At 34.9% G+C, this 72,089-nt stretch overlaps 3 protein-coding genes across 6 annotated transcripts; 2 read left to right on the top strand and 1 right to left on the bottom strand.

The window, feature by feature from the left end:
• Positions 1-16,548: 16,548 nt before the first annotated feature.
• Positions 16,549-26,551, top strand: LOC108209676 (mitochondrial inner membrane protein OXA1). 4 transcript variants are annotated; one of them, XR_010288606.1, is made up of 11 exons: positions 16,549-16,689; positions 16,893-17,383; positions 18,023-18,113; positions 19,967-20,014; positions 20,427-20,485; positions 22,646-22,721; positions 22,826-22,957; positions 23,580-23,687; positions 25,347-25,401; positions 25,750-26,099; positions 26,366-26,551. XR_010288606.1 is itself a non-coding variant. In XM_064086511.1 (11 exons), exons 2-11 carry the CDS (start codon positions 16,905-16,907, stop codon positions 26,370-26,372), a joined length of 1,350 nt encoding a protein of 449 aa, XP_063942581.1. In that variant the 5' UTR covers positions 16,549-16,689; positions 16,893-16,904; the 3' UTR covers positions 26,373-26,551. The 4 variants fall into 4 exon arrangements, 3 of the variants coding, with proteins under 3 accessions (XP_063942581.1, XP_063942582.1, XP_017236206.1); XM_064086511.1 differs by having other exon boundaries at positions 25,750-26,044; XM_064086512.1 differs by lacking the exon at positions 26,366-26,551 and adding an exon at positions 26,100-26,273 and having other exon boundaries at positions 25,750-26,044.
• A 6,988-nt stretch (positions 26,552-33,539) lies between these two features.
• LOC108208914 (long chain acyl-CoA synthetase 4) lies at positions 33,540-44,152 on the top strand. The gene is made up of 19 exons (XM_017379530.2): positions 33,540-33,851; positions 35,359-35,422; positions 35,533-35,622; positions 35,802-35,858; positions 36,691-36,739; positions 37,705-37,781; positions 38,031-38,070; positions 38,149-38,243; positions 38,784-38,951; positions 39,129-39,239; positions 39,321-39,408; positions 39,765-39,831; positions 39,984-40,059; positions 40,132-40,249; positions 41,442-41,687; positions 41,783-41,922; positions 42,725-42,907; positions 43,044-43,163; positions 43,807-44,152. The coding sequence occupies exons 1-19, from the start codon at positions 33,706-33,708 to the stop codon at positions 43,837-43,839; spliced, it is 1,968 nt and encodes a 655-aa protein (XP_017235019.1). The 5' UTR covers positions 33,540-33,705; the 3' UTR covers positions 43,840-44,152.
• A 1,709-nt stretch (positions 44,153-45,861) lies between these two features.
• On the bottom strand, positions 45,862-50,653 carry LOC108208915 (endoglucanase 6). The gene is made up of 9 exons (XM_017379531.2): positions 50,308-50,653; positions 49,830-50,042; positions 48,964-49,164; positions 48,182-48,271; positions 47,939-48,103; positions 47,291-47,575; positions 46,852-47,200; positions 46,682-46,750; positions 45,862-46,583 (listed from the first exon to the last, which is right to left on the bottom strand). The coding sequence occupies exons 1-9, from the start codon at positions 50,518-50,520 to the stop codon at positions 46,285-46,287; spliced, it is 1,884 nt and encodes a 627-aa protein (XP_017235020.1). The 5' UTR covers positions 50,521-50,653; the 3' UTR covers positions 45,862-46,284.
• Positions 50,654-72,089: the final 21,436 nt, after the last annotated feature.

Genomic DNA, 72,089 nt, shown 5'->3' with positions numbered 1-72,089 from the left:
GGATCTGAAGAAAGAGAATGAGAAGCTAAAAGCTAAGTTGGAAGCAATGGTGGCCAAGCACAAAGGAAGGGCTTACATTGCTGAGGGAAAAAGCTGGGATGACACAGATTCTGATGATGAACCTGTCCAGAGCAATTATGCATTTGCATTAATGGCTGACACTGTCGAGGAATCTCCATCTCAGGTATCTCCTGAAATTTCTGTTGATGACATGACTACTGCTGATTATAAAAAGACTATAAATGAACTAGGTCAAGAGATGTATAACTTGCACACTAGTTTATTAGCTTCAGAATCAGATAACTGTAGTCTTTCTCTAAAGATAGCTAAACTTGAAGAAAGAGTAGATGAATTAGCTTTAGAGAAACTCATGAACACTAACCTTAAAGATAGAATTGAATATCTAGAGAATAAGGAGAAGTGTAGTGCAGAAATTGAGGAGTCCCTTAGGTCTCAGATTGCTGACCTAGAAACTAAGCTTAGGGCCTATCAGAATTCTGCTTTTCTACAGAAAGAGATCTTGGATAGTCAAAGGGTTGATAAGAAGGTTGCTATTGGCCTTGACTATAGTTCTTTGGAAAGAGCTAAAAGAAAGAAGAGAAAAGAGAATGAAGGCATATTTGTTTCAGCAGGAACTGAGAATGCTCCTGAAGGAACAAATATACCTAAAATTCTGAAGAACACCAAGACCCCTATCTTTAGAATGGCACAAACAGAACCTCTGATAGAAGAAGACCTTGTCATCAAGGAAGAGTTGAAAAATGAGGAAGTTGTTAAGCCTCAAGTAAAACAGGAATCACAAGATGTACCTTCTAATTCCCATGTCAGAGATGACTCAGATAAAACTGGATTAGGAAGTACTAGTTCCAACAAAAAGAAGAACAACAGGAATGGCAAGTTAGATCCTAAGAACACCAATTCTAGGAATTCTAATGCTAGAAAGGTTTGTAATAATTGCAATTCTACTAATCATCTTACTCATGCATGTAAAGTGATTAAAGTAGATAATTTTGTTTCTAGCATGCCTAATACTGTTAACATGAATGCTGTTCATTTGCCATGTGGTAGAGTAGGTTGCATGCTATGTGCTATGAATATGATGTCTGCATGCTTTACCATGTTGAATGCATCTTTTTCTGCACCATCTACCATGAATATGAATGTGCCTGCACCTTCTGTTGCCCCTGTGGCAAAGACTGCTAGTCCTTCTAAGAAGAAGGAAACTCCCAACTCCAAGTCTAAAAGCACTTCTGCTAAGACTAAAAAGGAGAAGAGTCCAGTCACCCCTGAACAAGCACATGTTAAACCAGTTTCTGTTGATAATCCTGTTTCTACTAAATCACCTGGACCCAAGAACGTCTGGGTACCAAAGAAAGTTTAATCCATTTGTGAATGCAGGGCACAGGAAGGAAAAGTAAAGTTGTGTGGGTTCTTGATAGTGGTTGTTCAAGACACATGACTGGAGAAAAGTCCCTGCTCACAGATGTGGTGATGAGAACCGGCCCAATTGTAATCTTTGGAGATGACAGCAAAGGTTTTACAACGGGATATGGTAAGCTGAAAGTTGGAAATGTCATCATTGAAGATATCTCTCTGGTGGAAGGACTTAAGCACAACTTACTGAGTATCAGTCAGTTCTGTGACAAAGGATACGACGTAATCTTTCAGAAGGAAGTTTGCTTAATCCAGAACCGGAAGAACAAGGATCTTACACTTCGTGGTGTAAGAAAATCAAGTTTGTTTATAGCCGACATAGACTCAGCAAGTAAGGGGGAGGTCAAGTGTTTCTACACCAAGGCCTCTGCTGATGATAGTTGGTTATGGCATCGGAAGCTCTCACATTTGAACTTTAAGACTATGAACTCTTTAGTCAAAAGGGAACTTGTGAGAGGATTGCCACAGAAAGAATTCTGTCAAGAAGGACTCTGTGATGCATGTGAAAAAGGGAAGTCAAAGAAAGCATCACACAGGAGCAAAGGCATGACTGATATTGGTTCACCCCTTCAACTGATTCATATGGATCTGTTTGGACCAGTCAACATTCCTTCTATATCAAGGAAAAGATATGCTCTTGTGATCGTCGATGACTACTCAAAATACACATGGGTATTATTCTTAAATTCAAAGGATGAAGCAGCACTCGTCATCATTGATCATATCAAGAAGATTGAAAAGGAAGCAGATCTGCCAGTAAGGGCAATCAGATCAGATAATGGAACAGAATTTCGTAATGCTGTTCTTAATGACTTCTGTACTGATAAGGGCATCTCTCGTCAGTATTCAGCTCCAAGGACTCCACAACAAAATGGTGTCGTAGAAAGGAAGAACAGAACCTTGATTGAAGCAGCAAGGACTATGATTAGTCAATCAAGACTTCCAATCTATTTCTGGGCTGAAGCTGTAAGCACTGCTTGCTACACTCAAAATCGTACCCTGATTAACAAGGATTTGGATAAGACTCCTTATGAAGTAATGGCCAACAGAAAACCATCACTGAGTTACTTTCATGTGTTTGGTGCAAAATGCTTTGTGTTAAAAGAAGAGCATTTGGGAAAGTTTGATGCCAAAGCTGAAGAAGGCATATTTCTGGGTTATTCTTTGGAGTCTAAGGCCTACAGGGTTTATATGATCAATGACGACAAACTGATTGAAAGCATCAATGTAAGATTTGATGATACCAAACTCCCAAGTCTCCAAAAAGAAAATGAATCTGATTCTCTGGAATTTGAGAATTTAGAAGACATCTATTTAGGAGAAGATCAACCTGAAGCTGATATAAGGGAACCTAATACAAATGAAGGAAATGCTGATCCTGAACCATCTGGAGGAAGTATTGGCAACAATACAAATGATCTTCATGGTCACAGTGGTCAAAGTGGAGGATCATCAAATAGGATCTACATCAGCTCAGGGGGAGTAAGTCAAAGTGGATCTACTAGTCATCACACTCAACACAACTATGATTTTGGTGAATCATCAAGATTGAATCTGCCAAGACAAAGAGTATGGAGTAGAGACCATCCTGTTGAACAAATCATTGGTGATCCAGACACAGGAGTGCAGACTAGAAGAGCAACTCAGAATGAATGCAACTTTGCTGGGTTCTTGTCTCAGATAGAACCAAAGAAAGTTGAAGAGGCTCTAAGTGATCCATATTGGGTATCTGCAATGCAGGAAGAACTCAATCAATTCGAAAGGCAGAAAGTTTGGAAGCTGGTGCCAAGACCTAAAGGAAAATCTATAGTTGGCACTAGATGGGTTTTTAGAAACAAACTGGATGAAGATGGTATTGTTACGAGGAATAAGGCAAGACTGGTTGCAAAGGGTTATTCACAAGAAGAAGGAATTGATTATGATGAAACCTACGCTCCAGTTGCTAGGCTTGAAGCAATCAGGATGTTCTTAGCATTTGCTGCACACTCCAACTTCAAAGTATATCAGATGGATGTGAAAAGTGCATTCCTGAATGGTGATCTGGAAGAGGAAGTCTATGTTGAACAACCCCCTGGGTTTGAAGACAAGGAATTTGAAGACTTCGTATACCTTCTCTTCAAAGCACTCTATGGCCTGAAGCAAGCCCCTCGAACCTGGTATGACACTCTTTCCAAGTTCTTACTTGAAAATGGTTTCACCAGAGGTATCATCGATAAAACTCTTTTCCATAAAAAGCATAAGGATGATATAATTCTTGTACAAGTATATGTCGATGACATTATATTTGGTTCTACTAATGATCTTTTGTGCGAGAGATTTGCTAAGTTAATGCAGAGCAAGTATGAGATGAGCATGATGGGAGAATTGTCCTTCTTCCTAGGACTTCAAGTCATTCAGAAGCCTGACGGTATTTTTATCTGCCAATCTAAATACATCAAGGATCTTCTGAAGAAATATGGAATGGAAGAAGCATCTACTGCCAAAACCCCTATGCCAACTGCTGTCAAACTTGATCAGGACAAATCTGGTAAGTCAGTTGACATCACGAAGTATCGAGGTATGATTGGCTCTCTTTTATACTTAACTGCTAGTAGACCAGATATCATGTTCGCAACTTGTCTATGTGCTAGATTCCAGGCTGATCCTAAAGAGTCACATCTTATAGCTGTTAAGCGTATTTTTAGGTATCTTAAGGGAACCCCCAATCTAGGGATTTGGTACCCTAAAGATACAGGTTTTAATCTAGTTGGCTATACAGATTCTGACTTTGCAGGATGTAAGATTGATAGGAAAAGTACTTCAGGAAGCTGTCAGTTTCTTGGACGAAGGTTGGTGTCATGGTATAGCAAGAAGCAACACTCCGTGTCTACGTCTACAGCAGAAGCTGAATATATAGCTGCTGGAAGTTGCTGTGCTCAAATCTTGTGGATGAGGAATCAACTACAAGATTATGGACTCATGTTGGATAAAATTCCGATTCTGTGTGATAACACGAGTGCCATTGCCATTGCCAACAATCCTGTTCAACACTCCAGGACAAAGCATATTGATATCAGGTATCATTTCCTTCGCGAGCATGTCATGAATGGAACAGTAGAGTTACACTTTGTACCTACTGATCAACAAATTGCAGACATCTTCACTAAACCATTAGACGAATCCACTTTCTCTAGACTGGTTGGTGAACTTGGGATGTTAAATATGTCTAATTAATTAGACAAGAAATAACTGCAATTTGTTCGTAAGTTCACAAGTTTTAAAATGTCCATATTTTCAGGACTTGTGAATTTACAAAGTGCATCCAGTATTTTACATAATTTTCTGATAATTAGTTTTAATTATTTGCCATGATTTATATGATTTGTATGACTTTGTATGATGATGTGATTAATTGCTAAATGGTAGATATTTAGAATTAATTTTCGTGAATTATTTAAGTGCTTATATTCAATTAATGAATATCAGTGTTTATTTAAGTCATATTTTAATTATATTTGATTAATGGATTTGAAGCAATTCAAATTATTTTAAGTTGACCATTAATTAAATTTTAATTAAATTACTTGCAGCATAATTACTTAAATTTGTCTAACTGAATCTTATTTGGTTAAATTTTATTTAAGTTATTGTGATTTCAGTTTGATAATTTACAAAATTGTTTTATATCGAAACAAATATGTCAAATTATCAAACTCAATTCGTTTTCCAGTCTATATTGAACTGTAGCGCAACCTTTGACTTAGTCAAAAGTTGCGCCACTATTCATATAGCTGTGCCTGTATGAGAAATTCTCTAAAATTTCTCTAAGTCTTGTTGTAATGAGGGGGGCGCAACTTTTGACTCGGTCAAAAGTTGCGCCTATGCGCTGTAGATATGTATATGTGTTTATAGTCCTCAGAATTTATTCTAAGTGTGAGTTTGCGCCTCATACATTCATGTATGGAGGGTAATCTCGTCCTTTCCATACGTGCGCCAAGACTGTTTCCCTGTAGTCAGTATGGAGGGCAACTTGGTAAATAACCAAGTTGCGCCTCCCCTTCTCCTGACCATATATATGGAACACTTAGGCTTTTTCTCGTTAATTCTAATACATACACATATATACACAGTCGAGAAACCTCCACTGCCTCTCTCAATTTCACGGAGTCGAGAGTTCTTAATCGAACAAAACACTACTGAATCCTTGCCCATTTTTGATTTCAAGACCTGTTTTAGATTCCTTGAGACGAGGGCTTTCATTTGATCCGAATCTTTTTACGATCCGTGATCGTTTTTCGTAAGGGTTTTTCAAACCTCTTGGACTTCTAGGCTAGTTTTGTTCGTGATTTTAGCATCAATAATTTGCGAAACCGATACCATTATTCTTAGAATTTCAAGAAGTGCAACATACTTTAATTTCATCGAAATCTGAAATTCTTGGAATTAGGGTTTTACGGAGCGTTATTAATTAATTATTTTCGTAACATAAAGTGAATATTTGTTCGTGTTTTTTCGTGAAACAAAATTTATAATCATTTTTAATTTTAATTAAAAATGGCTGCAAATTTTGAGATTCCGAAAACAAATTTCACAATTGTTGAGAATAATAATTTAATTACGCAAGTGAATTATCGACGCTGGGTTCGTTATATGTCTGAATTCTCGTATGCTAGATTTGCTATGACCGAATCTGTTTATCTTAACAAATCTCTTCTACGAGATTTCTTGTCTTCTATTTCTGTTGTGAATGCAGGACAGGTGCTTGGTATTACTTGTCAAATTCAGGGACGAACACTATCAATTACTGAAAATACCCTGAACACTGCTCTGCAACTTCCAACAGAGAATTTTGAAGCTGTTCCAGACCGGGCTGAAAGGACAAACTTCTTCTTTGCTATTCATTGCCAGAGGGAGAATGGTGATCTTCCAGGAAAGATGTACGTCAAGCATTTACCCAGAGAATGGAATTTCTTCTTTAATTCCATTTCTCATGTATTTGCACCAAAGACTGGAGGGTTCCATGGGATTACCATCTTCAACCAAGAGATTGGAATTGCAATAGCTCAGAATACAAGAATCAATCTGGGACATCTGATCATGGGAGCTTTTCAGGACTCCTTAAGGAAGAACAGAAATGTACTTCTCTATCCTAGGTTCTTCCAGATTGTGCTAAATCAGATGCTGACTCCTGCTGAAAGAGCTGTCTATCCAACTATAGACAATGTTATATGCTCTTTCATGACTACAAGGGTGATATCTATGCTGGAGAATCATCAGGACTACACAAACAATGAGGATGTGGTTCTTCCGGAGGCAATGCAAGAATTCTTAAACAACCAGAACTTGCCTCCACCACATATTCAGAATGTTGCTGATCCAGTAGTTCCTGAGGAGGAGGCCCCTGAAACACAAAGTGCAGAAGTCCCTGAGTCATCTCATCAAGCTGACATCCCTGAGACTCAAACTTCTCAAATGGAAGAGCAAGTGGTAGTGGAAGATGCACAGACATCCTCAGATGACAATGCTCAATCTGAAGGAGAAGATTCACTGCAAGACAACTCCACTGATTCTGAAGATGAAGTGAATACTCCTGTTCAAACCACTACAGCTGATGTGATGGTGGATGTTGATGAACTTTTCTCTAACACTTACAATCCACTGCTACAGTCAGGTATCCATTCTGATTCTGACAACTTATCATTTAGTGCACCTGATTGGGTTCAGAATCTTTTGGATTCCAATCAGCTTTCACCACCTATCACAAGTGCCAATGAATTTGAAATCCCCCAAATTCATAACCAAGGCACCACTTCACAAACACCTGAAGCAGAAACTACTCTACCCCTCAGCCAACCACTTATTATTTCTGAGAGAGAGGGAGAAAGTGCCTTAAGTGCACCACAAAAGGAGGTTGTTTCTGAAACTGCAGCTCTGTCTCCTAGTCAAGAAAGGAGAATAGAACCTGAGACAACTGCAGATATGTCTATTTCTTCACCACCTCAGCCAAATACTATTCCAATGCACAGTGAGGTTGCACACACGATGGAAGAATTGACGGTTGCTAACACTTTGTCGTCCATGTCAGGGACAGACACTGTTGTTTCTGATCCTATTCAGGGTCAATTGCCTTCACAGGCTTCTGGGGGAAACTTGGATGAATTGCCACATTCTACATCCTTGTCTACCCCCCTGGGAGGAACATTCCCAGATCCTTCAAAGGACTCTTCACCTCTCGAAGGTGAACGGCAATCTGTTTCTGAGCCCTTCATTTCAGGAAGTGTGCCAGTTATAGAGGACTTGTCACAAAGTCATTCGCCGTCAAAGGCAGTTGTGGGAAACCAGGGTGCTTCGCCAATTCAAGGATCACATCCTTCGAGCCCTGTGTCTACCCACCCTGAGATTCCAACTCAGGATCCAACTAAGGACTCACTACCTTCGAGTAGTTGGCAACTTGTTTCTTATGACTCAGATTCATCTGACGAGGAAACTGAGGACGAAGGCTCACGAACCTTCATTGCACCTTCTGTGACCTCTCTAGAAGAGGCTAAGAAGATTTCCTCTGCAGGTACATCTAAGGATGCTGGAATGTCTTTGAGTGAGAGGGAAACACCAACAGAACTTGCTATACAGAAACCCTCTGACCCACTGAGTGTTCTAGCTTTGAGTGAAACGAGAGAAACACCTACAGAACGCACAAGTGAGAACCCAACAGCCCAACCTACACCACTTCCAACTGTATCTGTGACAGAATTTGAAGCTCTGAAATTCAAAGTTCAACATCTTGAAGCTGAAAATCTTGTTCTACGGGAGGAGTTGGTGGAGATTAAGTCTACTATGGAGCAAAGATTGGCTGCTCTTGAAGCTAAATTGCTGGCATCTCAACCTTCCAGAGAGGATTACTCAACTGAGGGGGAGAGAGCAGCTGAAAAAGCAAAGGGAAAAAGAGTGCTCACAGGGGTGTCTGAAGAACTGATTGATTCTGCTCTGAAACATCAATTCAGTTACAGTCATGATGAATACATCCCTGAGTTTGTGGATGACAGGGTGATTAGGATGGTTGGTGCTGAGAATGAAGATCTTGAAGAAGGAGAAATCCCAGACACTGAAGTCTTTGCTGATGAACTTGCATATCACAATGACATCTTTCCTGCTGAAGAGTTTGAAATTGCAAATCCACAAGACATTGCTAATGTTGCTAGGGATTATGCTGAGCAAAGGAGAGCAAGGGAGAAGTTAGAAAACCAAAGACGGATTCGAAGGGAAAGGAGACTTGCCAACTTACATAAAGATGGAGCTGAATGGGATGCTGCTAGATCTGTGTTTGATTTTCCAAAGGTCACTCAAGACAATGATGATGACGAAGTAAAAGATATCTTTGACTCCTTTAGGAACAACTACAAGGATTTACATGATTATCACGAGGTGTTAAATGATATCATTTCTACTGTGTCTGTTGCTGTTCTTCCCAGGAGAGGGTGGATGGTGAACATATCATTTGAGCTACAGAGAGAAGGCCATGGACTCAAGCATGTGTCAAGTCAGTTTCTCAGAGATCTTTCTTTAACTGAGCTGTTTGTGGTAAGAAACAAGATCATCTCAACCGGCAGAAAGCATAATGAAATATTCAGAGATATGGTGGAAGATTGGATATCTGATATTGGAGTTGAAATTCATGACAAGCCCTCAGTTATCAAGTATTTCAAGGATGGTATGATTCAGAGTATTGGACTCACTGATGAAGCATTATCAACATACAATCCTCGTATACTGAAATATCCGGAAGCTCAAGTCAGGGAGAAGTGCTCAAGGACTAGCAAGGGAAGACTAACTGCTGAATTGCTATATGCTTATCGTCTGAACTTTGCTGCTCTGAGAGACTTAGACTTGTCAGCCATCAATCGTCAACCACCATATCCACTGCCTCCACTCAACCCTGAAATTCCTGAAAATCCAAATGCACCTGTTGTCACTTACAATCCTACATCTGTACTATTCAAGAAAAAGAAAGACTCTGAAGTCACTGCTATACCACTCACAGAGATTGGAAAACTCAATTCCAAAAGAATCACTCGTGCAGTTGCAGCTGTTAAGTGGTCAGTGGTAAAAGAAGACAAGAGTGTGCTCAAAGATTTGATTGATCTTCTGGAAATAAGAAAAGCTGTAGAGACTGTCCACAACACTTCTAGAGTTCGTGCTCATCCATCAAGGATCATTATGAAAATTGAAGGAATGGAGATGAATGTCACTTTTAAGAAGTTGAAGAAGATGGTTCACCTGCAAACTTTAGAGAAGATGAAGAAAAATCTAGAGCAACCTCCACCTGAGAATACACTGGAGCAAGTGGCACTAAGTACCATTACAGCAAGGATTGAAGAGATTGAAAACAAGCTTACTCAGAAGAGAGTAGAGGAAGCTGCAAAGAGGAAAGCTGAGCAAAAGCTGCTTAATGCAAGAGCCAAGAAACCAAGGACAGATTAGTTCAGGCTAGAGGAACAAATGGCTACTTGTATTTACTTTTGATTTCTGGAAAATGTAAGATATAATCCAGACTGTACTTAGTATTATTTCCTGTTTAAAATAGTATGCTTTTTCATTGTGTCAGTTGAGTTATCCTCTTAAAGGATTTGCTTGTCGAACTCTAACAATCAAATAGGGGGAGATTGTAAAGCATAATGTAACGTAAATGTAATTACGATAACTCAACACAACAAAAGACAGGAAACAATACGTAAGTATAATACAGGAATCTACAGGTTGGAGATTCGATACGAACAGACAAAGACAATCAAGATATCTGAGACGAGCATCCGTCCACTGGAAGAAGTTCATTCACATGTTCAAGCCTCAGTGAAGAATAAAGTTCAAAATGTTTCTGCTATCAAGATTGCCTGAAGATCAACTATCAAAGACCAGAAGATTCCAGTATATTTCATTTGATTATTTATAATCAAATTTATCGAAGCAACACCTAACCCGGAATGACTGATCAAGTATATTATCAAGCAAAGGATTCATAGAATCATTTCAGTTCGAGTCGTTCGTGAACCAGACCAGTGCATAGGACGTCAGGACGTACGAAAGTATTCAGTGGATTCGATCAACGAATTAATTGATCAAGTCAATCGAGCTGCTCCAGAATATGGCCAAGGAACTTATTATTGATTTACATATGAATATATATATATATATATTAATTGTGAATTACTTAAATATAAATAATTCAAGTAATTAATTAAACACAATTAATTATATATATATATTTATATATAAAGTGATGCATGTTTGGAAGTCAAGAACTAGTCTAAGTACACTACAGGGAGGCGCCAACATTTGTTGAAGCGCAAACTTTGACTAAAGTCAAAGTTTGCGCCTCAATAATCTTCCAGTACTTAGATTTTTCTAAGTATATGCTGTACATACAACATCCCTCTGAAAGCGCAACTATTGACTAGGAAAGTCAAAGCGCAACTTTCCTGTGCTTAAATCTTTCTAAGTCATACAGGGGTACATCTCTTAAAGGGGCGCAAGTTTTGACTGTGTCAAAGCGCAAGGTTTGACTTAGTCAAAACTTGCGCTTGACATCCACTCCGTTTTGTGGCTAAGTAAGGATGCACACTCTTCCCTCCTTGTATGGCGCAACTGTTGACTGAAGTGGCGCAAAGTTTGACTTCTGTGAAGATGGAATGTATCCGAGGCGCAACTTTGGTTTATATATATATATACATATATGTATATGTAAGTTGCGCCACCCCTAATATATTCTGAGTTAGATTTATTTTTATGAATCGAATCCGTCCAGGACGAACTCAAGTCGTCCAGGACGAACTCGTTAACCATGGTTAGTTGTTGGAAAGCCTATAAATAGAGCTTTGTGTTTTCATTTGAAAACAACTACACACTTTGTAAGTGCACACACTATACACATTCTCGAGAGTTAAATTAGAAGATCATATTTATCTTGTAATAGAGTGATTGTAGTCTCTGCAGCCGACACTTGTGTTGGAATTTGTAGCACCCGAGGATTATTTCTAATATAAGAATATTCCCCGACTTGCTGGAGTTATTTATTTACGATTGATTTAACATGGACTGAAACAAGATTATCCGCAATTAAATTAAATTGAAGAAATTGGTACGACGTATTCAACCCCCCCCCCCCTTCTACGTCTGATTGGACCTAACATTAGGGTTCTGTAATTGGTATTATATTAATGGCAGTGGTCCCTAATTTATTTTATTCCTTTTTTGTATTGCTTTATACTGTAGTGGGTCCTCGATTCTATAGTTTAAAGATACATTATGGAGGTGATTTTGATGAAAGCTTTGAAACATATAATGGTGGAAAGTATACCTATGTTGACTACATTCCTAGGGAAGAACAAGTTGTGTTGGATGAAATAATGCAAGAGTTAGGACTGGAGAAGGGGTTTTATTCGATTTGGTATCACTTGCCTCAGACCAGACTCCATAATACAAATGTGATGTTGCTTGAAACAGATGGTGATGTCGAACATTTTGATGCAATGTTAGTTTCTTATTCTCATATATGCACATTGTATGTCACTGTTACAAATCTAAGCTTCCAAGAGTTTCAAGACTTCTCTTTTACTCAATTTGAACTTGATGAGAGAGAGAGAAGGGTTGGTGAAATGAGGGAGGAGGTTGAAAAATCTGAACCTAAGGATGCAGATGGTGCTTGTGAGAAGAAGGATGCAGATGAGCCAAATTCCTTCATTGCTGACACCTCAAATTTGGACACCTCAAATTTGGACTCCACTGAAAGTGAAGCACCTCCAGTTGGCAAAAAAAGAAAAAGAAGAATACCCCCACCTAATCCTCCATACAGAACAAGAAAGAAGGGGAGGTATTCAATGTTAAGAGTAAGCATTTTATAACCCTGTCAACTGCTTATCAACTGTTTTAACTGCTTATCAACTGTTTTAACTGACTTTTATTTTTTAACTGCTTATCATGTGAAAAAACTGCTTATCAACTGTTTTAACTGCTTATCATGTTCATGTTTGACAGGGTTTGTTTAAGAATACACCAGATACATCTGTGGTTATAGAGGAAGATCCTGTGGATATTCAGGAAAATGCTAGGAATGGTGAGCCTACTGAGGAAGTGGATGGAAAAGTCGATGAGAAAATGGAGGGTGAAAATGCTATGAATGAGGGAGTGGATGGAAAGGAGGCTGACAAAAGAGAAGGTGGTGATGTGGAGGCTGAGAAAATAGAAGAAGGTGAAAATGTGGAGGCTGAGAAAAGAGAAGGTGAGAATGTGGAGGAAGTTGAGGCTGAGGAAAATGAGGAATTGGATGAGGCTACTGAGGAGGAAGTGGATGAGAAAGATTCTGAATATGAAGGAGATGGTGACAGCTCAGAGGGGATGTTTGACAGTGAGGATGAGAGAATGGCAATTTCCTCATGTGATGAGGAGGAGGCTAAATATAAGGAGTTTTCTGAGTTGGTTGATATGGATGATCCCCAGTTTGAGATGGGGATGCTGTTTAGCAGTGGGCATGCTTTCAGGGCTGCAGTCAGAAAACATGCTATTTTGCATCAAAGGCCAGTCAGACTCAAGAAGAATCTTTCAGACAAAATTAAGTGGGTTTGTGCTCCTGGATGCAAATGGAAGTGCTATGGAATCAAACAGCAGAGGTCATCAAATATTCAAGTAAAAACAATCTACAAAAGGCACACATGTACCCCTGTTTGGGAGCAAAAACAAGTGAACTCCATGTGGATTGCTAATGAATATGATGACCAAATCAGGATGAACCCTACCGGGAAGCTGGAGTCCTTTCATCAACAAGTCATCAATGACTTAAAATGCCATGTGTCCTATTCAATGGCCTACAGAGCAATGAGGAAAGCAAAAGAGAGTATTATAGGCAAGCATGAAGATGAATTCAAGAATCTGTATAATCACAACATTTTTGGTCAGTTTTGCTTCCAACTCCATCTTCTCTTCTTCAAGCTTGTTAATTCTTCGAAGTAGACCTGGGATGATAACTTGAGCTCTACTGCAAACAGGTTCCTCCAACCATCGGGACAACTTGTTGCACCTTCGATCAACACATGCCGCAAAACGCCTCCCCGGATTTGTTTGAGTCCACGATGTTTGTTGGATCACAACGTTCCCGCATAAACATTTCTCTGCCATTGTTTCAAGCTGTGTTAATGAAATGGAGGTGAAGAGGAAGAAGATAGAAGAGCATCTGCTGTTTACTACACTGAAAAAGATACATACAGGCCTCATATATAGGATAAAACTGATAAATAGCCGTTGCAATACCCTTGGACAATTATACCCCTGCAAAAGTTAACGTTAACAGCAGCAGTTGACGGAGAGGGTGATAAGTGTAGCGCGGCTGAAACCATGGGGATGCGAAGTGTATTATCGTAAAGTATTAGATGCAATGTGCTATAAGCCCAAACCAAAGGGGTGCAACTTACAATTAACTCTTATTTTAATGATATAATACTGTATATGGTCATCAATAAAGAAAAAAAGAGAGTATAATTAGTTAAATTAATTAACTTTAATGAAGTCATTGAAGTTAGCAGTTAAATTAGAATTTTATCTTAACAGCAGAGTAATTGTGACAATTTTCAATGCAATTAATTTTCAATGCAAGTATTTAATTCTATTAACATGATTATGATATTAGTATTTTTTAGAATTTATATAACTTATTCAAGATAACATTTAAAAATTATTGAAATACTGTATAGTATTTTTCATTTATAATTTTTTAATCATAAAAATAAAATTTACTTTTTTTGCTATTTTTTCATTTTTGACTATATATATATATATATATATATATATATATATATATATATATATATATATATATATATATATATATAGGGTGGTGCTCAAATGAGAACCCCAAATAATGTGAGATATGAGATCTAATCTCAGCCCTCCATTTTATATAAAACTTATAATCTAAGCCTCTTATTTCTCCATAATCTCCTGTGTTTCCATTTACCTGTCCCATTTCTTTTTTTTCATCTCTTCCACCTACCCACCCATCAGCCACTTTCCCCACATATCCACGGCTCGGCGCCATCATCTTCCACTCCTTCGCGAGCACAACACATCTGTAACTTTCTTCGACCCAGCCTCCATCCCCGACCTTCCACCGACGGTCTCTCTCTCTCTCTCTCCCTCTCCCTCCCTCCCCCTCCCTCCCCCGCGGCGTCGTCCTTTTGCCGGAAACGCTGCTGCTGGCTTCCTCGACTCACGCGCGGTTATAGTCGCCTGTTATTTTTCGGCCGACGAGAATGTGGTTGTTGCCTCTCCTCAACAGCCCCGTCCTTATTCCTCCATTTCTTCACCTCCGATTTTAAAACTCTTCAATTGAATCGACCGTATTATCGTCAACGACAGATCTGGAGATGGAGATGGTGTTGGTGGTGGTTTGGTGGTAGTATCATTGTGGCGGTGGTGGTATTGGTTAATTGCAGTGATTTTTCGGTGGGTGGGAAAGTCATGATCGTAAATGATGTGGTGATTTTTATTTTTACGGTGGTGATTTTTCTTTTCTGGTGTTGATTTTTCTTTGTAGTTGGTGATTTTTTAGATTTTGAGGGTCTATAGATGGTGGTGGTGGTCTGTAGATGGTGGTGATGTGGTGATTTTCGTTTTTCGACACTGATTATTAGTTTTCCAGTGGTGATTTTTAGTTTTACGGTGGTGATTTTCGGTTTAACAGTGGTGATTTTATGTTTGCCTGCAGTGATTTTCCAATGGTCGCCGGAGGTGATGGTGGCCGGAAATTGTGGTCGATGGAGCTTGGAGGTGGCAGGTGTTGAAATTAGAATAGAGATGATGATAAAATATATAAATATTAAAAAGTAATGGGGGTGAGAGATTGATATAATGTATAAAATGTGGGGCTGAGATTAGATCTCATATCTCACAGTAAGAGTAGTTCTCATTTGAGCATGACCCTATATATATATATAGGGAGTTGATCAAATACAAATCATGCTTAGCCTAAAAACTAAAAACGATCACTAATTATTTGAATATAATCACTAAACAAACTCAACCCCTCACTGCAATCAGTCACCCACGTTACCAGCCACCCACCCCTTGCAACTAGCCATCCTGACACTGTGACCACCACAACCCACCCATGCCGCTAAAACCATCACCACCTCCACCTCGCTGCCACCTACCGCCGCCCCAACCCCACCCTTCTTATTTTCTCCCGCTGCTTCTTCTCATTTTCTTTCTCCAAAATCTCAAAACCACAAACTCTTAACTACTGAATGGAAAAGTCATGATTGTCAGGATAACGGCTAGTTTAGCCGTTCGATTTGCCGGAGCTCTGCCTCGAGATTTGCATATGACATATATATTGTGATAATCAGTATAAATGAGATGCCGTGACGGTGATTGAGATGGTGATAATGTTGTAGTGTTATGATGGTGGTGGCAAAGACTGAAGCGATAAGATTCTGGTAGCATAGGTATGGTAGCTTGTAATATTAATGATATATACAATGATATATTGATAGGTTTTAGTGATTAACGTCGTATAAATTGGTGATTTTTGCGGCATATATTAGTGATGTCTACAATATGATATAGTGATTGGTGGCTGAATCTGGGAATTATATCTCAGAGTTAATGGTGGTAATCGAAAATCATGACAACGATTGAAGGAAGGTTGAGTTGGGGTTGGGTGGAGATAGGGCAATATTCAGTGATTGTACGTTTGTGAAGATGAACAGTATAGAGGAAATGTGTCCTGTAACTCTAACGTATGTATATGTTGTATGTATATGTTTATTAATTGTTATATTGTATCGTTATATTTATATTGGGGTTTAGTTTTGGGCTGTAGTTTGTGGTGGACTGGGCTAGGTTGTTGGACTGGGCCTGGTTTGTAGTTTTTAGATTAATTTAGTTTGTAGTGGAGTAGCACCCTCTCTATATATATATATATACACACACCTACATAACAAAATGGGCCCCAACATTTGAGGGCCTGTTCCGTGAACACCCCGCACACCCTCAGGCCCGGCGTTACCTACTTGCAAGTTGTTAACGACTTTCGTAATGAATATGCCCGTTAACCCCGAGATGGTATGCCAAGGAGAGTGCTGAAGTTTTGGGCCTCTTGGGCTTTTACACACCATGTTTATCAATTAATTCACGGTTTTAAATTTGAGTAGTGAGCTGAGTCAGTCCGAGTTAGGGTGAGTCCACTTCAACTCAAGCTTCTTCTCTTTCTCTCCCGACGGCTGCAACTCTGTAAGCAACCTCTATTTCATCTTCAACTTCTATATCTATTCTTTTACTGGCAACTGTTATCTTTGTTACGCGAGCTCGTAGTTGAATTGTATCGAAATATAATACACGGATGCTTTTCATTAGGGAAAGTTTTATGTTTGAATTTGTGAACTTTACAGACACGTTAGTTGATTATTAACTTGTGATATTGTTAAATTTATCAGAAGCCAGATCAGATGGCTTTCAGACGCAGTCTGAGCATGCGCGTTAGACTGTTCAATCAGAACCGTTACACACCTCCACTTTCGTATATGCATCACCGCAATGATTCTGAAGAATCAAATAACCCCCTAAATCAGGAAGTGAAACCGCTACATGGGTTTCTGCAAAATCGGAACTTTTCGAGCAGTGGAGGGTTTAGTCCAGTTTTTCGTGATCCCGGGGTTTCGAGATTGGAGAATTCGATGTTGAATGGGTCGTTTTTGGCGAGGAATATGTCGTCAGCGATTGGGGATGGCACGGGGAAGATGGAGTATATGACTGATGTTGCTGGTGTTTTGAGTGATGGGAGTGTGGAAGTAATGACTCAACAAGTAGTGACCCAACAAGCTCCGGTTTTGAGTGAAGTTGCGGTGGCAGCTGCTGATTCGTATTTTCCGGTGGCTGCTTTGCAGTATGTGATTGATGGGATTCATAGTTATACTGGATTGCCGTGGTAAGCATTTGTTAGACTTTTGGGGATCTCTATTACTTTTGGGCAGAAAGATTCAATTTTAATTTATATTTGATGTAAAAGTATGAACCTTGACATATTTTTAAGTAGTTTTGTCTATAAACTGCAAGTGCATGTTATTTCTAGAGTGAACTTTAGTTTTAGATAAGTGTAAGACTAAGGTTGAATTATGACCATTTCTTATGTGCTTGTCTGTGGGATGTAGTAGCAATTGTAAAAGCTAATGTACCTAAAAATGTTGCTTTTGTTATTGGAGGCATAGGTATTGGTGAGTTGGGTATTTGAGTTGATATGAATGTGAAAGCTAATAGTATTTTGAACTTATGGTATATTGGTGTACTTGTTCTGTATATTTTTTTTTCCGGAATTGTGCTAAGGAAATGGAAGGTTGAAAAGGATAAAACTTTGTCACTATTTCAATTTTACTGTCACAATTATAAATGCCCATTGTATGAAGCAATATATAGTTGATTCATATCCCAGTAGGTTTTCTGTACTGTTAGTTTGAGCTTTAAAGTGCTTAACCTCTTATTTTAACTCCTTGCAAATTTTATAACCTGGGAAAACATGTTATCAAACTGTTTTAGTTGTACATTATTGTAACTATGGATTGAAAATCAGGTGGGGAAGCATAGTGGCAACAACTTTTCTGATTCGAGGGTTAGCAGTTCCATTAATGATTAATCAGCTCAAAGCTACGTCAAAGCTAACGGTAACCTCTGTTGTTTTTATCGCTTTTCATGGTCATATTGTTAACTGACTTCTGTAGTTTGTACCAGCAACTTGATAGTCAACATTACGTACAAAATTAAATAATAAAATTAATTCATCCTTAAGAAAACGTTTTTTGAGTAATAAGTGTGATCATGTTGCTTGCAGCATGATTTCGCATTTCTTTGCAAAGTGCAAGTCCTGGCCATCATATGATTTTCCAAAGAAACCCTGCCCCCCTTTTCTCAATAGGAGTAAAACTAAACAGACCTATTCATCCAAAAGAGAAAAAGTAACTATGTGCAGAATCGGCACTCTGCCTCCAGAATCTTGATACTATGTAGAAAGGAAAAGAAAACCCATCAAGAACAGAACAAAACTGTAGTTAGGCACAAAACAGTATTACATTCCATCAATCCATATAAATATACGTAATTAGTTTATACTTTTAGCAATGCCATAATGGTACTGACACCAGTATGGCAATTTCTGAAGCTAAAATTACCGATTGAGAAAAGTATGTAGTAAAGAAATTAGATTGTTGCTCAGTATTTTTGATTGCTGTGACCTCCGTAGACATGTCTGTGTCCCAATTGGGTGCTCAATATGCTGTGAAATCTGATTTAGCATCAGTAAATATTACTAAGTTTAGGATTCATATATACTCTGGTGATTATCCATTGATAGTTACTCAAATTATATGTTACTCTCGGCTTTAGACTACACTGCATCCAACATAAATTTATTGGTTTCCTTGATTCAGTTAGGTTTCATCCTCGATTCATTTAGGTTAAACAACTTCTCCTCTTCTTGTCATAAGATACCAGTTATAAAGTGATAAGTAATGGATTGGGAATATGGGTTTAGGTTTCCCCTGAAACAGATTAATATTTACATAGCTTTGTATTCTATTTATAGTACATGATTGCAGTCTTAGTGTCATACCAAGATGTTTGCCTCCTTGACAGATAACATAGTCTTTTCCTTTTATGCCGGTATAACTATACTCAAAGCTATAGATAAGCTTCAACTAAGTGGCTGTTTGGCTAAGGTTAAAAGAAGTTACTAATTGTTTAAAGTAGAGAAGTAGATTAAATAAGTGATAGTTAAGTTAGGACTTATACGTCACTAAAGTATTTGGCTAACGTGTGTTTGGACAATATATATCATAAGTTAATTAGTTAATGAGGTATTTGGTATATTTGAAGTTGTATTTGATAACATCTTATCTATGAAATTGCTTTTACTGTTTGCTGAAAAAGGAAGTAAAATATATTAATTATAAAGAATTTTGACTGTTCTTATAAGATTGCTGCTAACCTTAGCATAACAGAAAGAAACCGGATCAGAAAAAAAATTAGGCTTGCTAGCTTTTAGTTTTTGAGCTCATCAGTTAGAAATAGCGCTTCTGACTTCTTTATCCAAACACAAGACAAAAGCTCAGTACTACTTCTAAATTCTAATGTAGAGAAGTCACAGCTTCCTTGCTGCAAAACACCCACTAAACAAATTATATCTTAGAGAGTTTTCATTTGGAAATCTTGAACTTCATGTTTATATTGAAGAAAATTTCATTAAGTAGTCTAGGTGCTGATACTATATATCGTTTCTGATAATTAAATACACTTTTGTTGGTCTCTATTTGGGCACTAAATCCACTGTAGTCACTTTGCCAAAACCTTTACTTAATTTGGCATATGCTTAGTTAATTATGACACTTTTCTTGGTCGTTTCTTAGGGTTTATCTTCACATTTCGCTTGATGTTTTATAGATTTTGTTTTTAAATTTTCGATTATTTTCTCATTGGTAACACTAGCAGTTATTTAGTTAATATTTTTTTTAATGTTTTGCAGCTTATGAGGCCAAAATTGGAGGAAATTAAGCAAGAGATGCAAGACAGGGTATGGACATCCTAAATATCATTTGTATCATAAATGAAGATACTACTTACTATTCAACTAGCAGAAACGTGGAAGGACATCCTAATTATCATTTGTATCATACATGAAAATGCTACTTACTATTCAACTAGTAGAAGCATGGAACCTTCTACCTAATGTTTTCCCAAGTGCCACTTTCTGAAATTTATAGTTCCATATTCAACTCCCACATATACAAATGAGGATTTCTCTGCACAAGCAATGTATATGTAACTTAAACTGATACATATAACTGTTATATGGTTGTTACCTGTTAACAGATGCTTTTCAATATCAGAATCAATCATATTTGAGCAGTATGCTGATCCGTCGTTTCTTTCTTTATTCCCAAATCCCAAATGACTTCTGTCTTGCTTCTTGTTATTCTGTGCAGGGTATGAGTCCTACGGCAGTAACAGAAGGTCAACAACGAATGGGAGAGGTGTTTAAAGAGTATGCAATTTTTTCATGTTCTCCGCACCCATTTTACATAATTATATTTATTCCTGAGAAAAACCGGTAATGGACCTGTTACCTATTAGCTTTCTTTCTTTTGTAGCTGTGCTTGTGGACGAAGTTTAATATTACAGTTTATATCTTTGTAGTACTCCCTCCGTCTCCTTTTACTTTTTAAAATAACTTTGTTCCTTTATACATGTCCTCTTTTTCCAAAACAAATTTGTGTGTAGTCTTCCAAAACTATCCCTATATTTACTATCTTCAAGGTTCGACTCTTTTGTACTTAGCTATATTATCACGTTTTAATGTTACAACAAAGGGTGCATAAAGAGAAAAAATTATCTAACCGCTATGAACCACGAGTGCTGGTGCGTGGTTACGTGATGCGGGGATAAGGAAATTTGGCAAAAAAAAATGGGGGATTCAGGTGCGAGAGATACGGCAGTTAAAGAAAATAAATTTATATATAACATATATAAAATTAATCAAAAAACAAAGGAGTAGCATTCAAATTAAATATTAGATATCAATTTTACCAACACACAAAAACATACAGATATTACATATATTAATTTACTTATGTACTGGCAACTTGCAAAACAAGATCAAACCAAAGCAACAGCTGATCAATATATCTGCAGCTTGTATATACATACACATACACATATATAGTGTGTGTGTCTATATATATATATATACACACAGTATACACATGCACATACATAATCGAAAAAGATGAGCGGAAGATATGCTTTTCTGTTGACTGCAAAATTAAATAAATAGCCCTTCCCACACCCTCGTGAATATCCGACCCTATACGCTGGGATACGCCAGGTGTTGCATCCGGTGCGTACCCAAGCGCACCTTCACCGCACCCATGTGCTGCTGCCCTGCACCGCCGCACCAGCACCGCACCTGGGTGCCGCACTGGTGCGCAGTGCAGACTGCGGCGCCTGGTGCCGCATCCCTGCTTCATAGTCGAATCAACATTTTCTTAAGAATCCCATCCTTTTACCTTCAGTTTCCTTCTGCATTTACTCGCGCCTATTCATCTAGTAGGGCTACATGAAATTTGCTTCTTGTTGACTAAAAAATTATGTTGCTTCTTAATTAGCTGGTGCGAACTGTGGAAAAAAAATACCCTGTTATCTTTTCCTTGACGTTTGACATGCAGATTTTATAGTGTTGATAAAACTGCAATTTCAGGAACATACGTGATTGAATATGTCACTTTGTCAGCAAGTATGAGTACATAGTAGGTACTATGGAAGACATGGTTTTGAGTTTCAGAATTTAAGTTCTATAGATGGCTTATATATTTAATAGATATGACGAATTATACAATAAATATATAGCTAGATAGTAAAAACACTGGAATACCAAACAATACTGATGGATTTAGCCACCTGACTCCATTTTCAGTAATAACCATTCTAGTTCCATGGTGTAGTAATTGTAGTTATTTATGTCAATTTGGGGAGTGATTATGAATCACCAATATAATTATAAGTTTTTATAAGCCTGAATAATAAGATGAATGATGTGTGTTGATAATAATTTAAATTTATTTGAATTGTTTTAAAATTATTTGAAATTGTTAGGATAATTTTAGTTAGCTTAGAAGATTAGTGTTGAATAAGTTAGTAATGATAAGTATATTGAAATCCAAACTTTTAGGGATGTTTATCCTTAGGTGCTGGCCTATAAAATGCAAGTTAATGTCTTCAGAATATATGTGAGATCAGAATATTCATTTTTCGTGGTATAACATCTTCTTCTTTTCTCTTAATAAAAAACTAACAAAACACTAACAATGTGCATGCCTTGGTAGATATGCCATCAGAAGGTAGTAAAACTATACGATGAGAAGAATATTTTACAATGGTGATATGAAACAGGAGACTGAGACAAATGCAGAAACTAGTGATCACAAATTAAGATAAAATAGATTCCTTCTATAACACTACTTTATAGAACTTAATTTGAATTGTTCGACCTGTAAAAGTTATCCTCACAAACTTTGGATGGGGATCGACTTGGAATAATTGATTTATTTTTTTACACTTCTACGCATATGTTAGTACTATTGCTATAAACTTTTAAAGAAACTTGATACAAACTTTTATGTCCTTTGCCTGGATGGTTTTGATGCAGGTATGGTGTAACACCGTGGACTCCTCTGAAAGGACTCCTGATACAGGGTCCTGTTTTTGTCAGTTTTTTCCTCGGAGTATGATATTAAACTTTTCAATGATACATATAAACATGTAATTTTTACAGATACTTGTTTCTCTTCCGTTTTTTTTAATCTCTGCTCACTATGTTAATTTGTAGATTCAAAACATGGTAGAAAAGGTACCGTCTTTTAAAGAGGGTGGAGCATTTTGGTTCGTCGATCTGACAATTCCTGATAGTTTCTACATCTTTCCCATTCTGACTGCACTAACGTTCTGGATAACAGTGGAGGTAATACTTTATACACACTTTTATAAGTATCTTACATATTGTTGCTTCTCTGAACTATAAACAACTTTCAAAAGTTCGATTTTGTTATTTTGGATGAAAATCAGAAAGAGAGGGGGAATGATGAGGGAATCATCAACCACTTGTCGCTATTCCAATATTTAGATATTTGTGGAAATAATTGAAATTAGCATAAATCATAAGCCAAACCAAACTGACTAGACTGTATATCCTGCATTAGTATCGGCGCCTTTTTGTTCTTCCACTTGACTTTCTTTTATGCAACCCTTTACATTCTGTTTTGCATAATATAATAATTCGGTAGTGATTTGTGATTTATAAAACTTCTCATATATGTTCTTTAATATTTTCTATACCCAAATTATCATTGTGAATTCAAGTGTTGTCATATTTGTTAAATTTTCTCGTCTGTAGTAACTTTTGTCGGAATGTCTAATATATCCTCTAATTGCGCTTCTTCTTTTTTTCTCTCTCCTGTTTGGTTTGGTAATTCCATGACTTTATCTTATCTTCTTAGATGTCTTGTTGCTTTACATCCCTCTTTTTTATATGTTCGATGTTGCATCCTAATTTTGTCGCTGTTGCAATACTTGTCTTTTTGCAGTGCAATATGCAAGAAGGTTTGGAAGGCAATCCTGCTGGTGGAACAATGAAAAAGGTCATGAGGGTTTTTGCCCTTGTCACAGTTCCTCTTACCATGTCTTTCCCACAGGTACATGAGTGATTGAATTTTATAGAAATAAGAGTGTGCATACTGATATGTAGCATATACAGCATGCATGTAAAGAAGCACAGAGCATCGATAAAGCACTCAAAGGAGGGTATATTTGCTTTTATTAATACTAGCTTATAGCCCGTGCAAGGCACGGGAGCTTTTTAATTATTTATAAAATTTTTAAATATATTTTAAATGGTTCGAAAAAATTAAATTTATAAATAATAAATCAAAATTTTCAATAAAATAAAATTCGAAATTATGATTTGTTTGTAAGTTAGAACTGTTGTAAATACACCATCACAACTGTTAATGGCTTCAAATAAACTATTGTAATCAAGCCATTCCTTTTCTCGTATGTATCATGCCAAAGTGTTAAATTATTTCTATCAAATTTTAATAAAATTTTGAGTTGAATATGTGAGGCCAACTTCTATTAGAATATATTTATAAATGTATTTTATATTAAAATTATTATAATGTGATTTAAATATTTTTCTAAATTATGGTTCTAGATTAAAATTGATAAACATAATTTGTTTTGAATCAAGAAAAAGAATCATAAATATGCAGTAAGAAGGTAGAACTGTTTTGGGTTTACGAAAAAGTTTTTGTATTCGTTCCTCACATAAATCCGGCTTATTAATTTTAAAATGTATTATATAAAAATTGTGACGGTGCGATTTATATATATATATATATATATATATATATATATATATATATTGAAACATATGGTGCGATTTATATGATTCTACAAAAAAAACTGGTAGGAAATATTTATTTTACATTTAAAAAAATCATAAACACATGAAAGACAGAATTTGTTTTGAATTCAGAACAGAAATCATAAAGATGCAAATAGCTATCAGTTGCCTTATAGAACAAAAGTTAATTTTGTTTTAATCTAACGGTGCTTATTTGTTCAATATACGATCCAACAGATGATAAGCTTTTGGACTATGGAACCATGCGACCAAATTATCTCCCTTACGCTTATTATATATAAGTATATAATAATAAATGGAGAAATCAGGCTGAAATAATGGAAACCTTTGGTGTAAGAACTCAAGTCACATATACTATAAATTTAACCAACATAATATACAAAACAACAGTGTAGTTGATTTAAATGATAAATGTAGTAGGTCATTGTCTTGCATGCGCGAAAGTAGCTATATGCTCATACATTTTGTGTTAAATATTCGGTCTTACGGTTTTGTTTTTATATATATATGAGAATGTCCACAGCTATAAAATCTCATAATAATTGAAATGCTTTGTTTTAATATACATCAATCTATGTGGTATACAGTATATACTATAAGTTTCTTAAAAGAAAGATCTATGGTGGTGGACATGGGCTCCAACATGCCATTTTTTCCCATATCTTTCTGTGATGTTCGTGATAAAATTTTCATAAACCGTGTTGATGCCTGTGAGCAACATGTATTTAAGTGTCAATCATAGTAAAGTTAAACCTCTAATAATGAATAGCCTCGGGACTGGAGAATTTTATTAATTTGTCGTAACTATACGTTATTTGAGGTTAAAAATACACTACCTCTATTATCTTGTGACGGAGTGAAAATATTGATTTATCGAAGGTTATTGTTGAGGTTCCTGTAATCTAATATGAATAAAGTTTTTGTGCAGGCTATATTTTGTTATTGGATCACGTCCAACCTGTTTTCACTTTTTTATGGACTAGGTAAGTCCTTCAGTTTCTTACTTATTGGAAAATGCTTAATGCGTCTGTCATTACAGTGTCAAGGAACCTCAAGTTATATACACAGCACACAAAGACTGTAATTGTGCTAGTGGAAAGAGAAACGATCAGCTATAAACAGAAGCCCAGAGGCTAATTTTGAAATTTGAAATCACAAACAAGTTAAACAAAAGCCAACACATTCATCAGCAACCATTCCTTCGGATCTTATTTATTATATTCAGGACCAATAATTTTACTTTAGCAATCTTTCAATTTTTATAAAGTTAAGATCATGTTTGCCATTAAGATTATGCTCCACTTTTGACTTGTTTGCCTCATTTTCTCCAGTAATAAGAGCACCGAAGGTTAAAAAGTTCCTGGGTGTCCCTATTATACCGGTGGCACGAGCTACAACTGCGCAACAACCTGCCTTCTCATTTACAGAAGCACTTAAAAAGTATGTGCAAGCACAACAGCGGCGATCTCTACCACCTGCAAATCCATCAAATGCTACTTCCCTGCCTACAGAAACAGAAAAGCCAACAAATACAAATATAACCAAAACTTCTACATCGTCCATCCTCAGTCAGAGAATCAGAAGTTTAGAAAATCAAGTCAAGGGAAGAAAGAAGGGCAAGAAGAGGTGAAAATTTACTGAATCTTTACCATCTTAAGGGAAGAAAGAAGGGCGAGAAGAGGTGAAAATTTACTAAAGCTTTACCATCTTGATTAATACAAACACACTCCTCGTATATTGCCAACAAAAATAAATGTAACGTTCAATAATATATGATCATTATTTTTTGTATGGTGGTGTCCAACTGCCAATATTTTTGAATGCTCGATTTAAGAGGAGTGTCGTTAGGGAGTAAGCTTTTGTTTTATTAAAGTTTTGCAATGTAGAATGAGGAGTTGAAAATTCTCATTTTTGTAATCTTTTGATTTGTTATTACAATATATATAGGAGTTGAAGACACTTGCTAAGGTTTTATAGAGAAGCCTTTGAAGCCAAAGCACCAAGCATGTTCTTATATTATATTATCAAGACATGTAAAGAATATCTTCAGATGTGTATCCTTTTGTTTAGACAATATCTATAGCCTAAATAGAGGAATAAACTTTTTACTGCATATGAAATGACAGTTATTTATTTACAGCTTTAAATATAGATTTACCCGAAGAGTTTTCCAATTTTTCCCGTATGTTCTGTTTGAACCTATATGTTTGTTCAAAGCTGTTCTTATTTCATCCGTGACTGAGTGAGTTTCGGCTTTGTGAAATATCGTCACAGCTAGTCTTTGTCTCTCTACGTTCCTGTTTCGGGTTTGTAGATTATCATCATAGCTATTCTACACGTCTATTTTTTTCCGATTAATCAATGCAGCGGACAGCGATTGAATTTAAATGGTGAGTCATTTGATGGGAACTCCGGCTCCTTGACATACGAATGTTGCAACGTATTACCAACGGTTATTTTGACGTGAATGATAGGAACAACGGTTACATTCAACATGTTATCAACGGTTATTATTTTGACGTGAATGCTAGGAACTACGGTATTATCAACAGTTATTTTGACGTGAATGCTAGTTTCTCTCGTCCAACGCTTTTTATTTGCTATTGCCATTCGATTGATGTGGACCCATTCCTTTATTCACAAATCAAGTTTGAATCCTGAGCTGAAAGTGTGAATTTAAGGTGTGGTCAGTGGCGAGCGTGGTGTGTTTACAATATTTGCAGGACCTGAATGATGAGCCTGACATGTCATATTGTCATTACACAACGTGTCAGACATTGTAGAAATCAACATAACGCCTCTCACACATACACATATTGTTTCCATTTTACGAGGAATATGTTTGGTTTGATACTCCCTCCGTTTCAAAATACATGTCCACTTTAAAAAAAAAATTGTTCAAAATAGTTGTTCATTTTAACATTCAATGTAAATTTATATTTTCAAAATCAACTCTACTCCACATATTTCAAATTTATATTTCCAAGATCAACCCTATATCACATATTAGGTTCAATTAATGACTTATTAAACCTCTTTTCTCTCAAAATCCACATTTCTTAAATTATGTGATTTTTTAAAAATGGACATGTAATTTGAAACGGAGGGAGCGTTAAAAGCATCGCGTATCTACAAATCCCCAGTAAATTTGTTTTGGGTAGAAGCAGTTTTCATGACAGCAAGGCTGTATTGCCTTTCTTTAATTGAATATATATTAAAAATGGTATGTTTTAATTCAATTATTGTATATAAATTATATTATTTTAATATAATAAGAGATGGTGAAATTCTGCTATATGTCTCCAGAGGACTGGCCAGATATAGCAATACATTATGCTCTAATAGAATCGACAATATATTAAAAATGATATTGTTGTTATTATTTTAAGTTAATGTAAATAAAATGTATCATATTTTAATATAATAAGAGATGAAATAGAATTGTGCAACATGTCTCTGAAGGGTCGACGAGATATAGTTAATATTTTTTTCACTAAGTGTTTTTAGCGTTGTAAAAGTTTTAAACCTGATAAATTTTAATTTTCTTCTAAACTTTTCTTTTCAAGTTTTGGTCAAATTATTAATAGAAAAATATTATAAATTTAATTTGCTCCTAGGAATAAGTAATAATTTATTTAGTCTCGATTAATTCAAATTTCAGCAGGATCGGTCCCGGAATGCGTATATATACGATACACATGTGCATGAATCAAGACGTGTATAATGTGTAGTGTTAGGGGCCGTTTGGTTCGATTCGGAGAAACGGAATGAAATCCAGAAAGAGAAACGTGAAGAAAGAAAATGAATGATCCTGATCCTGAATTGTTTTACCTGTTTGGTTTTGTTGCAGAAGCGGAATGAAAATTTGTGTGATTAATTTTATATTCGATTTTTTTAATATTATATAATTTCAAAAGAGTAAAATGTATTCATATTTATAACAAGATAATTTATTTACATTCTAATAAATTAATATAATTTATTTATTCATGCTATTAATTTTTTAAAATAAATTAACACGTAAATTATGTCACAATTATATTTAATTTAAAATACTAAATTAAAATTATTTTTAATTCTTAAAAATACTTTATATGATAATCTTTTATTTTAATTGTTTAAAATATGAATTATAACTAAAAATAGAAAAAAAAAGTGGGGAAATGGAATCCAAATACCTAGTTGGGGGTGAGGAATGAGCTATGAGCATCATTGGATAAACCCACTACTAAAAAAGGGGAAAGGGAAGGATTATTTTTACAAAACAAACACGTACAAAGGGAATCAATTAAGTTGATTACTTTTCCCTTTGCTAAATACCCCTAATCAAACGGGCCCTTAGACTACTAATCCGTGTCACTGAGTGGTTATCACTCACAATCAGCTCGCCATTATCAATAACAAAAGACCCAAAACTTCATTTGTAAATCATGATTTGTCAGTTAGTTACAGAAAGTTTGCAGTTAACATTATGATCGTGCAAGTGCGTAGTTGAACTTTAATGTGCTCACTTCGACATGTTAGAGCATCTCCAATAGTCACTTAAGCCACTCTTCATATATAATATAAAAAATTGACTCTTAACAATTTAATGTACATTCATCTCCAACAACACTCTTTATATTCACTCTCTAAACAATATTTTACTATTAAATTACTTTTATTAAATAGGAGTACAATACAAGAGTGGAGAGAGAAAGTGGGTCCTTGTATTACTTTACAATAAAATATAACTTAAGAGTTGGTGGTAGACTCTTAAAAAAGATGAGAGAGAAGAAGCTCTTAGGGTTTTAAAGAGCCTCTAAGACTCTATTGGAGCTACAATTTTGTTGATGCTCTCTACTTTTTGATTTAAGAGCTTGTTTAAAGAGCTTGTTGGAGATGCTCTTATTAAATGAGATTCATTACGCTGCCTCATTTTTGAAGTTTGTACCATACCCCCTCCAGCTATTACACGACCACAAATGTTCGAAAAATCATTTAATCCGTGCACGGTTAGATGAATGGCACAAAGAGTCCGTTTGGCTAAAATAATGACTTGCTATGATTTAACGTAATTTATGTAACAGGTTGAGATTTTAAAATGTCTGTTTTGATAATTTTAATTTATTACCGACGTACAATTTATTAAAAGAATAAAAATTAAAATGATTTAGAGGTAGCTTATAACTTTGGAGTAATTTTTGTCAAAAAATAATTCAAGAAAATTAAGTCGCTGAAAAAAGTACCTCAGACTAATTTATGACTTTAAGTCAGTTTCTGGCTTATTTCTTATTTTAAGCCGACTTCTACACAAATAGACAGTTTTCAGCTTAAAGTCAGAAATTACTTAAAGTCTGGGCTTTAAATCCAGACAAACAGGCATAAAATCATTTAATTCAAACATTTCCATTTTTCAAAGTCTGGATACAAGCGAAAATGAAATAATAATAATAATAATAATAATAATAATAATAATAATAATAATAATAATAATAATAATAATAATAATAATAATAACAACAATAATAATAATAGATTGAAAGTTATTGTAAGAATTTTTAGTTAAATTCCAGAAAGTAGTTATAAATAATGTAGTTTGGTTGAGAAAAATAAGCAAATAACAACTTTATTCATCAAAAAGAGGTTAATCGAAAGTTAATTTCTACATGCAATCGAACAAACACTAATGCGACGTAGATCCTTTTAGCTCCCAAATATGAAGTCATCTATATGGATTTAACCGAAAAATCCGATCCAAATTTTGATTTGAATTTTGATCCAAACCGGAGAAAAACGATAATATATAAATTTAACGTCATTTGATTTGCCCACAATCAGATCTTATATAAGAAGATGATCAGATACAAGTCAAAAATTAAAATCAATTACTAATTATTTGAATATAATCATTAAATATTTAGATCATCTACTTGAATCTATTTTTGATAGATCCGATCAAGTGTTCAGGCCCCATCATCGTCACCAACTATCAATCATGACTGCCACCTCGCTGTCACTAAGCAGTCCCATCATCATCACTGCCTCTTTGACGCCAACAAGCATTCTCGCCCCAGTCCCTTTCTTCTTTCTGTACTTTTCTTCTTATTCTCTTTTTCCAATTTTATTCGACGACTTTTTTCGAAGTCATATATGTGACAGTCTTGTACTTCTCCCGCCATTTTTTTTCACCCATTCTCTCTTCGCGCGCGCATACACACATAGGCAAATGATCAAATAGACCAAAAACTAACTAAATAAAAACTAGAAACCCCAGGTCTTATATATATCCACCCATCCCACTTTCAATCCAACTCCTGCTATCATCCTCGACCACCGATTATTTTCACCGCCATCTACCTCCAATCCTCCACCTCACGTTGTTTTCTCCATTCACCACGCTTGACTTTCACCTGCTACCTTCTTCCGTCGCCTTTCTGTTGTTTCCCACCATCGGTTGTCATCGCCTCTTCTTCCTTTCCGATAACTTTCTTTCTTTTCTGTTCATTTTTATGATTCCCGGTAATCCCTGTGTGTTTTGATTGTAAATTCCAGTAATTACTTCATTATAGACGGTGTCGTTGAGGGTGAGATTGGAGATGATGATGATGATGATGATAGTTTTCTCCATTCACCACGCTTGACTTTCACCAGCCACCTTCTTCCGCCGTCTTTCTGTTGTTTCCCATCATCGGTTGTCATCGCCTCTTCTTCCTTTCCGATAACTTTCTTTCTTTTCCGTCCATTTTTATGATTCCCGGCAATCCCTGTGTGTTTTGATTGTAAATTCCAACAACTACTTCATCAAAGATGGTGTCGTTGAGGGTGAGATTGGAGATGATGATATAATGACGTATATATGTATGTTTCATTATGTAGTGATTTTTATAATATAAATAAGTGATTATTACAACACATGTCAGTGATTTTTGTAATATAAATTAGTGCTTGCACTTTGAACCTCGCAGTTATAAAAAGTATGTGAAAATAATGATTTTATGTGAGATGTTGATCGATACTCATCGATTATAGCTAAAATTAATGGTGATAGATGGTTAGAGATCATTGGTGGTGATCGAATGCCTTCCACGTCCGATCGTATTCAATAACTGTATTAGGTCTCCAAGGTGAATATGCTGTGGTCGACAGAACAATACAGGCAAAAGAAGATGGTAAAATGGATCCATAACTTCGGGAAGATGGTAGCAAGAGTGAGAAACGCACGTACACGCATTCATGTTTTATCAAGAAGAAACTATCCATCGTGGGAGGTGGTGACCATTTTGCGCGGAAGCAACCCATCCTGAGGTCCTGGGCCCCGGAGACCACCTCCCACGACAAAGAGTTTCTTCTTGATAAAGCACGCGCGCAGCGTGCGTTTGCGCGTCGGTGCATTGACTTTTGCTGAAAGTCTCAACATTATTTTAATGATTTGAGTTTCATTATTATATTTGAAATTGAAGACATTGCATAATTGTCAACTATAAATAGCCTTTTTATAATTTTGTAGTTAATCGGTTTTTTTATAATAAAATAAATTAAACAGAACGGATGTCTAATAAATACGAAAATATATCGGCCTGCATAAAATTCGGCAACGATCCGATCTATATCCATCTTATTATTTTACCTATATCCATTCTTTATCGGATTCGGATCAGTGTCGTCTTTTTATAGACGGATCGATATTCAGATTCGTTAGGATCACGGGTTTCAGATCGGATATTTAATTCATTTTTTTTTCATTCTAATAAAAACAACTTGCTCCAAAATTACAAAGGCATATTCTTATGGACAATGCTGTGATTTAAAAAGTACAAAAACATAATTCAAGCCAAAAAAAATAAATTTACGTACCTTCGAAAGGAGCTCATATAATGAAAAATATCAGATAAAAATATTTTCAATATATAACACACCTTGGATCATGTTATAAATAGATTAGATCATTATAAATACATATCCAATTCATATATTTTTAAATCTTTTAATCGGATTAAAAATCAGGAATAATTTTTTTTTAATTAAATTTGTAAAAGATCTCGGATGGAATTTCCGTTTCTCAACCACACATATATTTGAATAAAAATCATCAGCACATCATAAAACAAAATAACTGAAATATTGAGTCACAGTCACATCTATTTTAGTGACAAAATCTCAAATTTGATTAATAAAATTTTAATTATGTTGGACTCATAAAGCTAATATTATCAACATAGTTTATACGAATAACTAAATTATGCATTATTTTTTATTCTTATTTACATATATATGAATTTATCCCATAAACATTTTTCACAAATTTCTCCCTTTTTAGAAGGAATTTGCTCTTATCTTTCTGGTTGGACAAATTTGGTCATTTTAATCATGTATACAAATTAAAATTTCAACATCACACTTGCTTGTAAGTTAGTAGAATACAGCATAATGCTTGACTCGTTCATAAGTCAAAACTTTAAAGTAAATACAATTCAACCAGAATAGAAAAACTTATCTTGTAGAAAAACTTACTAGGTGTTTGTTTAAGATTTATAAGTCCTGAATTATAAGTTATGAGTATTTATTTGTACTGTTTGTGTAATAAGTCAAAAAGTATTTATAAAAAGTTAGGAATGGTAGCTTTTGTTTACATATTTTCCAAGAGGGTTACGAGAACTTCTTGAAATGAGAATCGTGAGAACTTCCTTAATTTATTATATTTTGACTAATCTAAACATCAAACTAGTGGGTACCCAATATAAAAAATGTATATAAAACTAGTCTCTCCCTAGCTAGTCAAAAAAAAATTCAAAAAAAAAAGTCCACTACCACGTCATCAGTGATTTTTTTTATTTTTTTAGCTAGCTAGGTGGAGACCTTAATGATATACATTTTTTGTGAAGGTGCCCCTGGCTGGGCTCTTTAAATGAATGAGATTTTGATCAATTAAAAAAGTTCTCACGGTTCTCATTTTAAAAAAGTTCTCATTTGAGCAAGTGCCTATTTTCCAAACACTTTAATCACTTATAAGTCTTGTTTTGCTTCTAACTTCTACTCCACTTATTTAGTTTAAGCAAGAAGCACATATTTTAAGCTCACCTAAACGGCCACTTATTAAGAAAGAATATAAAAAGAAAATAAAATTGCAGAAACATTTTAGACAAAAGAGAATGGTGTCCGCAAAATCAGAAAAGTAATAAACAAATCCGAATATGTCCTCCCTATATCGTCTCCGCTCTGGTTAAATATACTCACCATCACCCTTCAATTACCTCACACCAACATATATATAATCTCACTTGCTCTCACACACAACCACCGATCCGATGGCGAATATCAAGAGATATATTGTTCAAGTTGAGCCGGCCAAGCCATCGGAAGACGGCAAGCCGGCGATGGGACCGGTTTACCGGAGCACCTTCGGCGTCGAGCCTCATATTCCTGGAATGGAGAGCTGCTGGGACATTTTTCGGTACTCTCTCTCTCCCCCTCTCCCTCTCCCTCTCCCTCTCTCTCTCTCTCTCTCTCTCTCTCTCCCTCTCCCTCTCCCTCTCCCTCTCCCTCTCTCTCTCTCTCTCCCTCTCTCTCTACCTCTCTCTCTCACCATCTCTCTCTCTCTCTCTCTCTCCCTTGCTCGCTCGCTAGATCTCTCTTATTTTTAAGTTCGGGAACTCGATATGATGTCTATTGTACTTTGTCTCAAGTGATTGTGATCTCCTAAAAGTTGTTTCAGTTTCATATATGTATTTGTTGCAGCATTTGAGAGATATATGTTGTGTGTATAATCGAGTTTAATTTTCTTTTCTAGTCGGAGCTTGATTTGAAGTTTATTCAAGCTGATTTTCAAGCAGCATTAGAGACATGTGTTGTGTGCATATGCAATTTAGTTTGGTTTCTATATCTAGCTGTTGTACTTGATTCGGAGTTTATTTTATTTCGGTTTAAGTGCTTTTGATCTGCGGGGAATTGCGTCTTAGTAGGATAAGTTTTTGTTGCATCATTCATGATATCTGTTATTATGGAAGAGGAATCAATTCAGTACACTTATATTTCAATATGTAGGGCTTGATTTAAAGTTTACATTACGTCATAATGATTGATTTGACTTTCTTTGGAGGATTATGTTTCCGTACAATAATTTTTTTTTATAGCTTTTGAGATATGCTCTCTCTACACACACACATGTATGCATGTATGTATCATTGTTATATAACCTAAGAGGATAAGTTCAGTATAATTATCTATTTCTGGTTGCTGAACTTGATTTGGAGTTTAAATTACTTATTATACTGATTATGATCTTTGCAAAATTGTGTACTGGTAACAAAATATTTCTTTGTAGCATTTGAGATATCTGTTCTTTTAGAATATATATTGTTGTTATATCACTGAAGAGGATACAGTTGCATTTAATACTCTAATTTACATTTTATTATGTAGAGGGTTATGTTTTGCTTTGCAAGTGCAGTTGACATACAGTTCAGCTTTAGTTGTTATCTTAATATTATCTGATCATAATCTCCGGTGTGCTTGTCTGTTTATTGAATGATGAGTTTTTGGTATAGCAGCATTGGAGATGTATGCTGTCTAAATACATTACTGCTTATCACGGAGTAAATACAATTTCGTTTACTTTTTGTTTAGTTGGACTATACTATGTATAGGATTATGCTTTGCTTTTATAAAGTGGAGCTGATATATAGTTGAATTCTAGTTGAACTTGATTGAAATTTCTTGCACTTGATATTAGCTGATTATGATCTTCAGAGAGCTGGTTTTTCTTCTATGATAATTTTTTTGTAGCATTTCAGATATCTTCTATATATGTATCATATCTCTACATCATTGCAGAGGATGCAGTTGTTTAGTTATTTTTTTGCTGTTGCATATTATTGTGTAGAGGTTTATGTTTCACTTTATTGAGTGGAGTCTGATATAATATCTATAACTTATGGATTTAATACATGTTGATGTAACAGCATGTCGGTGGAAAAGTATCCTGATAATCCAATGCTTGGTCACCGTGAGATTGTGGACGGGAAGGTATATTTGTTTTTTAAGCTATGTGCTCCTAAAGAAGTTGGCCTTCTTAATTTTTTTCATTTTTTGTATAAAGTTTCATCAATCTGAGTTATATTTGGTTTTTCGTGAAGCATGGAGATTATGTGTGGCTTACGTACAAACAAGTGTATGACATGGTGATGAAAGTTGGGAATGCCATTCGCAGTTGTGGTGTTGAAAAGGTAAGTGATCTCAGATCAATGAATATGTTATTTTCGTACTCCAGATTTTATTGCTCAATAAATGAGCTTGCTTCACCTTCAAAGAACTGTTTCTTTTTCGTTTTTTCTATACGTGCTGCCAGTGTCCTAGTGGTGTCATTTCTGCATTTATTTTATTAAATGTATGATGCTGATTGTAGGGAGGAAGATGCGGTATATATGGTGCCAATTCCGAGGGGTGGATTATTAGCATGGAGGTATATGTTCTTGTAGATTGATTTTATCATAGAAATTGTAACCAGTTCGTCTTTAAAAAAACCTTTCTATTATGAGTAATTTACATATATATCCTTACCAATATCTAAATTTTTATCCTTAAAGCCAATTTTTTGTGGCAGCTTCCATTTGTGATCATTGATACAAGATGGCATACTTAAAGAAGCCGATCTTGTTAACACTAAACTTTAGTATACCATCCATTCCCTTCTCAATTGATAGTATATCATAATATTAGTTCTTAAATTTCAAGGGTGGTTGGTAATAAATTTTTGCTAAACAACTGTCTATGAGAGTGCCCCGTAGATTCTTATACATACCATGCAAGTAACCAATAAGTATGGTTAATGATCTTTGCCTTTTACTGAAGATTTTTCATTGCACCTCCTTGTTTAGGACAAAACACCTTAGCACAACTAGAAAACAGCTAAAAAAAGATAAGGGTGCAAAATTTTTATAAAATATAAGTTTCAAAAGCATCATTTTGAAGTTTAAAAACCTAGGGCTTAACTTAGAGATTAGGATTCATGGGTTTAGCTTATGCAAGCTAACTTAGAGTTCCCTCCAAAATTATAACAGCCATTGGCCCATTGCATTCAGCTATCCTATTGCTTCCTGCCCATCCAATGCCTAATTACCTTGTATGTTTTAATCAGCAGTTTGTTACTACCGATCGATAGTAATGGCTGTTACTTATAAGTGTTTATTATTAATAATAATATTGTTTCCCTCTCCTTTTCATATGTTAAAATGAGTGATTTATTCCTAGGAAGTATATGCTCTGTAATCTTTCTGACAGATAAACAAATGCAGGCTTGTAATGCTCAGGGTTTATACTGTGTTCCTTTGTATGACACCTTAGGTATGTACCCTTTCACAATTATCAGTTGTTATGTTTTTCAAGAGCAAGCAAAAAAACAAACCCACTCATTATGTAATTATCTATTAATGTTCCATCAAGTTAACTCTCTTCAATTCTGAACCTACTGCATAGTTTTGCAATCAGAAATGTTGTTGAGTGCTAAGATGGGTAAGCCTGAGAAAATGGAAAAAGCAGGGTAAGTAAAACTGACAAGTGTTTTGGTAAAAAAATGATAGAAATTCCAAGTTAAAGGTCCAAAAAGAAGTGTTAAAATAAAAATAAGGGTCGAAAATATTTCTATTTAAATTTGTTCAATATCTGCTTTTCTTTGAAGTTGTGGAAAATGCTTTCAGAGAACATATTAGAGCAAGTCCAATGACATGCTATATCTTTGTTCTATAGCTATATTATAAAAAAAAACTAAAAATCACCACTCCAATGGTGTTTTATGTCTTGTGCTAAAATAGAACAATGCTATAGTTTGTTCTAAATATAGAACAAAAGATAGATGGAGTTATAATTGCCAACACACTAAAAAGTGAAAATAGTGGGGTCCTTGCTGTAAAGTTGTCTTGAAAAATTAAATTTGTAGTTAAAAGAGTGGGGTACTTGAAGAATAAGTTAAATTTGGAACAAGATATAGCACCATTAAAGACATGTTAGTTTAGCATCAATTATCACTTTTTGATGATAAGTTAGAGCAATAGCTATATCTATTTTAGCACAACTATCGGACTTGCTCTTACAAGTGTTTTCCTTAATAAACACTAATGTTTAAGAAGTTTGAGAAGTTGCTTTTAGGGTCTACCAAACAATTGTGAGAGGGGGCTCTAAGTAAACACCCCCCAATATAAAACGGAGTTTTCTTTATAAAGTTATCTCCAGCAGAAGAATCAGGTTCTTACTACGATGGTTTGTGTTAAGCTTAATTTCTTGTAGTTTGATGATGTGTTATCATGATCTAGGTGCCAGTGCTGTGGAATTTGTCATTTGCCATGCTGAGGTTTCTATTGTTTTTTCTGAAGAAAAAAAGATTACTGAGGTAAACATTTCCTTTCTTAACTTTTGTTAAACTATAATAAACCTTGTAGTGATCTTTTAAGATACCGATTTCTTACTGTTTTTTATGTTGTACACACTGTACAGTATCACACATGGCAATTTTATTTCCTAAATGTTGATGTTACAATACTTCTGTATGATAATATGATGCTATTGCTAGCAATGATACACTAAAGAATCCTACACATATTTGGATTTACATGGACTCCTCACTGACTTGTCTTTGCAGGTGTTTAAAACATTTCCGAAGACAGCAGAGTACGTAAAAAGTAAGTCACAGATAACTCAAGATACCCCCCTTGTTGCATGTGTAATCATAATTTGATCATCTGGCTTTTCCATTGCAGCAATTGTAAGCTTCGGAAAAGTTACTTCAGAACAAAGGGAAGAAGCTGCGAAGCTGGGTGTAGCAATATATTCTTGGGATGAATTCTTAGTTTTGGTAAGTTACGCTTTAATCACAAACTGGTATTGTTCAAATTTGTCAAGTTTAAGTTGAAAGGATTCTCACTCGCTTTATCAAAGTCATGTTAATAAGTACACTTCATCACGAAGGCCACGAGCATCTCCACGAGTAAAATTCTTTTAATATCTAATGCACCTGTCTTGCTATACATAAGAAATTAGTTTAATGGCAAGTTTTAGAAGTTGTCAATCAAGGAGCTGATTTCTTTCTTTTTTGATCTTAAAAAATTCTTTTTGTACGTGGCACTGTGGCAGTAAGCAAATACACTGGGTATATGTAAAATTGTCTTAACAACACAATAACAGTACTTGTACATACATACATACATACACATATATATATATATATATATATATATATATATATATATATATATATATATATATATATATAATTGCTACTTCTGTTGAGGTGTTATTAATGGTTCTAATATTAACCTGTAATATGAGGTATCTAAGTACCAGACCTTTTACATGCATATGGTTTTTATGCACTAGCCTTTGCCTTTATGTGCAGGGAGATGGTAAACACTATGAGCTACCTGTGAAAAAGAAGAGTGACATATGTACGATAATGTACACAAGTGGAACTACAGGTGATCCTAAGGGTGTCTTAATTTCCAACAACAGCATTGTTACCATTGTAGCTGCGGTGAATCGCTTCCTACAGGGTGTGAATGAACCCGTAAGTATCCACTAGTTCTACACCTGCACCATCTTTTTTGTTGTGATGCTCACATTTTAACATTCAGTCCAACTCCAACCTTTTCTTCCTTCTCTTATTCTTTGTGAATTCTTATAGCTCTTCATTTAAAATCAAGTCTCATCATTCTTCATTTCCCCTTCTTTGAAAATTGAGCAGTTAACAGTAAATGATGTATATCTTTCGTATCTTCCACTGGCTCATATATTCGACCGGATAATAGAAGAGTGCTTTATCAGTCACGGGGCACAAATAGGATTTTGGCGTGGGGTAAGATGGCTACCTGTTATATATTCTACATGTATGAGTTTTAACATTCTATTAAAATTGGCCATTTTTTACAATCTTTAGGATGTCAAGCTGTTGGTCGAAGACATTGGAGTGCTAAAGCCAACTGTCCTGTGTGCTGTTCCTCGAGTTTTAGATAGAATATATTCTGGTGAGGAAATACATATATTGCAGTAATGCTTTTGAATTTCAGGGTTTTCTTTATCATGTGGATGCATGTTTGTGTACCTCTTTATAAAAGCAAATTTGCTGTAGTGTCTCTTGTTCATTACTCACTGGGCATGAATTCTCTCCATTTGATTCTGATCCACAACCAACTATTGTGCATTAGAAGGGAAGTAAATTTGTAGTTCCAAATTCTGCTACAGTTGTCTATATTCTGGTTATCATGTCCAGATCTTCCTGATGTTTTTGGTTTGGTGCAAATGTGGTGGTTCGAGAATTTGATATTTGTACTGATAGTTATGAATTATAATAATAGTTGGTAACTAATATGTACAATTGTAGGTTTGACACAAAAGATATCTTCAGGCGGTTTCTTAAAGAATATCTTGTTTAATGTTGCGTACTCATAGTAAGTTCAATTCCAAAATTTATTTTGGATTAACGAATGACTAAATCCAGTTTTCAGTTGCTGTTATTGATTTATAATGTTGCGTGATGAACTGATTCACACTCTTTTTTCTAATTCATTTTGTAATTCTATTTAATTATTATAATCTGCAGCAAATTACTCGGCATGAATAATGGGCATAAACATGAAGAAGCAGCTCCACTTTTTGATAAATTTGTATTTGATAAGGTAGAGATACTTCAAAATCTCTTGTTTTAATTATCATATATAGAGCAATGACTCAAGAACTTCCTCTGTCAGGTTAAGCAAGGCTTGGGAGGTAAAGTAAGGCTCATTTTATCTGGGGCAGCTCCTCTGGCAAATCATGTAGAATCTTACCTGAAAGTGGTGACGTGCTCCCATGTTCTTCAAGGATATGGTATGTGATATTTCTGGTCATTAAGTTTTCTTCATTGTCGTGTCTTCCTCATTGTGTTTATACTTTATTTAAAAGCACTTTTGCCGTCACAAAGCATGGTAAATCACGAGTCGGCATCAACTGATATGTCTGACTTGTACCTCTTCATTTCCTATCAAGCAGCTCTGTAATACGGACTTTTTCGCCTCTGTATTCTGTTTGTAAGAAATTATATATGGGGCTAAGTTCCCATGTTGAAAAGTTTTGTTAGTAAACATATATGGCCTGGTAAGGAATTAAGAATAGCTTAATTCTTAACTAATTAATGAAATAACTTTAAGAAATATTGTTATAAGTAAAAAAATTTCTGACACGGACCTGTCAATCATCACACGGTTAAATTATTGTGGTATTAAAATTTAAATAGTTAGAATCGTGTTTTGCTTGTAAATATCTTGTTATTAATTTGTAAGTATATCTTATAATATAATTCTTAGTTTTGTGCTTTTTAAAATGAATCCCTTTCTATCTTCTTCAAAGGTGAGAAGACATGTTAAAACCTGTGCAGGAAATTGTATAATTGCTAAAGTTTGCTTTGTTGCAGAGGTGTGGATATCATTATATGTATTGTAGTAGTTTTGTATGAACTCCAAACCTTGCAAAATGCTGGGGATAATTCTTCTCAGTGTAGTGATTCGTATATCTCTAGGTGTCTACTGCTTGCTGTTCAAGTAAATTTGAAAAATAAAGAGTTTCTTCTTGTAATCAGATTTTTTTTTTTTTAACTTTAAAATTTTGTTTAACTGTTAGCTTGCCTGTTCTATTAAAGGCTTTGCTACTTAAGTGTATCACCTCTGTCATTTTATAATTACCAAACTCGGAGCTGCCATCATATAAAAAGCATTTTCATAAAATGTTCTGCTTTCTCCTTTTACATGTATTGGCGCTGTGTGGTGCTCTTGTTTGTATAATTTTCCTCCTCTAGTGAGGGTAATTACCCGAGCGGCCGAGTCTTTACCTATGCCCTGGTGATATGCTTTTGCAAGGATTAAATTGAATATATGGATCTTGTTTTTGGAATTTCCAAGTATATTGTAGTTGTATCAATGATGAACAATATTTTAAAGAGTGTGTATCCTATACTATACGGAAAAGGAAACGAAGGGACGTGTATCCTGTTTGACAATCCTGTTCCTCTCTAACTGTGCTGCAGGCCTCACAGAAACGTGCGCAGGGTCATTTGTGTCAATACCAAATGAGCAGACTATGCTGGGTACAGTAGGCCCCCCAGTACCTAATGTGGACGCACGTCTAGAATCTGTGCCAGAAATGGGTTATGATGCTCTTTCAAGCACTCCACGTGGAGAAATATGCATAAGAGGGGAGACTTTGTTTTCAGGATATTACAAACGAGAAGACCTCACAAAAGAGGTCTTGGTTGATGGATGGTTCCATACAGGTGTGGCATATTTCTCTCTGAACTCAATATTGGGATCCCTACAGCAATGCATTTACATTCCCATGAATGCAGATGCTTACAATGTTCTGGTACAGGGGATATTGGTGAGTGGCAACCAAATGGAGCTATGAAAATAGTTGACCGCAAGAAGAACATATTCAAGCTTGCACAAGGAGAATATGTGGCAGTAGAAAATTTAGAGAATATATATGGTCTTGTTGCTGCCATTGACTCAGTATGTCCTTTATCATAACACTAGTATTCTCTTCATTTCTTTACAAGAAGCACCATTAATCTCTTCATTTCTTTACAAGGAGCACGTGATTAGGTCTGCTAGGCTTTAATTTTTTGTTTAATGAAGAGCATTTTCTACTATATGTTATCTATTTTAATTATTTTGTAGAAGTCGTCATTGAATAGTGAGGGTAGTTTAGGAAAAGGGAATCTTGTCTAGAAGAAGATATGATGTAGAATGGAGATGCACACATACTATGATAATTGGCGTGTCTTCTAGTCTTAATTTTTATTCAAGGAGAGAAAATTAATGAGTATCCCTTTGTTCCTTTTGTTGATTTGAGGACCTCTGGAAAATCAATGAGTGTCCCTTTGTTCCTTCTGTTGACTTGAGGACCTCTGGACTGCCATTAGCAAAAGGATTGAAACTCTAAATCTATTTTTCTGGATTGTCAATTTTGCATGTCTTTTGAATATTAGCGTAAAAGAAAAGAATGCGAAGATTGACCTTTAAGCCTTTGGACTGCCCTATGAGGATTGTAGTGTACTTGTATCACCCCTTTGAACTTTAGTTGATTACAGCTGCATCCTTGGGGATTGTGACATGAGTTGATCAGATGTTGATCCGGATTGTATATTTAGGAATATGTAGAGGTATATGTAATGTTTGTTTCTGTTTCATGTATACTGAAGTACTTTCCCCTCTTGTATACGAGTAGTATGGCTATAAAAAGCAAAGAGATCTGCTCACATTACATATCAAATTGTGCTTGACATTGAGTGTAACTCTTGTGTTGATTCAGATATGGGTATATGGGAATAGCTTCGAGTCTTACCTTGTTGCTGTAGTGAACCCGAATATGCAAGCAATTGAGAGTTGGTCTAATGAAAATGGTCTATCTGGGGATTTTCATTCCCTTTGTCAAACTGAGAAGGTGAAAGAATATATACTTGGAGAGCTATCGAAGATTGGAAAAGAGAAAAAGGTTTGCCTTATATCAGTTCTTGAGTGATTCACCAGTTACTGTTTGCCATTCAGTAGTTTGTTTTGTTGTTTGGCTGCTTGAAAAATTATAGAGGAACATAATTATTCATCATTTCCAATCTTTATTCTCTTGGCAGTTGAAAGGATTTGAAATCATTAGGGCTGTTCACCTAGACCCTGTCCCATTTGACATGGATCGCGACCTGATCACTCCTACATTTAAAAAGAAAAGGCCTCAGATGCTTAAATATTATCAGGTAACTCTATTTTTATCGGCCTAAAAAATTGGAACATATGCTCATTTTCTATTTTAAGCAAAAATGAAGAAATTCCGATGTTTAGGATTTTTCATTCATCATACAGTCGGTGTGGTCCAAGTAAACATTGTGGAAGTATGATGGTCTGTTTGTGAATTTGTACAATTGTTGTTTAGACATTAGTCTGACTGCATGTGCGGTACACAAGAATATCTTACTTGCACCGGCTTCTGTTTATTGCTACTGGACCACAATGGCACTTTCTTGAGACTACTTGTTCAACTTTTGAAGGATTGATTCTTAATTTCCTCCAATATTACTTCCTAGAATGATACAAACCAAAGCCATCTCACTTTGTAATTGCATAGCATGATACAAAGTTACAACTTAAAAGCCAATCTTACTTTTGACATACTTACCACAGATAATCCTCAGGCACAAACCATGAAATTAAAAAGAGATATATTTGTTCAAATTATGGTTATGCATATACTATGCTAAGTATATGGCGTACAAATTTGCTTTGATATTTCTGCATTTAATTTTTTGGCACCGTTACGGAATATTAATCTGGAATTTGTCCCTCAATGATTTTAATAAACTTTTTACTGTGACTAATATGAGATGGGTTCTATCGTTGCAGAATATCGTTGACAGTATGTACAAGAAGAAGTAATTTCTCTGCCCAGGGGCACAGTGTTAACATCCCTTTATTGCCTGCAGACTGTACAGATCCTTCGCTTCTATGTCCAGTAATCAGACTAAATCAGAAATTGTACAATTCAATGTTGTACTTTTGCTTGATAATCAATTAATTCACTAAAATTTGTTTCAAGAACTGCAGCAAAGATGCATAAAAACAATATGAGGTACTTTATTATTTTCTAAATTTGCGGGTGCTAAGTTACCTGCATGATTGCATGATGTATACATGTGGCGAGTTAGAATTTATATTCTACAGAGTAACATGCAAAATAGTTTGCTGGTGATGATTTTAAATAGTTTGTTGCAGATAGTAGCAAATTTAGTGTTTTCAGTTGGAACTTTTACAACTTCTATAAACATTTGCATATTCTTATGTCATGCATTTATCTGTCTCACAATTTCCCGTAACATTTGAGATGCATGGCTCTTGTTTTCAACATTTATATAATCAGTTAGTACTTCTACACCTATTGAGTAATGTCTAGCCTTACAATCTGGTTGAATGAAAAACTGAAATGGTAAGAAATTCAGATAGTGTCTTTAATCTGGAGGTGATAAAGTAGTTCTAGTGCCCTCTTGGTTAGAGTTTGAAAAAAATTGCGTGAGTGGGAGTGTGTTTAGTTATAAAACAAAAAAATTAGTTTCTACGACGGTCAGAAATGCTCATGATTTAAGTTAACACTCTTTTAAATTCTGAATCGAGAGACTTGGGATGCCAAGTTAATAAAAATAATCATAAAGTTATTAAATTATTCTTTCAAATTTTGTGTACATACCCTGCAATTGTACAAGAGCATCTCCAAAAGCCTTCTTGTTGGCTCCTAAATATAATATAAAAAATGTGGCTCTTAGTAATTTAAGACAAAGTTAAGAGTGTAAACTCCAACAATATTCTCTACATCTCTTCTCTATTTCATATTTTATTCATATATTGGGCTCCATTATAACAAAAGAGAGGGAAAGATGGAGGTTGATTGGAGGGAAGGATTTTTTTATTGTGAAAAAATAAGTTAGGAGCCATGTGGTGGCTCTTAACTTTGAGGAGAGAGGAGAGAGAAACAAGAGGCTTTTAAGATTTAAGAGCCACTTGAGAGTCTCTTGAAGCAACATTTTGGTTCTCCCTCCTCAAATCTCAAGTTAGGAGTCTAAATGAAGAACCTGTTGGAGATGCTCTAAGAGCATCTCCAGCAGCATCTTAGCCCATTCCTTAAATATAATATAAAATATTGGATCCTAGTGACTTAAGATAATAATAGCTATTCTCACCTCCAACAATATTCCTTATATTCATTCCTTATATACTATTTTATTATTAAAAGTTGCCATTATTGCAATAGGTGAAGAGAGAGAATTTGTATTCAAAATTTATTATAAAATAAGAGTTAGGAGAGGAGAGAGGTTACCTAAAGATAAGGCATGGCTAGTGGATCTTAGTGATTTAGGGAATCACTAGGATACTGTTGGAGTGGATTATTTTCTCATATTCCTCATATTTTTGTTTAAGACTCCAAATATGGAAGTTGTTGGAGTTGCTCTAAGATTGCTGTGTTGGTTAAGAGTAACACACAACCCACTCAACAATCAAATCACTTGCCAAGTATTTTAGGTGTTCAGTGTCATGATAGCAAGTTATCCTTTTGAAATTTGTGTCTATACTCTTTTAGTGCTATATTTGACTAATTGTAGAGGGAAATTCTTTTGTTTTCTGATAGCAAGTTACTCTTTCGAAATTACTCTTCTAAATGCTACAAATGTAGAGGAAAATTGTCACTATCTTACACAACACGCTCACTTAGGTGTTTTTAGGTGTTTTGCGTTCTGATAATGAGTTGCTCTTTCGAATCTTGTCTATACTACAATTATGCAGTATAATTGCAACACTTGACAATTGTTCTGATAGTAACTTACTCTTTCGGTTTGTGTATATATATATCCTTTTAATGGTACAATTGTATAAGGAAATTGTTGTGTTAGTTAAAAACACACAAAACACTTGACAATTGACACACTTGTCAACAGAATATATTCATATTGCAAATGCTCAAACGTTGTAAAGGTTACAACAGCAGAGCCAAAAAAATAAATCTGAGGGCGGAACAGAATTAAAAAGTTTACACAAAAAGAAACCATGGCACTCTTGTTGAGAAGTTCAATTCACTTCTCAACTGTCACTCAACTCTCTCAAATATACATAAATATATGTCACTGGATGAGAAAGAGGATGAGCACTCATGGTTTGATCCTCTCTTCACTCCTTCCTCTGTCCAATCTTGAATCATACTTAGCCTAAGTTCATCTTAAATTTACCCAAGTTGCTTGAAAAAAACATCTTGTATGTATAAATGTCTGCAGCTCTTATGTAACCGCGGTAAATGGTATGAACTTTTTTATAGTTGTCTGTTGTAATCTTGTGCTTTTAAGCCAATGTGTAGCTTGTGACCGAGACGGATGCTGCAGAGGCAGAATGGATATACACAAACTCGATGCTTTTACCAGGAGCCAGCGACTTGTTCCATGCAGGAAGCACATAGGAGTTGCCGTACTTTGCAAGACCCCATAGAGGACCGTATAGCTTTGAGACAGAAATTCTGAGGTTTCTAAGCGTCTTGCCAGATTTGTTAGTAACTACTGTGGAGTATCTGTAGTAGGTTTTCCCTCCGGAAACCCATGAAGCTGTCATCTTTTGCACAACAGCAATTTGTTTGGAAGAGGAAACTGCAAGATAGCCGAAGCACATGATGTCATTTCAGCATGGCTATTTTATGCATCAACAAGTTATAAGAAAACTATCAGAGAAGAAGCATGAAAATTACCTGGGGCTGGAGATACTCTGGGTCTCGGAGTTGGCTTAGGTCTGACAGCAAAAGGTTTTGGCAGATTTACTGCACAAAGAAATGATTTTACTGAGTTCAAAGTTCCGGGAGAGAGGGGTCATTGTTCATGCCAAAGTAAGAATTTAAACGATGCAACGAGCATTTTATACCTGGAAGCAACTGGTTATATCCACTATGTCCTGCATGTAGCCTAGCCAGGAGTCCGAGAAGAGGAGCATTGTTGTATGTAGCTGGCTCAGTTTGTTCATAGTTGTCTCTTTCATCAGCAAAATTGTCATAGGCATCAGGTCCTCCAACAATGGCACCAACAAGAAGATTGGGATCGCTTGCCTTCCTACTGAACCATGTGGCATACCCTCCTCGGCAAGTAACAAATGAAGGGTTAACCTTGATTGAAACAATTGAGGAACCACGATGATGAACTTGTTGTGGGTAATTGTTTCCATAACCAACCATGTAACTCGTGGCTCTTGGGTTGTCTCCCAGAATATAGTCCACCTAAAAATATACAAAAATTTTAAGTACTCGACTAAAATTGCAGGTAGCCAGAGACGAGAATTGTGTTATTAATCTTGCGTTTGAGGTTACCTGAGATTTGGCGAATGAAAGCAGTTGGGATGGTTGGACATTTCCAGAAGGACACCTGAGGGTTTTCCTAGCAGAAGTGAGATAATCGGAGTAGACAGTCATGAGGAAGGAAGCACTCGTAACAAACTGTAAGTTGTTCCATCTCTGTTTGAAGATGAGGCCTCCTGGAGTCTTCTGAACATTGCGGCTGCCCTTTCCAAGACACGAACACATGAAAAACTCTGCCTTCTCTTGGTACTTGCCAAAAACTGATGCCTGATGTCCAGCTTTTCCTCCCATCAAAAACTGCAAATAAGACAGCAATAATAATTTGAAAGTATCCTTAATCACATTGGACATCTGGGCTAGCTCTGTCTATCATCAAACTTTAGAAATCTATGCAACATTAATTGGAACTTCAACTGAGCATAAAAAGGTAAAACTTCAGCTGCACTTCCTCTGATTCAGTTTTAAAATTTTCTTTCATGAGTTTAGTCAGAAAGAAAGCTTTCTGGGATTTCACTGCATTCTTGCTGCAGTACCTAAACTTAATTGCAGAAATATCAATGGCAAAATCTTTTTTTTTTTTTTTTTCTTTTGAAAGGCTATCAAGATTACTAACAGGACTGCTACTCCATATAGGAAGCAGTTAAGAGAGATGATTGGTACCTTAGCAACAAGAGTTTGAACTCCAGCATACTTAACATCCCATCCGAATTCAGTCATGGCCCAACCAGTCCCACCGAGTGCATCACCATTGTTTCCGAGGTAGTTCAAGTAGTACTGATTGTCTGTTGCCTTGTACAACCACGCAGCTCCCCACAATAGTTCATCCTAATAACAACAATCACTAACCAAAGTCAAAAATCGTCTCAACAGACTGACAAGCACGTTTTAAACGCGACAACTTACAGCATATCCGCTGACAGAACGGTAGTACTTCTGAGCCACTGTAATACTGCTATCATATTTACCCCTGTATTTGTCTGCAAAGTCGAACAGCTGAAAACCAGACAATCAAATAGATTCAGAATCATCACAACTCACAAGTCATTTTTACTTTTTTACTAGGAGCAACATTAGCTTACATCCCAAATTTTACTCTGGAGTTTAAACTTAGGTACATTACAGTTCAGTGGTGATCCGAATGTGGAGCTCCATGTGACTACCGACACTAAACAGCGACAAACAACAACTCAACAACCCCATATCCATGGTTTCTGGACCCATCAGACTTGATGGTTGAGATTTTATTAATCTACTCCAGATCTGCAAGGCCCCTCACACACGATTCCACTTGGTCCCAGAACAACAGATATCAAATACTCCCTCCGTCCCTCTGATTTCTATACACTTTCCTTTTCGGATGTCCCATTCAATTCTATACACTTCAAAACTTTCCCAAAATAGTAAAATTTTATAATATAAAAACCTCACTCACTCACCACTTTCATCTACTTTTCCAAATCTATCACTTAAATATTAATGGATCCCACCACTGTACCTACTTTCTTTTCTCTTTCTTATTACTTTACATTACTTTATACACTTTTCTTAATCTCCGTGTCCAAAAGAAACGTATATATCCCGGTGGGACGGAGGGAGTATGTGATATTCCTAAATTCGTGTGGTCTTGGTTGATTTTTTAATTTTTCCTGATTTTTTTAAGAAGAAACAGGGGTTGAAGAAACAACCTGATAGGCATGAGAAAGGAGTGTCTTGGCGTAGGAGGGGTTGGAGCGGCGGAAGACCATGGAGGCAGCAGCCAGAGCAGCTGCAGTCTCTCCAGCAAGGTCGGAACCAGGATTACTCGGGTCAATTCTGTAAGCTTGCCGAGAAGTTGTCATGTCTTCGGGTCTTTGCCAGCAGTAGTGATCAGTGTTGCCATCTCCCACCTATTCACATTTTTCGCCAAATTTGATCACAACTTTATAAAAAAAACATTACAAGCAAATGAAAACAAGATTGTAATAACAAATATAATGTCAGAGGCAATCAGAATTTAACTCGAGTTCATGTCAAAAATCCACAAACTATAGCACACCATTTGATCAATTTGAATCCATGAATGTGATCAGAAATGAATTGCTTTCCGGAAATTTACTCTTTTCAACTATAATTGACACGTTTACAAACACGAAGCTTGACAAACATAACAACACTCGACTGCTTAAAGTAACAATCACAAATAACAAGTCATTATTCGTATAACGAATTTTCTATGGTGTGCCCATGGGCACACAATAGTCACTAACTCCCATGAGAATAGTAGCTTTTGATTGGTGGATAGATAATAAATATTAATGGCCCCCCTGCATTTACACCAAGTCCACCAATCAAATGAAGCCATTTCCATCAGAGTTTGTGCTTATTGTGTGCCCTTGGGCACACATTAGAAAAACCGCGCGTTCATATAAAACCTTAAATAAACAATAACTAATTCTAAAATTAGTACATTGAAGTACGCGTAAACAGTAAACGGCTCATCTAAATAGGGACGGAAGTAGTAATCAACAAAACAAAGACAAGATAATTAGGGGGAACATTAGGAGAGTAGTACCTCTCCATAGAAAACATGAGGTTCAGGATGAGCTTTGATGAGATAATCAGTACCCCACTTAATAGCATCCATGGCATTACGAAGCTCACCACTAGAAGCTATTTGGTTACCATACTCCAACACACTCCATGACATCATTGTCACTGTAAATGCCATGGGCAATCCAAACTTCACATTGTCCCCTGCATCATAATACCCTCCCACCAAATTCACCTGCAATAAAACACATACCACCTCAACTTCAACTACGTTTCTCGAGTCAGATATACCGAATATGTTTGGTCTAGTCTAAGGTACTTTAATAATAAATAATAATAAAAAAAAAGCACTCCCTCAGTCCCAAAATAATGAATTCAATTTAGTCAGGTACAACTTCCGAACACATTGAAATGCATGAAAAATTACTCGGTCATAGGTTCATTTTTTTTGAGACGGAATGAGGACCAAGTTTAAAAATAAAAAAGACAGAGGAACTTACACCAACAGTCTTGCCATCACTAAGACCAGAATGCCCCCTCCACTTGATTCTCTGACTACTAGGCAAGTAACCAGATCTTTGAGCCTCAAAGAAAAGAATGCTCTTGGTGAGAGCATCTCCATAGTTATGTCCTCCCATGGCCAAATTAACAAGGCTCACAAGCAACAACAAACAGCCCATCAAGCCCATTCTCACAACCTTCTCCATTCCCATTACTTGAGGATCAAGAAACACTAGCTAATATATGATCCACAAGGCAATGCTGGCTTGGGTTATGAGCTAGAACTTGTAATAAACCAACCCAACAGAGTGAAGCTTGTGGCTTTGTGTAAATTCTGTTAAGAAGTTGGAGAAAGAAGAGGAAGTTAAGGCGCTATATATGGAGGAGGGGAATAGGAAAGTTGCTATTTGTTGAGAAAAGTTGGCAGGCTAATAAATGCATTTTTTGAATTATTGTTGTTTATTTTGTGATTTCGAATTATTTCGAAATAAATTGAAGAATAATAGGAATTGAGGTAAGGTGATTGTGATTAATAAATGGTACTCCCTCCGTATCTTTTTTCCTTTCCTATTTGTAATGTCGGTACTGTTTATAACATGAGACAAATTACTAATTTACATCTAATCTATAAAACTAAATATAGTCATGAGTGATCTTGTTAGATTCGTATTCACGAGTACTTTAATACGGTGAAGTTTTTATATTTAATGCTACTACGAAATGAAAGATATTAACGATCAAAAGTGTGTGTTGGCAAACGTGAAAAGTACAAACAGGAAAAATATTTAGGGACGGAGTGAGTAGTGTGGACAGTGACAGAGCGTTAGAGCGCAGAGTCATGTGTTTTTGTTTTGGCATTTGAGTCGCCTCTCTTTAGTTTAATCATGCACCTTCACTTCTGCGTTTCTTCTTATATCTCCGATTTTCGGACCTGTTTGTGCGCATCTCGAATCGATCATTTCTACATATATCGAATTGATCATTTGAATGTGTAGCACAATATTCATCGTCCTACTGTTATAACGGTTTAATTTATTTTTAGAAGATCTATTTACTTTAATGAGTATATTAATTTGAAGAAATCCCACTTCGTGGATGATTTGTTAAACAAAACACAAATGCAAGAAGAAAAAGTCAAAAATAAAATAGAAAGTAATATGCGGAGGAACCTAAAAAATGCTTTTTGCTAACCGCAATCAACGGTCGAAGACGAACAAAAAATAATGTAACTTTACAAAGAGCAATCATCTTATATTAACCAGAAAGAAATAGTTTTATATTGTTAAATTGCCATCAATGAAATACGCAAATTGACTGACTCATAGTATATACCCCACTACCGTATAAATAATTAATACTCTTTGCCCTCTTTAAATTTATATTTTTAAGCGTAAATTCAAGACTACTAAAGATGATACGTACTTATATTTATTATCTTTAAAAATATTAAACAAATTTTATACTACTTTATATATTTATTCAAAACTTATAAGCAAAATTATCGTTTTAATCGTCTCATATTATGTAAAAAAATTTAAAAAAATATGTCAAATGTATTAATTACCAAAATTAATACGTTAACCTACCGATTCTGGAATTACGGGGTTTTATCGGAGATTGTTTGAATAAATTGGAGATTTTTAGTTAAAAAAGAGTGTTATCGATAAATTTTAACAAATTAATCAAACAACTTATAATAAATCAGAATTTTTAAAATACTAGTGTATAAATGTTATAACAATGATGAATATTTTGGAAAAATGCTATATCCAGAGCAAATTTTTAATTTCCAGAGTAAACACAAAATGAAAAGACAAAATTGACTTCATACATACCAATAACATCAAAAAAATAAACTATATAACGAGAAATTTCGACAAAAGTTCCGGATATAACATTTTTTTGTTTTTTTTTATCACAAACGAAAAGAAAAGTAGGCGAGTGCAGTTGAAAAATGAAAATAGGTTTACACAGAGTTGGAGGGTATTAAAGAAGCTTCTTCAATGGGAAAGCACTATTTGTACTCGACAAATAGTCTTTCATTTTTCTCTTTTATTCTAGTGCGTTTAGCTTTTCTTCTTTGAATTTTCAGACATTCATCAAACACTTTTGACAAAAATTAACTAGAATAAATCAGATTTAGAGGGAATGCATTATACGTATATATTCAAATGAAGGGAAGAATCCATGCAAGTTGCCTCAATTTGCATAAATTGGCAGTGGATTCGGGGCGGAACCGATTTGGTGCCCCACCCGATAAATAATCAACTATAATATTCAAATATATGATCTGGAATTGAAGTATTCTAAGTAATTTAATTTTTTTATTGGCTATATGAAACTCATTATTTTTAAAAAAAAACACGTTTTTTGGAAGGGAAAATAGATTTTTTTGTCACCAAACTTATTATGTTTTTAAAAACTTGCCACTCAACTAAATTTTTTTTCCTTTTAGTCACTGATGTTAGGTTTGGATTTGTTTTTAGTCACTAACTTAGGTTCGGATATGATTATTAGCATTGTGATAATTTTTTGTAGCATCATTAATACATAGTGATAGTATATAATTTTTTGATAATATGATGTATGTTTATATCTTTGTATATAGCAATAATAACATAAAATGAGGTGATATAATATTAAAATCAGGAAAAATCGTAATTAGAATTCTAGAAATTTATTAAATCATCAGTATTGAATCAATGACTTCAAATAATTTATGCTCTTCGTGATAAAATAAAGTCTAGTTGTGTGATACGATGCATCATCTTTCACTATTAACGTTTCAATCACCTAGTTCAGCCTAAGATCTCTCTTAAATTTATCCTCATAATTTTTAATAACTTTATCTTATTATAATTTTCAAGATAAAGATAAATAAATAGAGTGGAAAACTTAATCTTCGATGATTTATGCGATTTTCTTTTTGCGTATAAAAATTCAAACACTAAATTTTTATTCGGAAGAAAAAATAAAATAATTTATGAGAGTACACTTTTAGAAACCGTAAAATGCATGTTTAACTCTTATCACCGAAGATAAACGATCTTGAGTACATAAAAGTACTATATATAAGAATAGACATATATCAAATCATCAAAATATTAGAGGTTATCACTATATTTTAATAATACTACAAAAAAATTAATATAATGGTAATAATCAAATCCGAACCTAACTTTAGTGGCAAAAAAAATTCTGAACCTAACATCAGTGACTAAAAGGAAAAAAAAATTAGTTGAGTGGCAAGTTTCTAAAAACATAATAAGTTCGGTGACAAAAAAAATTTATTTTCCCTTTTTGGAAATACTTTAACAATAATAAGATAATAAGATACAACTGCCAATGAGAAAAAAAAATATATATATCGTGTTAGCCGAGATTCAGTCATAACTTAGCGACAACTCGGATTTGTTTGGAAAAATTAATGAAAAATCATAATGGTTTAATTTTCAATCAACAAAAACTTTTCAACACAGATAAACTTGAAATTTTGGGTCTATTTTTTGTGTCCCTAATGTTGATGCCTCGGCGGTGATTGTGGTGTTTGGCTCCTCTCCTCAAGTCGCCCGTTGAATTTAAGTTGAAGTATAACAACATGTTCTAGTCCCTCCGTTTCAAATTAGATGTTCACTTTAAAAAATTCACACAGTTTAAAAAAAGTGTACGTTAACAAATTAATTGCATTAAATGATCAAAATATGTGGAATGAGATTGATCTAGGAAATATAAATAAGAGATATGTGGAGTAGAATTGATTTTGGAAATATGATTTTGCATTGAAAGTTGAAGTTGACAAGTAATTTGAATTTTTTTTTTTTTTTGGAAGTGGACATGTAAATTGAAACGGAAGGAGTATTAAACAGTGTAGCAGCTCAGCGGATATTGGGTTTCATATCAAGTCGCATGTGAATCAGCAGCTATCCGCACCAAACTTCACACTCTTTCCCGTTCAAACGCCGTTTACACTTTACCTTTCGGCCACTCCTTTATTTTGGTTTTTTGATGAAAGTGTTTGGATTAAGGTAGAGAATAAAAATTGGGAATGATAATGGGTTAATGACAGCACCAATGAAATAAAAACTTAAAAAATAGGAAAGTATATTTTAATCACCTAAAAACATTATGAAATGACAATTATGAAATTGAATTTTCGATATTTGTTAACCGGGTTTATTAATTGGAGACCAAATTTTTTTAATATTTTTTTGTGCGAGGTTCGGTCCCTTTTTAAAGGACTCGGAGCATAATGGTCGATGAAGATTGAGGACCTATATTTACAGGTTAAACAGGAAACAAATTTTGAATAATATTATATGTATAAAAGATTGAACTATTTTCAAATCTGACATCAATGCATCGGTGTTGTTTGGGTAAAGTTTAAAAATCCGGCTTTTTGGTTATAAGTTAAAAACACTTATTTATGTTGTTTATGTAAAAAATTAAGAAATATTTAGAAAAATTTAAGAATATTAGCCTCTGTTTTATAACTTCTACTTTTTTGCCAAATATTTTAATCATAATATTCTTAAGGTTTTGATGATTACACTGTAAGCAAGCTAATAGCATTAATCTGGTGCTTGTTAGCGAGCTATCAAAAGATTATATACATGTGCTAACAGTTTGCAAGTTTTCGGTATAATATCTATCTGTCAGCAAACTTACAGGATATTATCCAGATTTATCAGCAAGCTCATAGCGCGAACAGAAAAACAATCGGATAAGGATCAAGTCTTAAAATCATGGAGAATTATAAAGAATCAAATTCGTAAGAATATTAATATTTATATATAACCTATATAAATATTAGAGCTCAGTTTTAAATAAGAGTTTTATTCAAAAACGATTTTCTAAAAGAGTAAAATCTACAAGGCTTTAACGTTCAATTTTGAGCAAATTAAACGTGAGTTCGGTTAAAGAACAAGAACGTTGTAGTTTGTTACATAATTGACCGTTGGAATGCTTATATATATATATATATATATATATATATATATATATATATATATATATATATATATATATATATATTGAAGTGTGGTTGCCGTTTTTATTAACAAGAATACAATTCAAGCTTTCTGAAAATACAACTCGTTCGTTGCAAAATCTTTCTTTGAGCTCTAGTACTCATATTTGATTATATATCTATATTGAGTTCATAGTTTCAGGTGTAATTTTCATATATTTTGTATTGTTCAAGGTGTAAGTGTTTTTGTTGCTGTGTATCCAGCTTGTGAAACAAGGAAATAAAAGAACTAGTTAGCTAGGAGGGTATATTTGGGAAGTACAGGTCTTGAAGAGCTTTTAGTTCGTGGTTCCGGGGTTTCAGCAAGCTGATAACATGAACAAGAGTTAAAAGGATTATATTATTGAATCTTGTAATCGTTGAAATTTCTTAATTAATAATATAATCTCTAACCAATTGGTAGGGGACCAGGACGTAGACCAATAGGGTTAGGGGTCGAACCTGGCTAAAATTCTCTGTGTTGCTAGCTTACTGTTTATAACTGTTTTGCATTGCATTTGCACTGTTAGCTAGTTGACTGTTTACTTTGAAACTTAACAGCAAGCTCTCTGTGACAGTTTAATTATTAGGTAACATTTAAAAATCGGGTATATTAGCTATAACACCTATTCACCCCCTCAAGTGTTTAATTTCAATTGATATCAGAGTCAGGTTATACTAATACTTCTGTAACAGGAATAATATCGATCGATATGACTGATCACTTTCAGGGAAAGTCCGATTTTAGAGCTCCTCTACTTACAGGTTCTGACAACTACAATTGGTGGAATGGCCAAATGGAGGCTCATCTGTCCAGAGATACCCTAATGCAAAGAGTTGTGTAGAGAGGTCCTTATGAATATCTAGATAAGGATGGCAAAGTCAAAGATGTTGATGAACTCACCCCAGACGAGCTATTAAAGGCTGCTGCCAACGGAAAAGCAAGGAGTACATTGATCAATGGGCTGAATCAAGCTGAATATGACAAGGTGTCTTCTCTCAAAACAGCAAAGGAGATTTGGGATGCTTTGGAGACTTTGTGAATATGACAAGGTTTTGATGATCACACTGTAGGCAAGCTAATAGCATTAATCTGGTGCTTGTTAGCGAGCTATCAAAGGATTATATACATGTGCTAATAGTTTGCAAGTTTTCAGTATATTATCTATCTGTCAGCAAGCTTACAGGATATTATCCAGATTTATCATCAAGCTCACAGCGCGAACAGAAAAGCAATCGGATAAGGATTAAGTCATAAAATCATGGAGAATTATTAGGAATCGAAATTTTAAGGATTTTAATATTTATATATAACTTATATAAATATTATAGCTCAGTTTTAAATAGGAGTTTTATTCAAAAACAATTTCTAAAAGATAGGAGTGTTTATCTCAAATTCGTACTTATCTTTTTAAACTCCTATTCGATTCCAAAAAGGTAGTTTTCTGAAAATACACTTCAAGTTATCAAAAAATACAACTCGTTCATTGCAAAATCTTTCTTTGAGCTCTAGTACTTATATTTGATTATATATCTCTATTGAGTTCATAGTTTCGAGTGTAATTTTCATATACTTTGTATTGATTCAAGGTGTAAGTGTTTTTGTTGCTGTGCATCCAGCTTGTGAAATAAGGGAACAAATGAACTAGTTACTTAGGAGAGTATACTTGGGATGTATAGGTCTCAAAAAGTTTTTGGTTTGTGGTTCAAGAGTTTCAGCAAGCTGATAACAGGGGAACAAGGGTTAAAGGGAGTTATATTATTGAATCTTGTAATTGTTGACAGGGGATCAGGACGTAGACTAATAGGTTTAGGGGTTGAACCTGACTAAAATTATATGTGTTGCTAGCTTACTGTTTAGGGTTTTGGTGCATAACAGGCGATTGTTATGGAGCCCTTATCCAACACACAGCTTAAGAGCCCTTAGATCTGTATTTTAATGGCGGGGATGAAAGTATTCGCGGAAGGGAAAAGCTCCGATCTGCGGAAAATTATAGCGGATCGGTAAAAAAAATGCTTCAATCCGGACCCTTCAAATTGAAATCCAACAGCCCTGAGAGTGTGTTATATAAACGGTCCCTGACAAACGGTTGTCAGAGACTAAGACCCTACTGTTTATATCTGTTTTGCGTTGCATCTGCACTGTTAGCTAGCTGACTGTTTACTTTAAAACTTAACAGCAAGGTGTCTGTGACAGTTTAATTATTTGGTAACATTTAAAAATCGGGTATATTAGCCATAACACCTATTCACCCCTCTCTAAGTGTTTAATTTCAAATCACTTATAAGTCTTAACTTTCTACTTTACTTTTTTTACTTTAAACCAAAAACACTTATTTTAAACTTAGTCCCACATTAATTCTTACAAGTCTGGAGCATGCAAAAATCTCCGAACCAGACATCTAATAACACGAATATCTCCCTTCCAAATCGCGATCAGCAAGTCTTACAAGATAAAGATCTACAAAAAGACACACACACATCATATCTGTTGATATTTTTTTTATGGTATGGAATAATTGTCATCATCAGTAATTAAACAATACAATCTATAATTAGTAATTAAGTACCATGATATATGTAGTCGGCAGTTTAAAATTTAATTTCACCGACAACGATTCGTACGACGGTTCCAAAATCTGATAGGATACGAGATTGGCTTAAGTTGATCATTGATGTAAGCTGAGAGAGTAACATGCAATGTCGGAGGACAAAACAGTCGCATATTTGTAACGTGCATTTATCAGGTATTCACATTTCTAGCTGGTTAGCTTCTTTAAAAGCTTTCGATTTCTTTTGCAACTTTGTACATATCTATCGTGCATGTACGTTCTCGTATATACTGTGCATCTACATATGCAGCGAGGTGCGCCCGGCCAAAACAGGATTACGAATCAGTCGGGACTTTAATAAATAGTTTTAAGAATCGATAAAAAGTTTCAACTTGAAATTGAATTCATTTTGTTCCATTTTAAAAAATAACAAAAGGATTTATACCTGTTTGGAAAGAATGAAATATGTCCAAATGGTAATGGGTCAGGGTTAGAGCAATCCCAATGTAAGCTCTTCTTACTCATATTTGGTGTAGGTGGATAAGATTTAGGGGTTAAGATAAAAAATTAGTTCTCCAACGCAGCTCTCTATCCCCTAAAATTTTTAGGAGAGAGAAGACTCATCCCCTTATTTGAGGGAGCAAAAAACTAACTCTTATAATGCCACATCATCAATATTACCTATATATAATATAACATATATTTACTCCAACTCTACCTTTTCTCACATATATTACTTTAAATATTAAATAAATACTAATTTTTAAATTATAGGTAACAAGTATAGGTAATACCATTAGAGCAAAATAACTTTTTGCTTACCTATATTTTAGATAAACATTATTTTATTATATTTTAAGTAATCAATATAGAGATTACTCTTGAAGATGCTCTTATGAACTTATAATCTATAATCTGATCATCGAGTATGCTTTGTAGGTTGGAACTTGCACTCGTGGCTCTGCAACCTACATATTCAACTCCCCCTTTTAAATTAATAACGCTGAAGAGGATAAAAAAGCAACGCAAGTGTTACGAGCAGTGTTGTAAAAAGCGGGAATCGGACTTAGTCGGTGAGGGCACCGTCCAGCGATTAATCGGATAATCGGAGATTAATCGGAGTGATTAATCGGATCATTAATCGTAATCAATTTAATATTATTTTTAAATTATATATATATATTTATAAAATTATATATAGTATAAATTTATAATTATATAAAATCAAAAGAGTAATGATTTTTTATAACCCAAAACATGCCTTTATATACATATACAAGCCTAGTCATCTCATATATTTGATTCAATCTGCTAAGGAATATATATTGCAAATTTAAGTAATTAGAGTTTGGAAGTTAATATTAAAAGAGTGAAACGTAATAAAAACAAATTTAATTTATGTGTTTTGTCTTTCTGTGCCTTTTATTTTATTTAAATTTAAAATTTTAAAAATTTTTCACTTTTTTAAAAAAAATTTAAATTCACCGATTTTTGACCGATTTTTTCCGATTAATCCCGACTTTTGACCGATTAATCCCGATTTTCAGAAAAAACGATTTTTTCACCGATTAACGCTTAATCGAGACGGTGGCCGACCGAACAGCGATTAATCGGCGATTAATCCCGATTAATCGCCGACTTTTAGAACACTGGTTACGAGTAATATATTTCAAGGTGATAAATCACTCAACTCGATCAAGTGGTTCAATGTCGAAACATGCACAAGTGTTCTTTTAAGTAATGATGAAAGTGGTTCAATGTCGAAACATGCACAAGTGTTCTTTTAAGTAATGATGAAAGCTAGCTCCTCTCTGCCCCCTACTACGGCTGAGCATAATTATCCGAAACCGGTCCAAACCCGCCGATCCGAACCGTCCAAACCGAATGTTTCGGTTTCTTAACGGTTTGGTTTGGTTTTGGTTTTGATAATTAGAAAACCGAAAATTTTCGGTTTGGTTTCGATGTTCACTTTCAAACCGACCGAAATATCCGAACCGAACCGTTATCACTTATGTTATATAATTAATTTTATAAATTTAATTTAGGTATTTAAGTGTTCAAGTGTTGATCAATATTATATATATTTCTTATTTTTTAAAATTAGGGAAAATAGATTTTTTTGCCACTCAACTTATTGTGCTTTTAGAAACTTACCACCCAACTAAATTTTTTTTCCTTTTAATCACTAATGTTAGGTTTGGATTTTTTTTAGCCACCAACTTAGCTTCAGATTTGATTAGTAGCATTATAATAATTTTTTTTGTCACTAAACTTATTGCATCTTTAGAAACCAACCACTCAACTATAATTTTTTTTTATTTTACTCACTAATTTCAAGTTTAACTTTTTTTTTTTGGTCAATGAAGTTAGGTTCGAATTTGATTATTAGCCCTACATTTTCTGTGTAGCATTATTAAAATATAGTGATAGTTGCATTTGTCAATAAAAAAAAATAGTGGTAGTCTGTAATGTTTTAATGATTTGATAAGAATTTTACACACATTTTATGGCTTTTAAAAGATGTAGTTTTATAAATATTTTTTTTTATTCCAAATGAAAATTCCACGTTTAAATTTTTACACACAAAAATAAGTTATGAAACTATATATCATAAGAATCTTAAATAAGTGCGTAAGTAGTAGAAAAAACTGTAAACTAATGAGAGAGGAGGAAGCAATAATAACATAAAATGATACATTATAGAGAACAATCATCGAACATTAAGTTTTCTTCTCTGTTTATATCTTGAAAATTGTAATAAGATAAAGTTATTAAAATATTTGAAAATAAATTTAAAAGAGATCTTAGACTGAGCTAGTCGATTGAAACTTTACTAATAATAACGAAAGATGATATGTCATATCATCCAAATACACTTTATCTTATGAGAGAGGGTGAATTGTTTGAATTTATTGATTTCATATTCATGATTTATTAAAATTTTAGAATTCTGATTACGTTTTTTCCTGATTTTAATTTTTCATCGGCTCATTTTAAGTTATTATTGCTATATATAAAGATATAAACATACGACACATCATCAAAATATTACATATTATCACTATGTATAAATGATGCTACAAAAAATTATCATAATGCTAGTAATCAAAACCAAACCTAAGTTGGTGGCTGAAAATAAAACCAAACATAACATTAATGAGTAAAAAAGAAAAAAAAATAGTTAGGTGGTATGTTTCTATAAACACAATAAGTTGAGTGGCAAAAAAATCTATTTTCCCTTAAAATTATTCTTCCCCTTTTTCTCCATTCTTATTTTATCTACTCCTCATTAATAATCAACCCTTCTTCTTTTTTGTCTTTTAAATAAAATATTTTTTTTAGTTTTAAAATAAAATAAATTATTTGTTTTCATAACAATGTATAAGGGTAGCACCTAAAATTATTTATATCAAATAATTATACAAATTTCATCCTTATCTTTTATTAAGTATTTTGTTAAGTGACAAAAAAAGAGAGCACATGGAATTATTTTAGATTAATAAAAGTTTATGATATTTTTAATATTTTGGTATTAAACCGGAACCAAACCGTTAAGAATCGGTTCGGTTTGGATTGATTTGTACAACATTCAGTTTGGTTATGGTTTGTACATTTACCAAACCGAAAAATTCGGTTTGGTTCGGTTTGAACCTCCAAAACCGTCCAAACTAGGGGTGATCACGGTCTAGGTTAAACCGCAAAATCCGCATAAACCAATCCGATATTAATCCGATCCAAACCGAAACCGAAATGAGGTTTACGGTTTCGGTTCAACTAGTTTAAAAAACCGTGGTTTGTGGGTTGGTTTCGGTTTTATATTAAACCAACCCGTTATAAAACCGAACCGCATGTATATATATATATAATATAAATATTTAATATTATATACATACAAAATATTAGTTTTACATAAATATATTAATTTTTTAGTTTATACTTGCTAGGTTGTTTAGTTGCTTACCTTATCAATACCAACTAAGTGTCATATCAATTCAGTAATCCACGACTTCGGTTCAACTTTATGCATTTTATTAGACTAAAATTTGTATTTTAATTTAACTATGTGAAATCATGTAAATTGAGACAAAATGATCCTCTATTTTCTAGTATTATTCATGAATTCTCATTTCTGATTATAAGCCTTAGTCATAAACCGATCAATCCGCTTAACCGAACCATTAAAAACCGCACCGCTTGGTCCGGGTTAATTGGTTTGCGGGTCGCGGGTTGGTTTGAGATTTTAAAAAACCGCTAATATATGGTTTGGTTCCGGTTCTACCTCCAACCCGAACCAAACCGGACCGCGATCAGCCCTAGTCCAAACCGAACCGTGCTCACCCCTACCCCCTACCATAGCTAAGATATACAACATATTTGCGAGATCTCATCCGGGGTTCACTGTATTGGGATCAGCTGTAAATACACTAGCAGCCCGGCTCCTTCAAATTACTAACCACTTTCAACACAATATTTACAAAACTAACCACCCAAATTTTCAATTCACAAAACTAACCATCCTAATTCATTCACACCTCGGGCGAACATGCCTAGCTGAAAAAAAAAATTTCTAAGCCCTTGCCTCAGGCGAAAATGGCACAAAAATTGTTATATGTTCGCCCCCTCGGACGAACATATATTTGGTTTAAAAAAAATTAATTGTTATTTGAGTTTTGGCTTAACTTGTTTATTTCGTTTATAAAAAATTCACAAAAACTAAAAATTGTGATTTTATTTATAAAAAATCAGAAACACTATAAATTAAATGTGTCGTTTCGTAAATATTGAATTGATATTATTTTATTGATTAAAAATGTCATGATTTGAATTGTTTTTAAAATCTAAACACTTCGCTTATTTCATTTATAAAAAATTCAAAAATACTGAAAATTGTGATTATTTTATTTATAAAAAATCAGAAACACTATAAATTAAATGTGTTGTTTCGTAAATATTAAATTGATATTATTTTATTGATTAAAAATGTCATGAGTTGAAGTGATAATTGAGTAAATTTGTTTTAGTTTAATTGGCATATAATTTGAATATTTTTATATAGGTTAATTCAGAACCGAAACTATGTTTATATATAGTTAGAACTAAGCACATACAAATACTCGGACTTCTCATCTGCTCATGCTAAAAATATCTTATGGACAAGCAGATAAAATCCAGAAAGCTTGACGACGGGATGGAAGAATGGAGTTGTACAAAAACGAGAAGACTTGTGATGTGCTAAAAATCGCAAGTGCACGATCTCGTTTTAGTAATTTATGATTCGTCCACAGAGATTAAATCATTTTTCGCTTTCCTTAATTCTTAACCTAGGCGGATTAGAACAATTAATAGGTGGAGAGGATGATTTTGATCTAATTAATCACTAAATGAAAAGTTTAAATCTAAATTAGACAAGTAACTTAACTAAATAAAAGGTCAAATTTTAAAATTAATTTATAAACTCTAATCAACAACTGGAAACCGAGAAACAAATCACAAAACAACAAGCACTACGACTAAAACAGAATAATCAAAAATACTAGAAATCTGGCCATGACCCGGAATAAAGAAGCAGGACTCAGAAGTTTGACTCGGCATTAAAACATAAAACAAAAACCGCACAAAACTCAGACAATTGCTAAAACAGAGCTTGACATTACAAACCCAAAATGTGACTCGATAAAACAAAATGAAACCAGCAATTCGACTGACTCGAGATACAAGACTCAGCCACGACTTCTAAACAAACTCGACGAAAACTACACAAGACCCAAAATCACAGACAAAACAAAACCCATACTAAATCGCAGCAGCAGAACATTCGATAAAACGAAAACAAAACTAACAGCCATTAGACACTCAACAAAACCAACAAACTCAACAACTATACTACCAGACGCGAGAATTAGACACTCGACTCAGCCATTCAAAATCTAAAAAAACAAACTCAGACTCGGCAGATTAATTACGACTCAACTGATCAAAGCCAGTAAGCGAAAAGCAACACACAAACAAAACTAAACTCAATTTAAAATACTAAACCACAGGACTCTAAAACTCGACAACACCACACTGACTCAGCCATGGACTCGACTCAAACTCACGGCGGCAAACAGAAGCAATAAACTCAGTGCTAAAACAACAAACTCAGCGAAAACTCTGCGACTCAAACTACAAAACCCAGCAATCTAAACTAATTTCTTGACTCAGTGATTCAACTCGCGATTAAACAATCAGCAAAAGAAGACACTACATATATAAAGCATCACAGACTAGACTCGCGACTGAATCAGAACTCAACAATACTGCAGGACACGACTTCGGAAAGACGCTCACGCAGCGCAGCAAACAAAAACGAGCAAATGGTGACTCGAAAAAGAACAGCTAAACAAGATTCGACGAAACAGAACTCAACGACTAGGAATACGCTTTTTTTAAAAGTCAATAAACAGGAGTACCCATCAAGAACAAACGAAACGAAGCAGCTTAATTAAAAACAGAGAAATCGGTGGACTCAGTGAGTTGACTCAGTAACGGAACGCAGTACTGACTCGGTCGAGGGGGGGTTGGTTTGTGTGTGCACTTAAAAGAAACAGGGCTGCTGGGTTTGTGAATAAAACAGGGGAATAATTTTTATACTTAAACCAACGATTTAATCAAAGCAAACCGAGTAAATTAATTAAAAACAAGCGCAGTTGTTTAAGTATCCAAAAACTGAATTGCCAAATTAAAACTAATATATGGTAGCCTTTAAATCTAAATATTTAACCCCCACACAAATCATCTTTTGTGCTAGAGTTTCAATCACTTCTCAAAAATTAAATCTAGAACTTAAAGAGAGCTACAACTAATTAATGGCTCCTTCCAATCTACAAACAATTTTGAACTTTGTAGTTAGAGGAAGATTTCATAGCCAAAGGAAACATAAAGAACAAGAATGTAAGAACAAATATGAAATCTTGCATTAAAATATTAAAATGTGTTTACAAAAGGAGGAGAGAGCATACAAATTAAAACTAGATCTAGACTAGAGAAAGGAGGCTACTAAAAGAAGAAAATCCTAGGTTGGTTAAAACATGATGGGGAGATGAGTATTTATAGGGGGAAATTAGGGTAGAGGGGGGTGTAGGTGTCCCATCTAGATGCTTCCTTGAGAATATTCCCCTATGATTCTTTTCTTCCCATCTTTTTCTCCCTTTTGCTTTATTCTTTTATTTCTTCAAGCTTTTGCAATTTTCCTAAAAAAAGACAAATAAACAAATAAATAAGTGAGAACAAGCAATAATTAGGCATTTAAAATATACAAAAATATGCACTTATCAACTTGTTTCAATTGCCATGGAAAGGGATGCTGAGAAGATGAAGTTTGCTACGGAGATGCGGTTGTTGGAGTATCGAGAAGCGAGACAGGGCAAACACTGGGTGCCGACCAAGGATGAGACCCACATTGAAGTTCTGCATGGAGTCGGTCGGTCGCTACGTGAATATCACTACAGAAAAGACCGGGATATAAATGATGCCTTCTTGAAAGGAAAGATCACGGACGAGGAAAGTATAGGTTTGTTGAGAGAAAGCTCGGTAGAATACGCTGTAAAAGTGAAAGTCATTGAGAAATCAAATTTTGATGTTTATGCAAGGCAGTTGTAATGTTGTTTGTGCTAAGTTTTTCCATTTTCATGTTTTAAAAAGAAATAATAAAGATGCATTTATTCGTACTTATATTTATTGGAATAAAGTACAAATGATATTTTGAAAGGCCTTATTCAAAGGTATATGTCTAATCCTATTTTGTACAACCAGTGATAACTCAACTAGTGTCTGATAACCACTCAACTTGTAACTCAACCTGGAATCGTCTCTGATAAGTTATGTCGGTAGATAGTAGATAGTTTAGTTGGAATCAGTTCAAGAAAGTCTAGTAGATACAAAAATCAGAATGACAGAAGAATTCCAAGATATCAGCTACAAGCCACTGGAAGAAGTTCATTCCATATGATCAAGCCTCAGTGTCAAATAAACTGTGTAGCAGTTCAAGGAGTTCGGAAGGTATGAAGATTCAAGTATTTATTTCATCAGAGATTCCATATGTGTACTGAAATGAAGAAGAACTAGAAGACAAAGATTCGAAGACCCGACCACGGCTCAAATGTTTAATTGATGGAGAATATTCAATTTAGTTAGGCACAGATGAACCAGACAGTACATTTGTGTGTCAGCTATTTATATTGAATATTTAACATCAAAGGAAGGTGGTCGTTCAAAGCCGAGTGATGATCAAGACGAAGGCTCAAGACATTTGCTTTCTGGAATATAGAGTTTTTAATTAATTCTTTGTTAAATAATTAATCTCTATTAATTTATTTAGTTGTTAAATTAATTCAATTAGAATTAATTTGATAATTAAGTTTATTAATAAGTTAATTGATTTAGAATTAATTTACAAAAAGAAAGCAAAAGAAAGAAGGCCAAAAGGAAGGACAAGGAGACCGCCGCTCAGACCTGTCTAGCTATGGGAAAAAGAATTATCACCAACGCAATGGAGTGTGATATATTCTTAATGCTGGAAACCCGGTTGGAATTGATTTATATTTTTCAAAGCAAAAGGGATCCGGTTCCAGACCCACAGGAGACCGAATCTTTGACTTGTCTGACTATGAGGAAAAAGAATTATCACCAACGCTATGGAAAGTGATATAATCTTAAAGCTGGAACCCCGGATGGAATTAAAATATTATTTGCAAGGCAAAAGGAGTCCGGTTCCTGGCCCTCTAGAGACCGCAGCTTGGACCGTAAGGATTTATTTATATTAATAAATATTTTAATTAATTAGAAAATTATATTTATAAATGTCTAATAATATTAGATATTTATTTATATAATTTCTGGATTAAATTAAATATTTATTAATTAAAGATTATAAGCTGTGCGGGATTAAAAGCAGTTCTAAGGGCTGGCTGAAGGACGAAAGTTTATAAACTTTCGTAGCGAGCGTACTGCCGTGTGGTTCAATGGTGTGCAAGACAATTCTTGTGAATTGTCTTGCCGAAGGTATGAGTATGACAGCAAGACAATCTCTTTGTCTTGTCTTGCCGAGTCAAGTGGATGGTGTGCAAGACAATCCTGGATTGTCTTGCCGATTCTTGCAATTGTCTTACTGGCAGTGCAATTGTCTTCCCTTCCCCTTTGATTGTCTTTCTGACTTGGTTAAAGCTTGGTAGACAATCTGTGATTGTCTTCCCTTGCCCCTTTTTGTCTTGCCCAAGCCTAGATTGTCTTACCCTTCTTGTAATTGTCTTTGCTAGCTTGTAATTGTCATTCCTTCCCTCAAATTGTCTTGCCCTTCAAGAAATTGTCATTCTGGCTTGTTTAAGGCTTGGTAGACAATCTGAAATTGTCTTTCCTTGCCTTGATTTGTCTTGCCCAAGCCTAGATTGTCATACCCTCTTAGTATTTGTCTTGTCTTGTGTTTGTCTTGCATGTACAATGCTTTGCCTATAAATATGGCATTCATTCTTCATTTTCAAGTGTTCATTCTCTTTGATTTCAAAGCATTGTTAAGCTTTCAAGTTGTTCGTAACTTGCTTGTTATATCCACAGTTTTCTGTGCTTTGATCACTCGATTGTTTTAATCCCTAAATTAGAATACTTCCTGTCAAATTTATTCTAAAATATTTAGTGGACATTAAAACTGAACCCTAATTAATTTAATAACGACTTTCAAGTTTAAATTACTTTTTACTTGAACCTTGTTTATTTAATTAATTAATATCTGATTATCCTGTTTTATTCAAATCAGATTTATTCCGCGCGAATTTTGTGACGATTGTATTCAACCCCCCCTTCTACAATCGTATCGGGACCTAACAATTGGCATCAGAGCGGTTGATATAATCTACCTTATCAGATCCTACACTCACTCTGAAAATTTCTAAAAATTCCAAATAATTTTTTATTCGAAATAATTTTATTCCAAAAATTATTTCTGACCGAAAATTATTTTTCCTTCAAAAATCCAATCTTTTCTCAAATAATTTTTTATTCGAAATAATTTCATTTCAAAAATTATTTCTGATCGAAAATTATTTTTCTTTCAAATATTTTTTAATTCGAAATAATTTTATTCCAAAAATTATTTCTGATTGAAAATTATTTTTCTTTCAAATCTTTTTTCAAATAATTTTTTATTCGAAATAATTTTATTCCAAAAATTATTTCTGATCGAAAATTATTTTTCTTTCAAATCTTTTTCCAAATAATTTTTAATTCGAAATAATTTTATTCCAAAAATTATTTCTGATCGAAAATTATTTTTCTTTCAAATATTTTTCTAAATATTTTTTAATTCGAAATAATTTTATTCCAAAAATTATTTTTGATTGAAAAATATTTTTCTTTCAAAATCCAAATATTTTCCCAAACACTCAAACACTTAAATCTTCTACCATGTCTACCGCAAAAATTAGCAGCATTAAAATTCCACCTTTTGACAAGGCTAATTTTGGTCTCTGGACGAGACACATGCTTTTGTTCCTCCGGGCGGCGAATAAAAAATACATAAATATTTTGACGAAGGGTCTTTCGCCCCCAATGAATATTATCCTGGAACATACTGAAGATGGAGTTACTATTCCTCACAGAACCTATCTGAAAACACCTACTGAGTTCTCGGATGAGGATAATGAGCTGATAAATCTGGATGTAACTCTACAGCTCATTCTGATCGAATCATTGGATCCAATAATGTACAATAATGTTGTCAATTGTACAAGTGCTAAGCAGATATGGGACACTCTGCAAATTATCAATGAAGGATCTGAGGAAGTACGGGAAAACAAGAAGGAAATTCTTGTGGCTCAATACGAGCAATTTGGTTCTAATCCCGGAGAAGGAATTACTGAAGTATTCATCAGATTCAACAATTTGATAAACAGTCTGAATCTGAACGGGAAATACTACGACAACAAAGAGGTGAACCCAAAATTTTTGCTGACGCTCCCTGAGCATCTAGAACATCGGATAACCGCCATCAGAGAAAGCAGAGATTTGACAGAGATCTCATTGGAACAGCTGTATGGGGTTCTGAAAACCTATGAATTGGAACAGGCTCAAACTAAACAGAGATACGGATGGGGAAAGACACTGAACACGTCTACGTCTGTCAACAATTCTACTGCCCTCATAATACAATCACCTCTTGTGAAAGAAAGGAAGGTTGTTGTACCTTCAAGAAGCTCCCAGGAGTATGTTGTGCCGGAAATGGGACATACTTCAGTAAGTACGGGAGATGATGAATTTTACTCGATGGAAGAGTTAGATCAGCTGGAGGACGAATCTCTTGCTATGTTTGCCAGGAAGTTTGGTAACATGAGATTTAGGAAGAATCCCTCCTACAAGTTTAAATCTTCTGGTAGTAAATTTCAGAAAGGGGGATCTTCGTCCACAACATCAAAAGGGGCTTACAAGACTGGGATAGTTGATCGAAGCAAGTTTAAATGTTTCAACTGTGATGAGCCTGGTCACTTTGCATCGGAGTGCAAGAAGCCCAATCAGCTGGCAAAGAAGAAAGAATCTTATGACGAGCTAAAGCAGAAGTATGAGGCTCTGCTAAAGAAGCATCAAGGCCAAAGCAGCCAAGGAAAGTCCTATGTGGCAAAAGGAAAAAGCTGGGATGACACAGATAGTGATGAGGAGGAAGAGCGGGGGAATGTTGCTCTAATGGCTTTCATGAAACCTTCTACACCTCCACATCGCACTGGCGGATTTCCGGTAGATCCTACTTGCCCTAAACTTTTTATGCAATTAGGACTTGAACGTGATGATGCTCTTAATAAGCTGAAAGCTTTAACTCTAGAACACAAAGCTTTAAAGCTGGAGGTTCATGAGTTGAAGTTAAAAGAAAAACTAGTGCTCACCCCTAAAATTGAACAACTAACTAGTCAGTTATTGACTCAGACTAATAAAGTCGAAGTGTTAGAATTTAGGGAGAAAAAGTTGAATGAGCAGTTAGCTGAAGAGAAGGTTAGGTGCCTTGCTTATAAGGAGTCGACTAATATTGTTAAGAACCTAGTGGACCAACAAGTGATTAAAAGGAAAGTTGGTATAGGTTTCGATTACAACAAGTCGGTAGGTAAGGTTAGTAATATAACTCCTTTTGTTAAGAGTGCTGAAGACAGGGGTATCCCACATGTTTTAAAGGATGCTCCCAAACCTTTATTCAAAACCCCTGTCGCAGAACCATTACTTGATATGCCCGTGATTATTCAATATGAAATGAATTTAGAGGATATTGAGAATGAGAGGGAGATTTTGGCATCTGTAGAGCCAATGCAAGTTGAGGGCACATTCAGTTCGCCCAAAGCTGGCATAGGTGCCAATGGCTTAAAGAATAATTTTAACAAGCCTAATAAGTTTGTTAGATGCAGGAATGATAACAATACATGCTCTTCTACTAATAACACTAGAACTTCTGAAAATGTTAATGTAGAAACTGTTAAACCCCCTGTTGTTCTGAATAACATGCCTACTATTTCTTTAGTTGATATGTGCCATAAACCTTGTGGTGTTGATAATTGCATGTTGTGTGCGTTTAATGTAATGTCTGCTTATTTCAAAAGTATGCATGCTAACAAAGAAAACACAACACCTAGAAAGCACATGAATAGTAAGTTTGCAAAAACCAAGACTGCTGGTCCTTCTCCTATCAAGAAGGATACTTATGTTCCTAAGCCTAAACCTAAAGTGTTCAAGGCTGTTTGTAGGAAAGTAAGTACAGTCAAGGTGGATGCTAATGTTATTCGAACAGGATCTATTGTCAAAGCTGACAAAGGTCAATTCTTTAAGTATGCCGGGCCCAACCAAGTTTGGGTTCCGAAGAAGGTTTAATTCGTTTGATATGTGCAGGGAGCCAAACAAGGTTGAAAAGGTTGTATGGATTCTCGATAGTGGATCTTCTAGACATATGACCAGTGATAGAGCCCTGCTATCAAATGTGATTGAGAGAGCTGGCCCGATTGTCACCTTTGGAGATAACAGCAAAGGTCGTACTACGGGATATGGCAATTTACATGCTGGAAATGTTATCATTGAAATAGTTTCTTTGGTTGAAGGACTCAAGCACAATCTTCTGTGAAAAGGAATTCCAAGTAAACTTTGTCAAGGAGAAGTATTTGATATCTCACACTAAAGATGACCGTCTTGCTCTCTGTGGGGTAAGAAAAGCTAACTTATACTTAGCTGATCTCAATTCAGGTGCCAATGATGAAGATAATTGTTTCTATTCAAAGGCTTCACCTGAAGATAGTTGGCTATGGCATAAGAAGCTGTCTCACCTTAATTTTAAAATTGTAAACTCTTTGGTCAAGAGGGATTTGGTGAGAGGACTGCCTCCTTTGGAATTCACTCTACAAGGACTTTGTGAGGCATGTCAGAATGGGAAGGCTAAGTTAGCATCATACAAAGGCACAGACACCAGTAACATTACTGAACCATTGCAACTATTACAAATGGATTTATTTGGTCCAGCCAATGTGATGTCTTTATCAAGAAAGAGATATGCCTTGGTGATTGCTGATGACTTCTCTAAGTTCACATGGGTTTTATTCCTACGTTCTAAGGATGAAACTCCGCAATTGGTAATTGATCTTATCAAGGAGATCGAGTTGGATTCGAATGATAAACTTCTTGTCAGAGCAATGTGGTGCAATAATGGAACCGAGTTTAAGAATAAACCTCTCAACATATTTTGCTCCGACAAGGGATAACAAGACAATATTCAGCGCCAGGGACTCCTTAACAGAATGGAGTAGTAGAAAGGAAGAATCGTACCTTGATTGAAGTTGCAAGAACTATGTTAAGCAAATTAAGGTTGCCCATCTACTTTTGGGCTGAAGCTGTGAATACTTCTTGTTATACTCAGAATCGAACTCTGATCAACAAAGAACACATGAAAACTCCTTATGAGCGTATGAACGAAAAGAAACCAACGGTCAAGTACTTTCATGTATTTGAGCTAAATGCTTTGTTCTTAAGGATGGAAATGAACATCGTGGCAAGTTTGAACCCAAAGCACTTTAAGCAATTATTTGTTGGTTATTCTCATCAAGCATATAAGGTGTTTATCATTGATCAATTACAAGTCAAGGAAAGTGTCAACGTTACTTTTGATGACACTAAACTCCCAAGTATCCAATTTGAAGATCCATCTGAGTCACTAAAGTTTGATAAATATCCT

The sequence above is a fragment of the Daucus carota genome, chromosome 2, assembly GCF_001625215.2.
Source record: "Daucus carota subsp. sativus chromosome 2, DH1 v3.0, whole genome shotgun sequence".
NCBI classification, from domain to species: domain Eukaryota; kingdom Viridiplantae; phylum Streptophyta; class Magnoliopsida; order Apiales; family Apiaceae; genus Daucus; species Daucus carota.
The sequence above is the reverse complement of the archived record's forward strand: the minus strand, read 5'-3'. Positions and strand labels throughout refer to the sequence as shown.

Excerpts from the sequence above, each read along its gene's own strand:
- LOC108208914 (XM_017379530.2), top strand. The coding sequence starts at position 33,706 with ATGGCGAATATCAAGAGATATATTGTTCAAGTTGAGCCGGCCAAGCCA. Across the intron at positions 35,623-35,801 it reads GCAGTTGTGGTGTTGAAAAG|GGAGGAAGATGCGGTATATA; the intron begins GTAAGTGATCTC and ends TGCTGATTGTAG. Across the intron at positions 40,250-41,441 it reads CCATGTTCTTCAAGGATATG|GCCTCACAGAAACGTGCGCA; the intron begins GTATGTGATATT and ends ACTGTGCTGCAG.
- LOC108208915 (XM_017379531.2), bottom strand. The coding sequence starts at position 50,520 with ATGGGAATGGAGAAGGTTGTGAGAATGGGCTTGATGGGCTGTTTGTTG. Across the intron at positions 49,165-49,829 it reads CTCATGTTTTCTATGGAGAG|GTGGGAGATGGCAACACTGA; the intron begins GTACTACTCTCC and ends AAATGTGAATAG. Across the intron at positions 47,201-47,290 it reads TTTCATTCGCCAAATCTCAG|GTGGACTATATTCTGGGAGA; the intron begins GTAACCTCAAAC and ends GTATATTTTTAG.
- LOC108209676 (XM_064086511.1), top strand. The coding sequence starts at position 16,905 with ATGGCTTTCAGACGCAGTCTGAGCATGCGCGTTAGACTGTTCAATCAG. Across the intron at positions 20,486-22,645 it reads ATGGGAGAGGTGTTTAAAGA|GTATGGTGTAACACCGTGGA; the intron begins GTATGCAATTTT and ends GTTTTGATGCAG. Across the intron at positions 22,958-23,579 it reads CGTTCTGGATAACAGTGGAG|TGCAATATGCAAGAAGGTTT; the intron begins GTAATACTTTAT and ends GTCTTTTTGCAG.